The 70,547-nt window shown below is 43.0% G+C and overlaps 4 protein-coding genes across 9 annotated transcripts in view; 2 read left to right on the top strand and 2 right to left on the bottom strand.

Moving 5' to 3' along the window:
- The window catches only part of CUNH1orf116 (chromosome unknown C1orf116 homolog), a 12,095-nt gene extending 10,769 nt beyond the window's left edge, over positions 1-1,326 (bottom strand). Inside the window, exon 1 of one of the 2 annotated variants that reach the window (XM_040262934.1) lies at positions 1,149-1,326. The gene's annotated coding sequence lies outside the window, so the exon portion shown is untranslated. The remainder of the gene's footprint in view (positions 1-1,148) is intronic. The other variant, XM_040262935.1, reaches the window with a different exon arrangement.
- Positions 1,327-21,871: 20,545 nt separating this feature from the next.
- YOD1 (YOD1 deubiquitinase) lies at positions 21,872-31,005 on the bottom strand. Of its 2 annotated transcripts, XM_040262932.1 has the most exons (3): positions 30,507-30,659; positions 29,050-29,209; positions 21,872-27,883 (listed from the first exon to the last, which is right to left on the bottom strand). In XM_040262932.1, exons 1-3 carry the CDS (start codon positions 30,555-30,557, stop codon positions 27,180-27,182), a joined length of 915 nt encoding a protein of 304 aa, XP_040118866.1. In that variant the 5' UTR covers positions 30,558-30,659; the 3' UTR covers positions 21,872-27,179. The 2 variants fall into 2 exon arrangements, with proteins under 2 accessions (XP_040118866.1, XP_040118864.1); XM_040262930.1 differs by having other exon boundaries at positions 29,050-31,005.
- Positions 31,006-31,240: 235 nt separating this feature from the next.
- PFKFB2 (6-phosphofructo-2-kinase/fructose-2,6-biphosphatase 2) lies at positions 31,241-58,165 on the top strand. 4 transcript variants are annotated; one of them, XM_040262926.1, is made up of 16 exons: positions 31,241-31,341; positions 32,441-32,545; positions 38,634-38,759; positions 39,270-39,366; positions 39,793-39,859; positions 39,991-40,065; positions 40,598-40,654; positions 41,544-41,668; positions 44,398-44,605; positions 45,233-45,379; positions 46,107-46,211; positions 47,194-47,323; positions 48,060-48,122; positions 48,379-48,443; positions 49,073-49,264; positions 56,162-58,165. In XM_040262926.1, exons 2-16 carry the CDS (start codon positions 32,458-32,460, stop codon positions 56,222-56,224), a joined length of 1,608 nt encoding a protein of 535 aa, XP_040118860.1. In that variant the 5' UTR covers positions 31,241-31,341; positions 32,441-32,457; the 3' UTR covers positions 56,225-58,165. The 4 variants fall into 4 exon arrangements, with proteins under 4 accessions (XP_040118860.1, XP_040118862.1, XP_040118863.1 ...); XM_040262928.1 differs by having other exon boundaries at positions 49,073-49,252; positions 56,162-57,472; XM_040262927.1 differs by lacking the exon at positions 31,241-31,341 and adding an exon at positions 31,351-31,560 and having other exon boundaries at positions 56,162-58,049.
- A 2,679-nt stretch (positions 58,166-60,844) lies between these two features.
- On the top strand, positions 60,845-62,215 carry LOC120879929 (nucleolar protein of 40 kDa-like). The gene has a single exon (XM_040262925.1). The coding sequence runs from the start codon at positions 61,175-61,177 to the stop codon at positions 61,667-61,669; it is 495 nt and encodes a 164-aa protein (XP_040118859.1). The 5' UTR covers positions 60,845-61,174; the 3' UTR covers positions 61,670-62,215.
- The last annotated feature ends 8,332 nt before the right edge of the window (positions 62,216-70,547 follow it).

Genomic DNA, 70,547 nt, shown 5'->3' with positions numbered 1-70,547 from the left:
GGGTTCAGGTGCCAGGAAGAAACCCAATATATTCATTCAGGGCTTGCATGCCAGGCTCTGGGATCCTGACACTAGAGCTTCCCACTTCCCCTTTTCTGGAAGCAGGAGGAAAAGGCATGAAGTTAAGGAAGAGAGTGTTAACCCCCACAAGCTAGATGACGGAGAGCTGACTTGTTACTCTGACTTGAATTCTACACCCAGTGTCCCTGTGTGGGGAGATCTGCCACACATACTGCCAACCAGGATACCTGAAGGAACGCAAAGCAAAACCACGGCACTGGTCTGGCTCTCCTCTCTAGACCCTGCCACACTGCTTTGGCCTGAACCCCTCTCGGAATTCCTACTAGACTTGACATGCTATGGTGAAGTATTAATGTGGGTGGGGCCCTGGCACAGTTGAGTAGCTTCCAGTTTGCCAGTCCTTGTGTCTATTAACAGGCAAAGTAAGAAATTTAATGAGGTTGAACTCAAATAGGCTTGACTTTGCAACCAGATTATCTGTGGGTTTCCAAAGATGAGCTAGTAACCTGACTTGGAGTTTTTCCAATGTAACCAAACCTCACATCGCCTTACAAACAACCTAGCATGGCTCACACCTTACACACCCTTCCACAAGGAGCTCCATTATCACACACACACATGCAGTGAACACACACACACTGCACCTTTTATTTAAATAAAGATAGACATTGAGTTGATAAAGCTATGGGAAAATTTCTTGTTAGAAATGCAATGGAAAACCAAAGCACTTTTCCTCCCCTGGGCGATTTTCCATTTCTACTCTGTCTACTCCAACTATTCTCTTCCAAAATCACAACTCAATTTCAATTGCGCAGAGATGGAGATTCTAAAGCAAACCTGTAATCTTTTCTTGTTGTCTGCACAATATGCTTTATCCAACCTAAACAGGCAGATGAAAAAAAGAAATAAAAAAAAAAAACAAATACGTCTCAGCCCCGGTCTCCAGAAAAGCACTCCCGTCTCCAGCTATCAACCTACTCTGGTGCACTACTGGACTCAGAGAGTTGAGGAAGAGAGAGGAAAGTCCCGCAGCTGCGTTAAAGGGCTCAACTCTGCAGTTCTGACTTCCCACGAAGACCCCGACTCTTGCTGCAGAGTAAGCAATAGTTGGTTAGTAATTAACTTACCTTCAATGGGCGGGTGACTGAAGAGAGGAAAAGAAGAGAATACCCTTGTATTACAAAGGGCAGAGACGGAGACAGAGACAGCGTGCCCGGTCGTCTACTGCTTTCTTCTTTTGACTTCTTCCTGACTCACCTGGACAGGTAAAGGCTTCACCCGCGCGGCCTCACCCCACCCTGCCCGACTCCCAGCCAATCCCAGGCCTCCCTCCCCTCGTCTGCTTCCAGCTGTTTCCCCGGGGAGGGCGCGGGCGGGGTCGGCTCACTTGGCCAATCGCCTCTGGCCCTCCTTCCCTCGCTGAGAGCCAATAGAGAGCCTTTAACCACGGCCGAGGGCCGGGAGGAGGAGCCGCTAGTTTGGGCTGAGGCTTGGAGAGTTGGCCTGTTATCCCTTTTAAAAATCTTGATACAGAGACACGCAGTCCAGTGGGCAGTGTGCTTTTCCGTGCGCCTGTCTGAATCTTGAGTTTCTATCTGTAACTGCCTTCTTCCTCTCAAAGTATTCCCCTGAATTCTTCAAGGTAAAAATCCTTTGTGACCATTTTTGCTAGTCGCTTTTCCAGTCTTTCAGAGTTACTGCCGTCCTTAAGTGTTTTCCCAGCAGCTCATAATCCTAGCAGCTCCACTCAGGACCACGGATGAAGGCGTCTAAGAACAGGGACGCTGGCGCTGAGACACCGTGACAAAGACCTTCTGGGGGAAATAAAACTGTTTTCTCTCTCAAGAGATCCCTATTCTGATGAAAAAACGGACCGGACAGCCTTGAAGGAGAGAACACGTACGCCGTCGTTTGGGTCTCTGGTCTTTTAGCTGTGTGTGGAAGGTAGCAATGAATATGAAGAAATAAAAACGAAAGAAGCTACCAATCAGCTCTGCAACTCCTGTCTCCTTCCAATGGCAGATTTCTGGCACCTGTAGTTAAAAGATCTGGAAGAAAGTAGGCCGAAGATAGTAGGTGAAAAAATCCAAAGCTTTCAGGAAGGAATCTTCCTCTAGGAATGGCAATCACTTTCACCAGATATACCTTTTGCTTGGAAACTGGATTTTCCTGGATATATGTTATCCTCGATACCAAAGAGCAGGAAGAAAAATTAAAATCAATGCACCTAGTAATTGCCAACATTTTGTTAAAGCTCTTGCTAGGCACTGGGAATTGTGCTATGCTAGTCATTTTCATATATAATTTCATTTATTCTTTATTTGAAAAGTAGGCACTATTAATATACAAATTTTTACAAAGACGAGAAATGACTTGCTCAAGATCATGTAGCTAGGACGTGGCAGAGCACGGATTTCAACTCAGGCAGTATGATGTCGTTTGCCTTGTATTAATATGATGCCAATCATTCTCTATTTTGGAGAAAAATCCTAAGTAGGAAACGTGAAGTACACAGATAATGTGCAGGTCTAATTCTAATAACTAGATTCACCCTTCTTGACTCATTTCTGTCTTGTAGCTGTTTCTGTCCTTTAGAATGACACACGACTTTCATCTTTTCCCTGTGTGATCTCTGCAGTTGTGACCATTGCAGAAGGGCAGTGATCTTGGGGCTAAAGTACAGAAAAAGCAGGGCAGGACTAGTGAGGAGAAAGGAGGTTTGAGGAAGCCTGGAATAACTCAGCACCTATCAGTGCATGTGGATAACAGAGCTGCCTGAGCATTTAGTCAGCTGACTGATGATCTCTCTTCCTGATGTGTCATTCCAATATGTATGATGTCATAATACTAACAAAACAGGAAGGGCATCTCCAAATCAGTTCAATGCAACTAGAGTTACACCCAAGGATTCAGTCACTGAAGCTGATCCAGCTTCATAGGTGTGTGATTTGAATATTTGCTAAAAAATGCATTAACTTATGAGCATTAACCTCAAAGATGAGAGGAGGCATAGTCTTGTTTGTGAACAGTTTTTCAGTTTATAGTAAAATTAGAATAATTAGGAAGAGCCCCTATCTTTTCCCAGGTAGAGGTAGGGACATAGACAAAATGATCTTACTATTGCTCTTTTTCCTTTTTTAAAAAAAGTTCTTTTTGAAAATTATGAAATATTTCAGATACTTTGGCATAACAAACAGCACTGTACCTAATAGAACATTAACATTACAGTAGAGGTTGCTTACAAACTTTGCTCCTCCATTCCTTCCTGCCTCCTCAAAACAGACACACAGTCCAGCTGAAACAAATCGCTATTCTGAATGTGGTGTTTTTCATCTTCCATATCTTTAAATGTTTTCCTTGGAATCTTGCTTGGTTTCTTTGCTTTCTTTACTTTGGTGCAGGAGAAATATCAGGTCTCTGAGTTTCCAAGAGAATTGGGAAGGAGGTCTGGACTGTGGGAAAGAGGATTTCCAAGGTTAGAAGCACCTGAGAGACTAAGGCTCCGTGGTTGCTGTAGGTCATCACTTGAGAGGAGCGTATGTTGTTTCTTTGTATGTGAATTCCTGTTTGATGACCTGACTGTGGAATCTAATTACAGTCCAGCTCCCCTGACTCATCCATCTCCTCAACTCTCCGTCCTTGCGTGCTGCTGCGGTACAGTCATCTTCTCCACTGTCAGAAACTAGTTTATTTCCTTTTTTAGTACAGCCTCCTCATTGAGGAAACTCATTCTTTCCTCTTTGGGCTCATTATAAAGTTGGACTCTCTGTAAAACACAGTGGACCTCCATCTGACCATTCATGATACTTACTCATTCACATTATAGTCACATCAGTGACTAGCAGTGCCTTTCTTCTCCTTTTCTCTCCAAAGGAAAAAAAAAAAATGAAGTCACTTTGAACATGTATTATCACCAGCCCTAGAAAACACTGGGTGCCCACTATGTTCATAGTATAGGGCACGGTACTCCATGTTAGGTCTCTGAAAGTACTTCTATCGGGGAGAGAGAAGGTTTTATTCATCAAGTAGTAGCTAGAACTTGCTTTCAAGAGAAAATAGTTGGGAAAGGATTCAGATGAGGATGACTATAATTTGGCTATGAGCCAAGAAATTGATAGGGAATTCCATGTGGAATTAAGGGATCAAGTAGATCACCAAGTTCTCACCAAACTGATATTAGTGTTAAGCCTGAAATAATTAGATGGGAGCCAAAAGGCATAATTAAGTGGATTTGGATGAAGTTTTGAAATGACTTAGTTGTTAAGTAATTGCTCATAGTAACTTTTTTCCCGCTTGGCCCACCTACCATGAGAACTTAGAGGATTCGGTAGCCCTTTCCTTCCCAGGACTAATAAAAGCTTGGGGGCTGAGGTCATCTAGTAGCATCAGTGAGTTTTGTAAGGAATGCCAAATCTAAACATGTTCGAAATGGAACCTGTCTTAGCCCTGGCCTCTCTGCTCTATCCCCATGCCAGCTAATTGCCTCACCTGGACTCAGTACTTCAAACCATCCCCTCATATCTCCTGTGAGATCACTCTCATAACTGCCTGCGACTCTTCTCCACTCTGATCAGGACTTCACTATTTGTAGGATCACAGACCACTAAAGATGGAAGAAACTATAGAAGTTCCTTGTTTCCTGTCTCTCATTTTATAAAGGCACATTTGAATTGCCATTTCTCTGATTAAAATACTTTGGGGGTATTTTCATAGCGTTCAGAATCAAATTCAAGGTCCCTGTGTGGCATAAAAAGACCTTCATAAACTGGGCCTACATGTTTTTCCCACCACATATTTGACCATTTTCTTTATTACAGTCACATCTAATTTTTCGGAAACTGTCATCCTTTCACGCTACTGGCCTGCACCCTTTGCTTGGACCCATTCCCTATTGGGAATATTGGCAATATTGGACCCTATTCTCCTGGTTTACTCTCAGCCTTCCTTCAAGGTTCAGCCCAAGCACCACCTTTTGGAATAGAATGTTGGAATGTTAGGTGCTGCTTCATTGTAATCTGTTAACAAAATGAACATTATTTCTTGATTTAACCCACTAGTATGTAATTGTCCTCTTTCTCTCCATGAAAAATTTGAATTGATGATATTTTTCACTGCAATAATTTAAAACATATCTGATAATGGGCTGACTGATTTCCATTATCTTTCTGAAAATGCTTCTAACATTCTTTATGTTCTTTATTTATTATTATAGATACCTATACTGAAAAATTGTTTAATGAATAAGAAATATCAGGTTTAGTAGCATTTACAAAGAACTGTGGTTATTGCCATATTTAACCCTGGAAAATGCTAGGGAGCATAAATGGATAATATTTGGATCTCCCAGCAAGCTCTTAATAGCTCTACACAAAATCATTTGTTGAAATTGTCAATTTAAGAATTTATTTTCTTTCTCAGACTTATTATTTCTTGGAATACTTTTCATGGAATTTGTATTAAGTATATTATAACTATAATATAGTGATTTTTTTCATTGTTAGCAGTATGGAATACATACTTATATTATGGTGACGGTTATAAGCCAGACAGATGGATTAGACTGTAACCATTTCCCTCTGATCTGCTAGTGCCTAGGTACTCAGAAATGTAAACTTTAACTTTCTACTCCATGTGTTAGAATTTTTTGCTCTTGCTTTTTTTAAATTTTTAATCATTGGATTCCTTCAAGTCACTAACATCTCTTCACAAGGAGGTTGGCATTGCAGATCAATCAACATGGCAGAGTAGGAGGATGGGGAACTCCCCACCCCTTGTGAACACATCAAAAATAAATGTACATGTGGAGCACTTCTTTCTGAAAACTAACTGGAAGTTGGCAGAAAGATTTCTGTAAACCAACGCTGTAAGAAACACACACACATAATCAGATAGGAAGGAAAGAAAAGTGATCATGTCGGAACCTGTGCCCCTGGAAGGGGACTCAGGGGGAAAGGGAGATTATGGAGGCAGAGACCCACGCTGGGGAGTAAGTGGTTTGGGCCACAGATTGGGCACCCCAGCCCTGGGGTCCTACCCAGGGGAGATGAAACCCCTTGGCTGGTCATAGGAATAATGGGACTAACAGGAGGGCTGAGGAAACCCTGAACTCTGCTCTTGAGGAGTGCATGCATGCTGGCTTGTCCTCAAGGCACAGTTAATAGGATGGAATGAAGACTGTCCTAGTGTCTGCTGGGTTTCCCCTGACCGCTTCAGCACGTGCCCCAGCTTGAGCCAAGTGAATGGTTCAGTCCTGTTTACTCCAAGTTGGAGCTTGGCACAATCACAGAAAGAAAAATAAGAAAAGCACAAACACATGGATACTAAATAACTTGCTACTTAAAAACTAGTGGATCAATGAATATATCAAAGAGGAATCAGAATCATTTAAGATAAATGAAAATGGAAGCAAAGCTTTCCAAAATCCACGAGATGCAGCAAAAGTGTTCTAAAAGGGAGGTTTATGGTGATACAGGCCTTTCTCGAGAAACAAGAGAAAATCTCAAAGAAATCTACCATCTAAAGGCATTAGAAAAAGAAGAAAAAGCCCAGAGTCAACAGAAGAAAAGAAATAATACAGATTAGAGAAGAGATAAATAAAATAGAGATCCCAAAACAATAGAAAAGATCAGTGAAATTGAGCTATATTTTTTAAAAGATACAATTGATAAACCTCTAGCTAGACTCATCAAGAAGAAAAGAGAGAAGACTCAAAATCAGAAATGTTGGAAGAGAATGATATGAATTGTTATATACCAATGAACTGGACAACCTAGAAGAAATGGACAAATGTCTAGAAACATATAACCTGCCAAGACTGAATCAAGAAGAAAGACGATTTGATCAGACTGATTACTAGTAGTAAAATTGAATTTGTAACCAAAAAAACTCCCAGCAAACAAAAGTCCAGGACTGAATGGCTTCACAGGGGGAATTCTACCAAACATATAAAGAAGAGTTAATACCTATCCTTCTCAAACTATTTAAAAAAAAATTGAGGAGAATGGATCACTCTCAAATTCATTCCATGAGACCACCAGAATCTGGTTTCTGATACCAAAAGCAGACAAAGACAGTACGAAAAAGAAAATTACAGGCCAATATCTCTGATGAATATAGATGCTGAAATCATCATCAAAATATTAGAAAACCAAATCCAACAATGTATGAAAGGATTGTACATCCTGATCAACTGGGTTTTATTCCAGGGTCACAAGAATGGACAATATTCACAAATCAATCAGTGTAATTCATGATATCAACAAAAGGAAGAATAAAAATCACACGATCATCTCAATAAATGCAGATAAAGCACTTGACAAAAGTCAACATCCATAAATGATAAAAATGCTCATCAAAGTTGGTCTAGAGGGAATATAGCTCAACATCTAACACCATATTCAATGGTGAAAAGTTGACAGATTTTCTTCTGAATTCAGGAACAAAAAAAAAATGCCCATTCTCACTACTTTTATTGGAAGTCCTAGCCACAGAAATCAGATAAGAAAAAGAAATAAAAGGAATCCAAACTGGGAGGGAAGAAACAACACTGTCACTATTTGCTGGTGGCATGATACTATATGTTTGAACAGTTCTGTGAAGACCTACAAGACCTCCTAGAACTAACACCCAAAAAAGATGTCTTTTCATCATAGGGGATTGGAATGCAAAAGTAGGTCAAGAGATATCTGGAGTAACAGGCAAGTTTGGCCTTGGAATACAAAATGAAGCAGGGCAAAGGCTAACAGAGTTTTGCCAAGAAAATGCACTGGTCATAGCAAACACCCTTGTTCAACAACACAAGAGACGACTCTACACATGGACATCACCAGATGATCAATACCGAAATCAGATTGATTATATTCTTTGCAGCCAAAGATTGAGAAGCACTATACAGTCAGCGAAAACAAGACTGGGAGCTGACTGTGGCTCAGATCATGAACTCCTTATTGCCAAATTCAGGCTTAAATTGAAGAAAGTAGGGAAAATCACTAGATCATTTAGGTATGACCTAAATCAAATCCCTTATGATTATACAGTGGAAGTGAGAAATAGATTCAGGGAATTAGATCTGATAGACAGAATGCCTGAAGAACTATGGATGGAGGTTCATAACATTGTACAGGTCACAGTGATCAAAACCATCCCCAAGAAGAAGAAACTCAAAAAGGCAAAATGGCTGTCTGAGGAGGTCTTACAAATAGCTGAGAAAAGAAGAGAAGCAAAAAGCAAAGGAGAAAAGGAAAGATATGCCCATCTGAATGCAGAGTTACAAAGAATAGCAAGGAGAGATAAGAAAGCCTTTCTCAATGGTTAATGCAAAGAAACAGAGGAAAACAATAGAATGGGAAAGACTAGAGATCTCTTCAAGAAAATTCGAGATACCAAGGGAAATTTCATGCAAAGATGGGCACAATAAAGGACAAAAATGGTATGGACCTAACAGAAGCAGAAGATATTAAGAAGAGGTGGCAAGAATACACAGAAGAACTGTATAAAAAAGATCTTCATGACCCAGATAACCATGATGATGTGATCACTCACCTAGAGCCAGACATCCTGGAGTGCAAAGTCAAGTGGGCCTTAGGAAGAATTATTATGAACAAAGCTAGTGGAGGTGATGGAATTCCAGTTGAGCTATTTCAAATCCCAGAAGATGATGCTGTGAAAGTGCTTCACTAATACGCCAGCAAATTGGAAAACTCAGCAGTGGCCACAGGTATGGAAAAGGTCAGCTTTCATTCCAGTTCCAGAGAAAGGCAATGCCAAAGAATGCTCAAACTACTGCACAATTGCACTCATCTCACACACTAGCAAAGTAATGCTCAAAATTCTCCTAGCGAGGCTTCAACAGTATGTGAACCAAGAACTTCCAGATATTCAAACTGGATTTAGAAAAGGCAGAGGAACCAGAGATCAAATTGCCAACATTCATTGGATCGTAGAAGAGAAAGAGAATTCCAGAAGACCTCAGACTTTTGCTTCATTGATTATGCTAAAGCCTTTGAATGTGTGGATTACAAAAAACTGTGGAAAATTCTTAAACAGATGGAAATACCAGACCACCTTACCTGTCTCCTGAGAAATCTGTAGGCAGGTTAAGAAGCAACAGTTAGAACAAGACATGGAACAACAGACTGGTTCCAAATTGGGAAAGGAGTATGTAAAGGCTGTATACTGTCACCTTGCTTGTTTAACTTATATGCACAGTAGATCATGCAAAATGCTGAGTTGGATGAAGCACAAGCTGGAATCAAGATTGCAGGGAGAAATATCAATAACCTCAGATATGTAGATGACACCACCCATATGGCAGAAAGCAAAAAGGAACTAAAGAGCCTCTTGATGAAAGTGAAAGAGGAGAGTGAAAAAGCTGGCTTAAAACTCAACATTCGGAAAACTAAGATCATGGCATCTGGTCCCATCACTTCATGGCAAATAGATGGGGAAACAGTGGAAGCAGTATCAGACTTTATTTTTGGGGGCTCCAAAATCACTGCAGATGGTGACTGCAGCCATGAAATTAAAAGACACTTGTTCCTTGGAAGAAAAGCTATGACAAACCTAGATAGCATATTAAAAAGTAGAGACACTACTTAGCCAACAAAATTCCATCTAGTTAAAGCTATGGTTTTTCCAATAGTCATGTATGGATGTGAGAGTTGGACCATAATGACTGAAAGCTGAAGAACTGATGCTTTTGAACTGTGGTGTTGGAGAAGACTCTTGAGAGTCCCTTGGACAGCAAGAAGAGCAAACCAGTCCATCCTAAAGGAAATCAGTCCTGAAAATTCATTGGAAGGAGTGATGCTGAAGTTGAAGCTCCAATACTTTGGCCATCTGAAACAAAGAAGTGATTCCTTGGAAAAGATTCTGCTGCTGGCAAAGACTGAAGGTGGAAGGAGAAGGGGATGGCAGAGGATGAGATGGTTGGATGGCCTCACTGAGTCAGTGAACATGAGTTTGAGCAATCTCCAGAAGTTGGTGATGGACAGGGAAGTCTAGTGTGCTGCAGTCTATGGGGTCACAAAGAGTTGCACATGACTGAGTGATTGAACTGAACTGATACTATACGTAGAAAACCTTAAAGAATTCACACACACACAAAAAAACTATTAGAATTAACAAATGAATTCAGTAAAGTTTCAGGATACAAAATTAATATACAGAAATCTATTGCACTTATACACCTTAACAGTGGACTATCAGAAAGAGATAGGAAGCTATCTAGGAAGCTTGAGTTGCCATTTTTCCAAGGCCACCCTTTCTTCTTTCCTCACACTTTCTATTCTTCTCTGTTTCTTTTATTTTCAGATAACTTTGCCACAAAATTAGAAAAATTTGGTAAGAAAACAGCAGCCAATGGGCAGGAACTCCATATTTCTATCACCAAATTTGTGAACTTACCTTCCTTTGCAACAGTTTTCTTCTTTTTTGTTACAACCAAAGAAGTGTTATTCCTATAGAATCCCATCATGTACTCTGGATCTCATCTCATGAACTCCATCCCTATGATTCTATCTTATACATCATCATTTTGACCTTCCTACTAATATAATTCCTGTGAGCATTCAAGTATACAAACCATAGTATAGTATCTCTGAAGCCCAACTGCCTAATTTTTTCCCCTTCTTTTGCATTAAATAAATGTTATGGAGAGTTGATGCCTTGAAATATACTATGTTTACTCTTCTTTTTCTATGCATCTTTTCTGTCTGTCCACCCCACCCATTATGTAAATCTCCCCTCAAAACATTCAGATAAACTAGTATTCTATGCATTTCATCCTTAAGAGATGTTTCCCAGGGCATTCTGATCTACTTGCATTTGGATAGCCTGTTGCATGCCTGTCACTTTAATATCTGCCTTTATCATCCTACTGGGAAAAATCCTTTCACTTCTTTCTTTTGTTATATTACCTAGATCTCATATATTCCTCTTTCTTGAGTTAACTCTCTACTTTTGGCAAAATACGTTCTCCAGTAGCTTCCTGAGAAAGAGTGCATAGGCTCTTATATATCTGAAAAAAAAATCTCTGTTCTATCTACACATTTGGTTGCTAATTTGGCTGGGTATAAATTTTAGGTTAGCTTTAATTTTAGGCTAGGCTATAAATGTCTGCTAGCTTTCAGTGTTGCTGTTGAAAAGCCCAAAGGATTTATGTTTAATTTCTCTTTGTTCCCAGAATTCTCAAGTTTTCATGATGATGTGGTTTGGAATGGATCTACATTGTATGTTGGGTACTCAGTCAATCTTTCCAATCTAAAATCTCTTGACCTGCAGTCCTGGGATATTTTGTTGAATTATTTTTCTGATGAATTCCTTCCACCCATTTTTTCTGTTCTTTCTTTTAGGAACTTCTACTGTTTGGATGTTGAATCTCCTAGACCTCTATCTCTCTCTTTGCTACTGAGAGCTTTCTTAAAATTTACCTATGGCTTTCTGTTGCATTTTCTTTCCACTATTGTATTTTTATTTTCTAAGAACTACTGTTTGTTTTTGAATTTTGGTCATATTTTTCTATATTTTCATTGATGCAAAATCTTCTCTTACTACTTTAAGAATTGATATGTAAATATAATGTTAGTATTTTTCTGTCTCCACAGACTCTGGTTTCTCCAAGGTACTTTTTTCTCATTTGTTTTCACTTTTGTGTTTCTTTTTGAAGAATATCTTCAGATGTCTGATAATTCTTGACTATCCAAGAAATAGATTCTTATCAAATTTAAGAATCTGGCAAAAACTGACTAAATTTTGTGGTGCAGTTGGAACTGGTTTACTTTGAATGTTACTATACAGTGACCATGTAGGGCCATCTAATTGGAAAATCTTTGATGTCAATATCACTAATCTTTTTTGTTGGTGTGACTCCTCAGAGAAGAGCTTTCCAAAATCATGCCTAAAGGGCATAATTCTAGCAGCTAGCATTCTTGGAGCCTAGTGACAGAAGAAGGTTGTTGGTCTCAACATTTAGATATAATAACACTGCATCATCTTCTTCATTTTAGTACAGAGACCCTGAGGGCTTCCCTGGTGGCTCAGACTGTAAAGAGTCTGCCTGCAGTGCAGGAGACCCAGGTTCCATTCCTGGGTTGGGAAGATCCCCTGGAGGAGGGCATGGCAACCCACTCCAGTATTCTTGCCTGGAGAATCCCATGGACAGAGGAGGCTGGCAGGCTACAGTCCATGGGGTTGCAAGGAGTCAGACACGACTGAGCAACTTCACATCACTCCAGCATCAGAGGGGACATAGCAAGCTCTTAGTTGCTCAGAGTGAAAGAGACCTGAAAGATCTATTTTTAAACCAGATTCTCCATTTTCACGATTTTTTCCCACACTTCTGTGTCTAGCAGTATTAGTACCACCAGTTTTTGAACTGGTGGTGAGTGGAAGCTCTATGGGAAAAATAGAATTGCTGGCTTAACATGCAAGTTTTTCAAATCTGCTATGTCAGTTTTGTTCAAAGAATGTTCAAACTACTGGACAATTGCACTCATTTCCCATGCTAGTAAGGGTACACACAAAATCCTTCAAGCTAGGCTTCAGCAGTACTTGAACAGAGAACTTCCACATGTACTGAGTTTAGGAAAGGCAGAGGAACCAGAGATCAAATTGCCAACATTTGTTGGATCATAGAGGAAGCAAAGGAATTCCAGAAAAACATCTACTTCTGCTTCATTGACTATACAAAAGACTTTGACTATGTGGATCACAATAAACTGTGAAAAATTTTTAAAGAGATGGGAATACCAGACCATCTTACCTGTCTCCTGAGAAACTTGTACATGGACAGGTCAAGAAGCTACAGTTAGAACCAGCCATGGAACAACTGACTAGTTCAAAGTTGGGAAAAGATTACAACAAGGCTGTATATTGTCACCCTTTTTATTTAACTTATGTGCAGAGTACTTCATGAGGAACACCAGGCTGTATGAGTCACATGCTGGAATCAAGATTTCTGGGAGAAACATCAACAACCTCAGGTGTGCATATGATACCACTCTAATGGCAGAAAGCAAAGAGGAACTAAAGAGCCTCTTGATGAGAGTGAAAGAAGGGAGTGTAAAAGTTGGTTTAAAACTCAACATTCAAAAACTAAGATCATGGCATCTGGTCCCATCACTTCATGACAAATAGAAGGGGAAAAAGTAGAAGGAGTGACAGATTTTTCTCTTCTTGGGCACCAAAATCACTGCAGATGGTGACTTCAGCCATGAAATTAAAAGACATTTGCTTCTTGGATGGAAAGCTATGACAAACCTTGACAGCATATGAAAAAGCAAGGACATCAGTTTGCTGACAAAGGTCCATCTAGCCAAAGCTATGGTCTTTCCAGTAGTCATATACAGAGATAATGTTGGACCATAAAGAAGGCTGAGTGCTGAAGAAATTGATGCTTTTGAACTGTGGTGCTGGAGAAGATTCTTGAGAGTCCCTTGGTCAGCAAGGAGATCAAGCCAGTTCATCCTAAAGGAAATCAACCCTGAACACTCATTGGAAGGACTGATGCTGAAGCCGAAGCTCCAATACTTTGGCCATCTGATGCAAACAGCTGACTCACTGGATAAGACCCAGATGCTGGGAAAGACTGAAGGCAAAAGGAGAAGGGGGCAGCAGAGGATGAGATGGTTAGATAGCATCACTGACTCAATGGATGTAAACCTGAGCAAACTTCAGGAGAGTGAGGGACAGGCCTGGTGTGCTGCAGTCCATGGGGTCATGGACAGTTGGACACAACTTCATGACTGAACAGCAACAGGTCAGTTATCACTTATCCAACCTCTGGCTAGCTTCCATAATTTTGTTGCTAATATCTACCATTTCTTTGTCTTTGAGAGTTTATGCCTTTTGAAACCCCATAATTATCATTTAATGCTGTTCTGAGAGAATAGACAATCAATAAATATGTTAAAACTGCTCTCTTTAAGCAGACATCCTGTTTACTCTAAGCCACATCCATCTGCCTTCTTTCTCTATTTCTTTGAAATAGCTCTTGTGAAGTTCATCAGTGAGTCATAGATTGCCAAGTTTTACAGACTCTTTATTTGACTTCTTCCATTCTTATATCTTCTAACTATAGGTCAAGAAGTCCAAAATTTATATTTTGATCTTTGGACATATTTTTTGAACTTCAGTCCCATAGTTGACTATATGACATCTTCTTTCAGAGGATGCACAAACATCTTAAACCTAACATGTCCAAAGTCTTATTTTTTCTATTCCTCCAAATATTCTTCCCTTCCATCTTCCATGGATCAATAAATGTCACTTCTGTCTACCAGAGGCTTGAGTAAAAGCCTTGAGAAACATTCTAGATGCTTCCCTACTATTCCTCATGTCACCAAGTCCTGGAGAGATCTTATCTGTAAAATAAATCTTAAAACAATCCTCTTCTATTGACATTTACCTGATCCAAGCTATCATCGATTTATTAGTTTTTGATTCTTGAAGAAGTTTGCAAGCCTCTCTGATACTCAGTAACCATACCTACAAAACACAGAATAACATCTGTCTCATAGAGTTATTGTACATGAGATAATACATGAAAATGCTCTGTACATTGTCAGCACTCAACAAATGCTATTATAATTATTACCACTATCATCACCACTTATGTAAGTTATGGCAGTTCAGTTCAGTTCAGTCACTCAGTCGTGTCCGACTCCCTGTGACCCCATGAATAGCAGCATGCCAGCCCTCCCTGTCCATCACCAACTCCCGGAGTTCACTCAGACTCACGGCCATCAAGTCAGTGATGCCATCCACCCATCTTATCCTCTGTCGTCCCCTTCTCCTCCTGCCCCTAATCCCTCCCAGCATCAGAGTCTTTTCCAATGAGTCAGCTCTTTGCATGAGGTGGCCAAAGTATTGGAGTTTCAGCTTTAGCATCATTCCTTCCAAAGAAATCCCAGAATGATCTCCTTCAGAATGGACTGGTTGGATCTCCTTGCAGTCCAAGGGACTCTCAAGAGTCTTCTCCAAGACCACAGTTCAAAAGCATCAATTCTTCGGCACTCAGCCTTCTTCCCAGTCCAACTCTCACATCCATACATGACTATTGAAAAAACCATAGCCTTGACTAGACGGACCTTAGTCGGCAAAGTAATGTCTCTGTTTTTGAATATACTATCTAGGTTGGTCATAACTTTTCTTCCAAGGAGTGTAGCTTCCTGTCTACTGGTCTTCCACTTACAATGTTGCCCCCTTAATCCATTCCCTACAGAACAATTACAATAACTTGGATAAACATAAATCTGATCCCTTTCCTAAAGTGCTTTAATGTGCTCCCAATGCTCTTAGCATATTCCTAAATAACACATTAACATCATTCATTGATATGTTCATTCATTCAAATAAATATTGAATGTCTAATATAAATCCAGCAACTTATTAGGTGTTGAGAATACAATGGTAATATGAAAGAACTTATCTCTGCCCTCGTGGACAAGCTATTTGGGGACACAAATATAAAATAAGCAAATAAAATGTAAATATGAATTAGAGTATTGCTTAAGGTAGCTTATAGATACTGCAATCTCAATGCTTGTTTCTAAAATTTGATCTCATGTTCCTCTTTCCCTGTTTACAACACTATGGCCAGACTGGTCTGGAAAATTTTTCATTTTCTCCAGTAAATAGTGTTTGCAAATGTTAAAACCCCTACTTGGAACAATGTTGTTACCCATCAACTGACTTAAACTCCTGTTCATACTTTTGGTTTTAGCTTAAATGTCACTTCCTCAGAAAGACTTTCCCAGATTAATCACTTTTGAATTAGGTTCTCCTACTTCATTACTCTTATTTCATTTTTTTTGAAACACCAAAAACACTTTGTATTGGAGTATAGCCAATTAACAATGTTGTGATAGTTTCAGGTGAAGAGTGAAGGGACATAGTCATACATATACATGTTTACATTCTCCCCCAAACCCCACTGCCATCCAGGCTGGCACATAACATTGAGTAGAGTTCCATGTGCTATATAATAGGTTTTTGTTGGTTATCCATTTTAAATATAGCAGTGTGTACATGACCTTCCCAAAGTCTTCAACTATCCCTTCCCCCTGGCAACCATGAGTTTGTTTTTTAAGTCTGTGAGTCTCCATCTGTTTTGTAAGTAAGTTCATTTGTATAATTTCTTTTTAGATTCCACATATAAGGAATGTCATATGATATTTCTCTTTCTCTGTCTGGCTTACTTCACTCAGTATGACGCTCTCTAGGTCCACCCATGTTGTTGGAAAATGGCCTCATTTCATTCTTTTTAATGGCTGAGTAATATTCCAGTGTGTGTGTGTGTGTGTGTGTGTGTGTAAATATATATACTACATCTTCTCTATTCATTTCTCTGTCAATGGAGATTTAGGCTGTCTCTATGTCTTGGCCATTGTAAACAGTGCTGCAATGAACATTGGGGAGCATGTATCTTTTTGGGCCATATTTTTCTCTGAATATATGCCCAGCAGTGGGATTGCAGGGTCATGTGGTAGCTCTATTTTTAGTCTTTTAGGGAGCATCCATATTGTTCTCCATAGTGGCTGTACCAATTTACATTCACACCAACAGTGCAGAAGGGTTCCTGTTTCTCCACACCCTCTTGAGCATTTGTTGTTTGTGGATTTTTTGATGATAGCCATCCTGATTGGTGTGAGGTGATATCTCATTATGGCTTTGATTTGCATTTCTCTAATAACTAGCGATTTTGAACATCTTTCCATGTGCCTATTGGCCATCTGTATGTCCTTTTGATGAAATGTCTATTCCAGTCTTCTGCCCATTTCTTGAGTGGACTGTTTGTTTTGATGCTATTAAGTGTCATAAACTGTACATTTTGGAGAGTAATACTTTATCAGTCACATCATTTGCAAATATTTTCTCCCGTTATGTGCGTTTTGTTGTTGTTGTTGTTTACACAAAAACTTTTGAGTTTAAGTAGGTCCCATTTGTTTATTTTTGCTTTTATTTTCATTATTCTGGCAGATGGATTAAAAAAAAGTTTTTGCTGTGATTTATGTCAGAGATTGTTCTGCATATGTTTTCCTCTCAGAGAAAATTTTATAATGTCTGTTCTAATATTTAGGTCTTTAATCCATTTTGAGCTTATTTTGTGTATGGAGTTAAGGAATGATCTAATTTCATTCTTTTACATGTGGCTGTCCAGTTTTCCCAGCACAATTTTTTGAAGAGACTGTCTTTCCAACATTGTGTAGTCTTGCCTCCTTTGTCATAGATTAAGTGACTATAGGTGCGTGGACTTATTTCTGGGTTTTCTATCCTATTCCATTATCTCTATTTCTATTTTTGTGCCAGTACCATACTGTTTTGATGACTGTAGCTCTGTAGTGTAGTCTGAAGACAGGGTGCCTGATTCTTCCAGTATGAGTTTTGGGTATTCAGAGTCTTGTGTTTCCATAAAAATTTTAAGATTTTTTTGTTCTGGTTCCATGAAAAATGTCATGTAATTTGACAGGGATTGTGTTAAATATGTAGGTTGCCTTGGGTACTACAGTCATTTTGACAATATTGATTCTTCCAATCCATGAACACGGTATATCTTTCTATTTGTTTATGTCTTCTTTGATTTCTTTCAAAAGCATCTTATAGTTTTCAGAATACAGGTCTACTGTCTCCTTAGATAGGTTTATTCCTAGGTATTTTATTCTTTGTGATGCAATGGTTAATGGAATTGCTTATTGAATTTCTCTTTCTGATATTTCATTGTTAGTGTGTAGAAATGCAACAGACTTCTGTGTATTAATTTTTTAACTGCTCAGTTCAGTTCAGTTGCTCTGTCGTGCCTATTTGCCACCCCATGAACCGCGCTATGCCAGGCCTCCCTGTCCATCACCAACTCCCAGAGTCCACCCAAACCTATGTCCATTGTGTCGGTGATGCCATCTAACCATCTCATCCTCTGTTGTCCCCTTCTCCTGCCCTCAATCTTTCCCAGCATCAGGGTCTTTTCAAATGAGTCAGCTCTTCGCATCAGGTGGCCAAAGTACTGGAGTTTCAGCTTCAACATCAGTCCCTCCAATGAACACCCAGGACTGATCTCCTTTAGGATGGACTGGTTGGATCTCCTTGCAGTCCAAAGGACTCTCAAGAGTCTTCTCTAACACCACAGTTCAGAAGCATCAATTCTTCGGTGCTCAGCTTTCTTTATTGTCCAACTCTCACATCCATACATGACCACAGGAAAAACCATAGCCTTGACTAGATGGACCTTTGTTGGCAAAGTAATGTCTCTGCTTTTTAATATGCTATCTAGGTTACTCATAACTTTCCAAGGAGCAAGCGTCTTTTAATTTCATGGCTGCAACCACCATCTGCAGTGATTTTGGAGCCCAGAAAAGTAAAGTCAGCCACTGTTTCCCCATCTATTTGCCATGAAGTGATGGGACTGGATGCCATGATCTTAGTTTTCTGAATGTTGAGCTTTAAGCCAACTTTTTCACTCTCCTCTCTCACTTTCATCAAGAGGCTTTTTAGTTCCTCTTCACTTTCTGCCATAAAGGTGGTGTCATCTGCATATCTGAAGTTATTGATATTTCTCCCGACAATCTTGATTCCAGCTTGTGCTTCCTCCAGCCCAGCATTTCTCATGATGTAGTCTGCATAGAAGTTAAATAAGAAGGGTGACAATATACAGCCTTGATGTACTCCTTTTCCTATTTGGAACCAGTCTGTTGTTCCATGTCCAGTTCTAACTGTTGCTTCCTGACCTGCATACAGATATCTCAAAAGGCAGGTCAGCTGGTCTGGTATTCCCATCTCTTGAAGAATTTTTCACAGTTTATTGTGATCCGCACAGTCAAATGCTTTGGCATAGTCAATAAAGCAGAAATAGATGTTTTTTTTTCTGGAACTCTCTTGCTTTTTTGATGATCCAGCAGATGTTGGCAATTTGATCTCTGGTTGTAACTGAAACTTTACCAAATTTATTCATGGGTTCTAGTAGTTCTCTGATACCATCTTTAGAGTTGTTTATGTATAGTATCATGTCATCTGCAAACAATGACAGTTTAGCTTCTTTTCCAATTTGGATTCCCTTTGCTTCTTTTTTTCTGATTGCTGTAGCTAGGACTTCCAAAACTATGCTGAATAAAAGCGGTGAGAGTGGATACCCTTGTCTTATTGCTGATCCTTGAGGGAATGCTTTCAGCTTTTTGCCACTGAGTATGCTAGCTGTAGGTTTGTCATATATAGACTGTATTATATTGACATATATTCCCTCTATGCCCACTTTCTGGAGACTTTTTATCATAAATGGGTGCTGAATTTTGTCAAAAGCCTTTCCTGCATCTACTGAGATTATCATATGGTTTTTATTCTTCAATTTGTTGATATGGTGTATCACTTTGATTGATTTGTGAATATTGAAAAATACCCCATATTCTCTTCATAGCACCTGGATTTCTATTCCTTTATAACATTGTTTCTCTACCCCCACCTCATGTATTACCATCATCTAGTGTATTTCCTAGAACAAGATTAACATTAAAAAATGCTTATTGAGTGAATAACTATCTTTGTAATCCTGATAGGAGTGAAAGTCACTCAGTCATGTCTGACTCTTGTGACCCCATGGACTGTAGCTTGCCAGGCTCCTCTATTCATGGAACTTTCCAGGCAAGAATACTGGAAGGGGTTGCCATTAGGTAGTCAATATCATATTGTACAAGATGTAGAACTAGAGAAAATTGCTTAACAATTTACTTTAGCTGTGTCTTGCCAAATTTTAGATCATTTTCTCAGTCTTCATTGTCTAAGAGTAAAAAAAAAATTGGCGTTAAAGGAATGTTTAGGGGCTTCCCTGGTGGCTCAGACAGTAAAGAATCTGCCTGCAGTGCAGGAGACCTGGGTTCCATTCCTGAGTCAGGAAGACCCCTTGGAGAAGGGAATGGTGACCCACTCCAGTATGCTTGTCTGGAGAATCCCATGGACAGAGAAGCCTATCCTCCTCCTCCATTGTTGATGTTAAAATTGTCATCAAATCATTTGCCTCATACCTGGTATTTTCATTTCCAACAGTATATCTTTTTATAAAAACAAATTTTATGGTATTTGTTTTCTGATTATCATAAAAAGATGTTGCTGAGGACCTCCATTTCCAGTGATGTTGGACTAGGTAATTCACACAAAGCCTTCTTGCTGAAGCAGTGTGAGCCAAAGATATGGTGAAGAATTTGAAGAACTGCCAGGCTTGTATCAGGATGAGGATAGAAGTCAGGTGTGATGCAATCAACATTTGGGACCACTTTTCTTCTGGAGACATTCCTCTATTCAAGAATGGGTGGCTGAGATGCTGAGGGATGCTATATGTAAGGCCTCCCCAGACAGCCATTTTGCTTTTTTGCATTTCTTTCCATGGGGATGGTCTTGATCCCTTCTTCTGTACACAATGTCATGAATCTCCGTCCATAGTTCATCAGGCACTCTACCTATCAGATCTAGTCACTTAAATCTATTTCTCACTTCCACTGTATACTCATAAGAGATTTAATTTAGGTCATACCTGAATGGTCTAGTGGTTTTCCCTACTTCTTTAAGTCCAAATTTGGCAATAAGGAGTTCATGATCTAAGCCATAGTCAGCTACCGGTCTTCTTTTTGCTGACTGTTTTGCTTCTCCATCTTTGGCTGCAAAGAATATAATCAATCTGATTTTGGTGTTGACCATCTGGTGATGTCCATGTGTAGAGTCTTCTCTTGTGTTGTTGAGAAACGCTGGGCTGGAAGAAGCACAAGCTGGAATCAAGTTTGCCGGGAGAAATATCAATAACCTCAGATATGCAGATGACACCACCCTTATGGCAGAAAGTGAAGAGGAACTAAAAAGTCACTTGATGAAAGTGGAGAGTGAAAAAGTTGGCTTAAAGCTCAACATTCAGAAAACGAAGATCATGGCATCTGGTCCCATCACTTCATGGGAAATAGATGGGGAAACAGTGGAAACAGTATCAGACTTTATTTTGGGGGGCTCCAAAATCACTGCAGATGGTGATTGCAGCCATGAAATTTAAAGATGCTTACTCCTTGGAAGGAAAGTTATGACCAACCTATACAGCATATTGAAAAGCAGAGACATTAGTTTGCCAACAAACGTCTGTCTAGGCAAGGCTATGGTTTTTCCAGTGGTCATCTATGGATATGAGTTGGACTGTGAAGAAAGCTGAGCGCTGAAGAATTGATGCTTTTCAACTGTGGTGTTGGAGAAGACTCTTGAGAGTCCCTTGGACTGCAGGAAGATCCAACCGGTCCATCCTAAAGGAGATCAGTCCTGGGTGTTCATTAGAAGGAGTGATGCTAAAGCTGAAACTCCAGTACTTTGGCCACCTCATGTGAAGAGTTGACTCATTGGAAAAGACTCTGATGCTGGGAGGGATTGGGGGCAGGAGGAGAAGGGGACGACAGAGGATGAGATGGCTGGATGGCATCACTGACTCAATAGACATGAGTTTGAGTGAACTCCGGGAGTTGGTGATGGACAGGGAGGCCTGGAGTGTTCCGATTCATGGGGTCGCAAAGAGTCAGACACAACTAAGTGACTGAACTGAGCTGAATGCTGACATTATCAAAGATTAAATAAGCTCTCCCTAAGAGATGCTGCAGTTTCCACATGGATCTAAGTTCACATAGACCTCAGTCTGTTATAAATAAAAAGGAACATTCAGCCTTTTCCCAGACATTAAATTACAACTTTCTGGAACTGATTTATTAAGACTCCACCTATAGAATGAGATTTGGCAGATATTGGTACAGAGGTCAAAGCAGTGATGATAAATATGTAACTTGAGTGTAGCAGCTGTTCAGTAGCCCTCTTTCCTCCCCAAAACATGCTCAGACAACAATATTTTCACTTCATTTATTTTTTCAAAATAAGTCATTTCATACAGCATTTAGGTATTTAAAATCATACACCTCACAAATAATATCAATGCATCTTAATGACAATGGTAAAACCACATAAATTATATAAAACAAAATTAGGCATCTCTCAGGTAGTAGCAGTAGTGCATTAACTTGAAAAAATGCTGGCAAATCAACAAAATGTTTTTAAACCAAGGAAGCACTGTCCATCTTCATTAAGAAAAAATATTTTATGCCAAGAGAAACAGAACTTTGTTCTATTTGTCCTCCTCTATTACTTTTAAGTCATATTTTAAAGCTCTAAATTTGACAGTTTTGTAGGTTTCTCATTGCTTCAGGAATTTCAACCTCTACTGCATCAATAAAGGAAATATAGGACTACTGCCATTCTCTATTCCTTTTGACAAATTATATTTATTCTTTAAACTTAATACTCTTTTAAAGGAAAAACATTACTTTTTGCTAAGGAAATTATATTTCCTGTAAACAGTTTATGTGACAAATGGCACCAAGCTGAACTGGAAAACAAACAAGAATCAGGTACCCTGGTCCTTTAACTTACTTATGGGAGACAACTAACTACATATCCTATACCAGTCAGGCTCATGTAATCTGAGAGGAAATTGTAAACCTTTTCTAGGTTAACCTGTTTGCCTACAATGTAACTAAATCATATTTTCACTATCCCCAAACTCTTTAGATGTTGGTGTGCATTTTAAAAAACAAGTATAAAAAGGCATCATAGCAAAATGTTTATAGTCATGTTTTAATACTTTACTGACAAGCCTTTCTGTTATGGCCTTGCTATAGTCTATGCCAAGAAACGTGAATGGGTTAAGATGACACAAAGGCATTGCCTGAAACATTTACTGAAAAGCGTAATTCAAGAATAGGAATGCATTCATTTGAGAAGCTCTTCTGTTTATGTGGCACTTTATCTTCCTGCCCCTTTCTTCCTTTATTCTAAAGCAGCATGGGAGGGTTATTAATCTCCTCTAAATTCTAGCAACCAAGACTTAAATCAGCACTCCACAATTCAGTATCAATGTGATTTTTTCAAAATCAAATATTCAAAGCACTGTGAACAAAACGCAATCTAAGTTTTGGAGATGGAAAATTAAAAAAAACTTTCCCCCACAATCAGCATAGTTTTATGATCTTTGTAAGTTGGATGAAATGTGCTAAATATCATAACTCCTAGTAAGAAAACATTCTTAGTTAATAAACTAGCTTATTCAAATCAAGTGTTTCACTTTAGACTTAGTGATGTTGCTTATATATGACTTTTAAGGCCTCTGACTAAAAAATCAGCTCAAAATCATAAGCTTGCTTAGAAACAAATGAAGGGTTTTAAGAATCTAACATTTTCAAAGTTGCAGTAGTCATCTTTGAGCTACAAGGACAAATTTGAATACTGCATTGTACAATGAATAAAGAACAATCACATTATAGAAATAAGTAACATTTTGAATGCTAGGGCACAGAGCATGCTCCTAATAGTTACTGAAATGGAGTTTTATTGTTAGAGAATTACCAGAATGTTGTACCACTGGATACACTATTCACTGATGGTAACTTTTAATTAAGAAGAGCTGATTGTTGGCAGCTCAAGAACTGTATTTTAATGTCTGACAAGATCGTCAGAGAGGGCTAACATGTAAACTTTTATTTCATATTTTTAAAGTGCTGCAAATAATAACAGATTTGTGTTCTCAATACATGAAAAAACATGAAAATCCTAATATATGAAAGTTTAGGAAGGCCACCTGACACATAAACAGGAAAAAAAAAAATCACTCTGCTGTTAATCTTGTATATTCCCCATTCAATTTTTTTCACAAAAGACATAGAAAACTATGTTCAGCTAGAGGGGAACTTACAACATTCCTGTTTTAATGCCTATACAAGACAGAAAGAGTAAGCTGGACATACAAATTAGGCATGGGCATTTACGGGAATGTATATGTTCATTCATTCCTGATTAAGATTTCACTGGGACTTGAACTTCATGGAATAATCAAGTGGCATATCAATATTAGATTTTGCCAACAGGGTCAAGATGACCAGCCCCCGAACTTGCAAGGGTCTCACTTGACTGTGCCCAAGATCCACTCATGAGAAACAAGAACTCAACCATGAACTACTAACAGTAGTTGTACCACACTGATATCATCACATGGCTACCACATCACAAAATTCCCGAGACATTAATTTTAATTTCTGCAATCACTCTATCCAGAAGTGCATTCATAGCCCTACATCTAATCTTTAAATCCAAAGAAGAGTAAGGGAAAGGAGTTAAGGAAAGGAGGAGTAGGGGATAGGAAAGCACAATCTTGATTCATTTTGCTACTAATATAAACTAACCTCATTTTAATAAAAAAAAAAATTCTTGCATGGCAGTCAAAACCTGAATGAATAGGAAGAAAGGTTTTGCTCTGCTCAAGTGCAAATGTAAGAAAAAGTTTCTTTTCATCTTGGTCCAATGTTTTAAATTTCTCAAGACTAGAATTTTCTTACATTAACTAACTTCAAGTATACAGTGTTAGGCGCTCAGTCATGTCTGACTCTGTGACCCCATGGGAGTCTGCCAGGCTCCTCTGTCCATGGGATTCTCCAGGCAAGAATGCTGAAACGGGTTGCCATTCCCTTCTCCATTCAAGAGTATAAGTGCAATTAAAAAAAATCTTTTAACTTCTGTGAGGCTTACAAGCTTGAGTCTGAGTAAGCACAAGTTTAGGTTTTTAATCCTCCACAATTACAGTGCTTCATCTTGAATATCCCATGATCAGAACATTACTTTAAAAAGTCCTATTGCTGAATTTCAGCAGCTGATTAATTTTAAAAAGTTGTTACTGAGAGTGACCTATCAGTGTCCAACTGAGAAATGCACAACCTAGTTAACAGGTATAATAGAATAAGATCCCTTAAATAAATAGTTGACACTTGTTATAAAAGCATAAGCTTAAATATGCAAACAAAAACACTTAAAATAAGCTTAATTTTATAAAATATCCAGTTCTATATCCCTCCACTTGTTAAAATTAAAATCAAATGTAGATAAAGTATACTCAATTTTAAAGCAACAAAATTTATGTTCAGAAACATCAATATATGCCTGGTATATAATAAATTACTCAATAAATATTTGTTGGATGAATAAACTTCTCTAAAATTCCAGTAAGCAAGTATCAAGTTTGGCCCTTGAAATACTTAGGAAAGGAAGGCAAGGTTTATGAATAATAATGCATAAAGCTCAACTGGATTGGTGTTACCCAGTGGTATACTCTTAACTTACAGCTTTAAATTTGTCTGGGGGAATTAAGAGATACAAAATCCTTTTAGACCAGATGACATACAGGGACAAAGAGATTTTCAGTCATATTCATTTGTACACATATTGACTGACAAATATCGAATTTCACAAGCTCACAAGTGCTATTTTAAGGCTTAATAAAACAGAAAATTAAACACTTTTGAGTTAAACTGACAATAATAACTTATAATGCCTAAAAGTGCTATTCACACAAAAGGTACTCAAGAAATGTCATCTAATGATTTAAAGTATATTTTGTGAATTGTTCCTTAAAGATACTTTTCTCTTAAATTGTTTACATACTCCTTAATTTTATACAATCACTTCTACCAAGTGAAAGTGCTAAGAGTAAATCTCAATTCAGAAACATGTGCCAAGAAGACATGCTAAAAGAAATATAAGTACTTTAAGGTATACCATTGGGTTTTTTTTTTTTTTTTTTTGGTCACTCCATGAAGCTTGTGGGACTTAGCTCCCCAACAAGGGATTGAACCTGCGCCCTTGGCAATGAAAGGGTAGAGTTCTAACCTCTGGACTGCCAGGGAATTCCCATACCATTGGTTTCCTAAGTAAGATAATAAAAAACGAGACTAAGATAACAAAACTTCACAACAGTAAGCCTCTTTACATTATGTAAGATAATGCATAACAAATTAAAATTTAGTATCCCTGATCTTCAGAAGAATTAAGAGGTAGAACACTTTTACCTGGAAGATCTCATAGTGAAGCTAAGTTTTAGAGGGTATGCCTCGTGGATTAGCCCACCAAGCAAATGGCTACACATCTAATACTAGTAAGAAGCAGAATTTTGAGAAGGCTGAATAAGGCAAAGATTTAAAAAACTGTCATATTTTGTAAGTGAAACAAATTCATTCAATGTTATTATCCCAATTAATTTAAAACTCTTCAAAAGTCAAGGTAAGAGATGGTGGATAAACAAAGTATTAATTTTCAGAAACATGAAATCATTTAAGAGTGGTTTGACAAGGCTAGCATGAAAACAAATACTGTTTAGGTAAGCAAAAGATCTCTCAAAAACCAAATGAAAGCATGGTGTTATAATTTTAGATGAAAAGTTATTTTAGGAGTCAGAGGAAGTGCTCTTAACAAAAAGCTGAGGAAATTAAATCCCTCCAAACAAATCTTCAGTTAAAAAGGCAAAAAATGAGCACTCAAGTTTCAAAGAACTTCAATTAAAAAAAAAAAATCCTGCTTAATTTTAACGTTTTATCCAACGCGACAGATGAATAAATGAGTTGCATTAAAACACGAGGCCCATGGTCTTTTAAAGCTTCAGTAAGCTGCTCAGGCACCACTTCCCTCGTACATTCTCTTTTATATACTAGAAATTCTTCACTGGGCACCATAAGTTCTTGTTTTTAGGTAATATTCTCAAGGAGTAGACTCATCTCTGTAAAAATTGCATGTTATCTACTTATAACAACTGGTGAAGTACACATTTATAAAGTCTACCAAATTGCAATATGAAATCAGTTTCAACAATTCTGAGTATCTTCATTGGAGGAATCAATTCATAACATAGAAACTATTAACCCACTCAGAGTTTTTAAAAAGACCCAATTACTGGAGACACTGTGGTTTACGTCCAGTGGTCTCACCTGAAGCCTTCCGCAATACCCCAAATAGGAAGTTGTTTTCTTCTACAAGTTAATGCTGCTGGGTGCTAGTTATAATACTAACACTCAATCTTCAGGTCAGTGTCAGTAGGTAGCAAGGACCACCTATTCTGTCACCCAAGCAGAAAGAGGGCTGTATCACCGCTGTAGACACACATCTGTAAACTTGCACACTAATTTTAATCTTAACAAGGAATTCAGTGTCTTAGTGGTTTAAGGTTAAAAGGATGGTTCAAGCATTGTGTTCTTTTGTTCTTAAGAGTAACAAATAGCTTATTGGAAAACCCAGAGCCTTCTGGATCTGTGAGGTAGTAGGCTTCAATCCTCATCATGCATGGATCACACTTCTCCGAAGTTGGTATGGCCTGTCTCCTTGGCATGGTCCCTTGCTTCTGCTTGTCCAGTTAATCCCTTCTGACATACCATGCATCTCAGGGTGAAGCGGTTTACATCTGTAAACTGTCTCTTCTTTCTAGCTTCATCTGCTAATTCCAGTGCTTGCACAAGAACAATATCATCATAAGAGGAGAAAATAGTCAGAGGAGGGGTGTCTGGGTCAGGGAAGACACACTGAAGCGGATCATAGTGGATGCCATCATAAATGAGAAGTACCCTTTTGGTATATCCTGCATCCTCCCCAAAACGATCAATTCGAACGGTCTGTGTATCCACTACACATATTTCACATTGGTAAAATTTAGACAAAATGGATATTTCAATAGCTCCGCCCCAAGTATCATCCCTTTTGATCCAGTCACAGTACTCTTCATTTGTTTTTCCCAGTATTGCCTCACTATAAAAGTCTGGATCACTTGCTACAATTTCTGCTATTAAGCGTCTCATCTCAGGGGCACAAGCTGGATTCAAGACTCCTCCTTCAACAACATAGTACACACTGGTAAAGAGACAGGAGTTGTCTGCTGGGACTGCCATCCTGGTAAGCACAGGCAAAGTTTCCCTGATGTAACTAGGAGCACCATATTTTGTAAATGCAGGTGACGTTTTGGGCCTACTTTGGTCTTCTTCAACAATCAGCATGTCACCTGTCAAAAACAAAACAAATTCACAACTGCAGAGAAAGTATAGATGAAATTGGGTGTTCACTAACCAAGTCTGTAAATTACAAACAGGAGGAGTTAAAGTATAAACTGGGGTTACTAGGGAGAATACAGCTTTGCAAACATGTGACCAGTAATAATTCTTGTTCCCTGAATCTTCATAGAGATGAAAACGGAACAAAGAGAAAGACACTATATCTCATTTAGTAAAGGGGCCTGAGTTACACACTTTTGTACTTACCTAAAAAGATACATTTCAAGAACAAAATTTTCTTATCCTTGCTCTCTGCAGTTTAAAGTGAAGTCGCTCAGTCGTGTCCGACTCTTTGCGACTCCGTCCATGGGATTCTCCGGGGAAGAATACTGGAGTGGGTTGCCATTTCCTTCTCCAGGGATCGAACCCACGTCTCCCGCATTGCAGGCAGAGGCTTTAACCTCAGCCACCAGGGAATCTGCAGTTTTAAAGCACTTCCAAAAGGTGTTTACGAAGAACTCGGCCACTAGGGGGTGCTCTCGATCTGAAATATATCTATCCCGTTCAAGTGTTTACAGGATCCTTGAGACTAGAGGAAAGCTTTTAATTATCAATATTGCTGTTCAAGTTTTAATACTGGACAGAAACAACTGCTTTTGTCTAGAACTTGAAAGTGCCTTCAGTGGATGTGTCAAAGCAAACTCTAAAATGAGTACAACTGTCAGAGAAAATACAAATGAAGGCGATTGTAAAAATGAACCAGGAAAGCAAAAAAAAGTATCCTACATCCTTCAGACATACTGTCTTCTTTCAGTGATACAGGGAAAAAGAGCAACCAGGACAGAGAAAACATCGCATTTTAAAAATACTTCTGTGGACACAGAGGGAAACAAAATGAATGAGATGTTTTCAAGACAGACCAGAAAGCAGCCAGGAAAGAGGACTCCACAGCTTCTGAGCTTCTCACAGAGATCAGGCCCTCCCTATTTCTTTCAAACTATATGTGAAGTCAAGGAATTGCTGGACACTCGCCCTGGCCTCCGTCAGAATTCTCCGTTCTTTAATTTCTATTCTCGTCCTCCAAGCCGACCCATAGAGACCTGGCCCTGATCTGTTCTCCTTTCTGCCCCTCTACGTCCTCCCAGGACCTTGGCTGGCCCAGCCTCGATTCCCGTACCTGACTGGATAGGCAAATCCCCCAGAATGGTATCCCCGTTGCTGAGATCCAGGCACTCGGGCGGGTATCCGACGAGGATTCGCTGACAGCCTGGGGAGATCCCGGTGATGGCGGCAATCTGGCCCTGGAGTTCCCGCACCCGGGTCCGGCTGGACAACCCCTGCAAAACATGGGTGCCCTCCTTGGCCTTACAGCGGAGCCGCCACATCGCGTTGGTGCGGCCGCCCACAGGGCAGACACCGGTGGGGCCAGCTTTGGTCCCGGCAGCAAGCTGGCAGACGCCGCCGGGGCAACCAGCCGCCGGGTGGACTCCAAAATGGCCACCCTTTGCCGGTCCAAACATCGCGAGAAGTCGCTGGTGGTACGGTTCTCGCGATACTCTTCGGCTTCTGTTCTAGCACGCTCTTAAAGAGACAACTAACTCCTGCCACTTCGCGTCAGGAGGCAGAGAATAAAAGTTTATCCGTATTCCCAAAGTACGACTGGTCTTGTTACCTATAGAGCTAGTGAGGTACCCTCCGCGTCGGAAGCATATATGCTCAAGGGAAGAGGGCGGGGTAAGGAGTTCCTGAATCGAAGCTATTGGAATGTAACCTTGCACTTAGTTCAGAAATTATTAAATTGGGGCTTCCAAACTACGCCGGGAGAAACAAGAATCATAGTTCGGAATGCAGACGAATGCCAAGAATGGTCTGTGAGTCAAATAACCAGTTAAAGACAAATAAGTACTCGTGACTATAGACTCGGCTGCAGCAAACATTGACTCATTGAGGTTAAGGGGCCGAACGACTGACCTTTCCACCTCCAAGAGACTGTAACTTGAAAACGTCCATTGGCCACATCAGACAGCGCAGTATGAGGTCAGCATCTGGGCAGAGGGCAATTGCTACCTTCAGGAGGTGGTGGCGGTATAAGGAGGAGGAATGAAGACCAACGTGTGTCATTCAGATTCCAGTTCAGGCCCTAGACATACACATACCGAAAGGACTCCATTCCTGCCTTCAAAATAGCAAAGTACTCACGTAATCAGGAGAGAGGGTGGGGTGTAAAGGACACATAACCACGGAATTTCATAGCAACGTGATAATGCTAGACTATGTGACCTTTTCCAAACCTATATCTCGAGAACAAAGGACGGTGCCAAGCAAATAAGTGCTCAGTAAATACTTGCTGAATGGATAAAACGGAGCTGTACAAGCACAGAGAGGGCAGCTAGGAGTTGTAAAAATTTCAAAGAGGAGATACTATTTGAGCTGTTTTGAAGGATGAATTTAATCCCCAGGTGAAAGAGGAATAAAAACATCTCCGAATTTACCTTTCAAGAAATATGTACGCATTGTTTTTTCCATCCTGGACGCAGAGCAGCAAAGCCTACACTGCGTAGAGGGGATTTATAACCACAGTCAAGCATCGAATGGGCCCCGGGGGCAACTGTGCACTGAAACGTGCAAACTCACTAACACTATGAAAGTTTCTGCCTCTGAATAAGTTATATGGAAACAGCACATCTTTTCAAACCTTTCAGGACCCAGTTTTCTCTTGGAACAGTTTTCCTCTTTGGTTCTTCAAGATGGTCATAACAACCGGTACAGCGTGGGTGGTAAACGGGAGAATAAATAAGGTGGTAAGTCCCCTGTAGTACGACCACGGCTTCCGGAAATCCCTGGTTCCTCGAGGAGAGTAGTTGACTTTCTTAGTTTACAGTGTTTGACCGAAGGGACTATGCAAACATCCTAAGATGGGATCCGCTTAAGTCCTTTGGTGGTTTACTTTAGCACATGTTAGTCGCTCAATTGTGTCCGGCTCTCTGTAACTTGAAACAAAGTACCTTCTAAAGTGTGTGCTCCAGTGCTTGGATTTAACGAGATCCCGACGGGATTCAGGGAGGAGAGCGTTAATCTTCACAACATTTTTTTTCCAAGTCACCAAAAAGCCACACCCCCTCAAAACGTCCACTAGTTCACTCTCGCGATAGTACTAAAAAAAAGTCCGGCTTTTTATTAACCCCGCCCCCAGCCGTGCTAGTTGCCAAGCAACGGTGTAGCCAACCTCCACGGCGCTGGGAGACTCGCGAGCTCGCGCTAGTTCACCTTCACAGGTCCCTCCTCCTACCCGAGCGGGCGTCCGCGAGCCCCGCCCCCCGGAGACCGCGGGCGCTCGATTGGCCGAGGAACCTCTCCAGGTGAGGGCTGAGGCCGGGGTGGGCGGGGCCTTGCGGGGCACGTGACCCGCCGGCAGCTGGTGCTCCAGACCCCGGCCCCAGAGTCGGCTCCCGCCTGTTAACCTCAACGGGTAGGTACCGGGGCCGCAGGCGGGATGGGTCTTAGGGTGGACGGCGGCTGTGCAGCACCTTGAAGGGGCTTGGCAGGCGACAGGAGGCAGGCTGCCTGGACCTTGATGAGGTGCGGGAAGATGAAGCCACGCTGTTTGGGGCAAGTCCGGTTCCCCCGCCCCCACCCCAGGCATTACCTGGAGTGCGTACGTTTAGGGACCCAGAGCCGCAGCTCATGGGTGAGTTCAGAGGATGTGCGTGGTCAGTGGAAGAACTGCAAGGTCCCTGAAGTACTGGGGGTCTTTCTCACGAGTCCCTTGTCTGGGATTGCGGAGTGAACTCGGGGCTTTCCCACTCCAGTTAAGACTCAGGACTTACCCCTCATGCTGCAAGTGACCTTGGGAAAGTTATTTACCGCCTCTAGTTGCAGGGTGATTCTACTATCGACTGCTTCCCAGGAGATGTATGGGGAGGGAGTGCGGACCAGGGGTTGAGAGTAACACCACAAGGGAAAGTGTTGGCGTCCGGGGGCTGTCCCCGGGTCCAGCTGCGGTTTTTCTTTTGGGGGACATGTTTGTGATGTTCCCACTTCTCTTCCCCCCCCCCCCCGCCCCCGCCAGAACTGAATCCTACCACTGGACTATGATTGCTTTATGATAATGAACTTGATCTAGTCACAACCCACCCCAGCCCCACCTGATGCCACTACTGTCCCCAGATTCTTAACCTGGAATCTGAGGTTAGGAGGGAACTTGGATAAGCCATTTTATTGATTAACCTCAGTTTTTTTAATCTAAAATGGGGAGAAGTAGCAATGGTAGCAAAATCTGTTTATACAGGATTATTGGAAGGATTGAAGGAGATAATTTATGTGAATGTAAACTCCTAAGTCAGCATTATAAATGCAAGGTTCTGGTGCTACTGTTCATAGATAAGGAAACAGAGGGCTGGAGATATTCATGACTTATCCTAGGGCATGTAACTATTAACTGGGAGAAGGAGAGCTGGATTTGACACTTGGCCCAGGGTTCTGTCACTTGTACCTCAGTGGTCCTCTTTTGGGCGTTCTCAGGGTTCTTTTCTTCCTTCTCTTCTTTACATTCCTTTTGTCCCTTCCAGACATCTGAAGAGTTGCAATGTCCAGGAATCCTGCCTCTTCCTCAGAACAGAACAACAATAGCTATGAAACCAAAACAAGTCTCCGAATGTCAGAGAAGAAATGTTGTGAGTGTTGGGGAAGAGGAGGGGCTGCTCTGTCCCAGGATTTTATTTTGGGAATATTGTTGTAATTCTAGACTTTGCTGCTGAGTGGGAGTGGGAAATAATTCTTTGACATGGGAATTTAAAACAAAGTCTACCAGGGGAATTTCCTTTCTGAAACAAGTAGACTCTGAAATGTCTGTCCTTGGGGCTAGACTGCTGGTGTAGCCCAGCATTTTCTTCCTGCTTTCTTTAACTGAATCTTTATCTCCTCTCTCCTGGGAGTATTTGCCCAGTCAATTGATGCAGAAGGTTAGAGTAAGTATTATACACGCAGTGAGTAAGGCAGAGTGGCAGGGTGCAAGAATTCCTTGGGGCTGATACTGTTAAGTTTCCCTTAATCTCTTGGGCTAAGTTTTGTGAGAGTGCTGCTCACAGCAGAAATTGCAGGTTGGAACCAGTTGCTCATTTCTACAGGCCTAAGGGAAATTGACCATGACATTTCACTTCTTGCCATGTCTGGGGCACTTTGCTGTCTTACAAGTTTAGTCTTTATATTTTGTGAACTATTTTCCTCTGGGGATGGGTTTCACAGGAGCATTTCCATGCCCATCTTTTAGACAGAGACAACAGGTGGGTTTGCAGAGAGATGAGGTGGTATTTCCTGTCCCCATGATCTGCATGCCTAAGCATCCTTCAGACTGCAAGACTGTATCGCCCAGGTCAAAAGGTCCTGGGCATTTGGTCCCCAGATGTTTTGGGGAAACTCAAGGAAAGCTAACTCTGTCCCTGCTTCCAAGTTCCCTTGGAACCCTACCAGTGGTTATATTTATCAGCAGGTGGAAATAGTCGACCAGCATGAGACTTGGGATCATCTCATGTTCCAAACTTTCCCCAGAGTATCAGCCTTGATGTCATGCCTGTGTCAGTCTCATGATTAATGAAGATCATCGTTTTTCACCTGCCTATCACTGATGAAGCTTGCTGGGGTTTGGCTGCAGCAGAGGTGGCTTGTTTGGGTGTGATCCTGGGGTTGGTGCATACAGAAGACCTGTATGATTAGTGTCTTCTTTCTCTGCCAGGGCAGGAAGCCAGGTACCGAGGGCAAGCACCCTGTGGAAGATAGCTACTATAGCACGATGTTAGGGTGTAGCCTCTGGAGTCAGACTGCCTACGTCCAAATCTTCTTGTTACTACTTCCTAGCTAGGTGCTTTTAACCTAGTTGCTTGTCTGCCCCATGCCTCAGTTTACTTTTTGATATAATGGGGATACTAATAGTATCTCTCTCAGTGATATGAGAATTGAATGCGTATATATAGGAGAGCGCTTAGAAGAATGTTGGGCCTGTGGCTAAACTGTGTTATTTTTCACTGGTGACAATTTGCATGTTGTGTGTGTTCCTGAAGCATTATATATAGATTGAATTATGTGGTAAATTCTGTGCTGGAATCTTACTATTTAAAAGAGCCCTGTAAAGAGTCATATTTTCAGTAAAAAGTGTTTTCTCCTCTTGTTTGACAATATGGTAGCCCAGATTTGGGGGTATGGAATGCATATCTTAAAGAGAGGTGCCCTCATGTTACTAGGACACTTGAGTCCAAAAAGGGCAGAGAACAGTTGGTTCTAGTTGGGGGTGGGGAATTGATAACCGTGGGAGTCATGGGCCCTGCCCAGTGCCCAGTGTCAGCTCTTCTGGCTCTGCTTTTTTCTCCAAAGGACTCTCCTACCTGCCTTCCTAACTTTTTTGCAGCTTTTTTGTCTTGTGGTCTTTTGATTAGTCAAGGAAACAATAATCCCTGGTCTCTTTCCGTTCTCTAGACTCTAATTCTTGATCTCTCCTTTCCAAGTTCTACCCTCATCTTCCCCATTGGAGGCATCTGGGTTCTCCTGAAGCTACTGTCATTCATTTACCCCACTTTGTTCTCCTTTCGCATTTGGACTGTGAGATTTTGAAAGCCACAGTCCAAGGAGAAATACAGTTATGAAAGTATGTGTTTATTTCCCTTTTCTCTGTTACTTGCCTGTTTCTTGCAACAGGTTTCCCAGTCTGCTTAGTGTTCATACCCAGCAGCTGCTTTATTAATAGCTCACTCATTATCCCATTACTGCTAATTACACCTGTTTGTTGGCTGACTTCGACTCTGGGAAGTGCCTGAACTGGAGGGCTGTAGAATGTCTTTAGAGAGCCAAAGCCTCCAAAAGAGCATTACTGAAATTTCAGCTGCTCCCGGGATTGGGGAGAAGGGGGGTGGTGCTGGCTGAGGTGCCCTTAAGGTGCTGAGACAGCTGGTTTCAGGGCTCAGTGAAAGCAGGAATTAGGGGTAGCCGGGGAGGTCCACCTGGTTTTTTTTCTTTGTTTCTTTTGTTCTTTGTTATTTTGAATAGGTCTGGAACAGACAGGTTCTCATGAATCTTCATGAGACAGATTCATATGAATCTTCCCCTAATTACAACACAGAAAGAAAGTGAAAAGCAAGAAATTTCTTACGATTTTGCCTGTGCCTGTTAAGTTTGATTCTTTCTAAAATCTTATTCTGGTATATCCTGTTAGTGAAAATAGGTTCACACTGTACATTTTTTGTTCTGCTGCCATCTCTCCCCTGCTCCTTTTAAAAACTATATTCTGGACATTTTTTGTGTGTTGAGGAGTTCAAATTTACTTCATTCTTCAGTTAGCCTTGTATGGATATTGCCTCTCCCTGATGGACGTTTACATTGTTTCCAGTGTTCCTCCATCACCAACAACAATTTAATAAGCATCCTTGCATATATACCTTTCCATTTTTGTGCCAGCAGCTTTCCTGTAGAAATACTCTGAGGAAAGACAGACACTTTGAAACACTCATCAGCATTCCTCAAAAGTTCTGTATTGTTAGCAGTTTTTAATATTCCAAAGTACTTGATAAAAATTGGGCATTAAGCTATAGTTGCACTGGTTAACTAAAACATTAACTTTCTTAGTGTTTGGCTGCAGAACTTGGATATATTAGGCTTATCAGTAAAACGGCCAGACATAATTGGCAGTTTTATGACTTCTGATGAATACAGAGGGGGTATTACTAATGAATCACATAGGGCAGTATATTTCAAAATATTGGGGTTATTGAGAACAAGAAGTAGAAGATGACCTTGAGCATGAGAAAGCCAGGAACTGTGGGCTTTCTAGTCTACCCTTCAGGTTTAGATTATAGCTCAGCGTTGTGCTGGCCACTTGGTTCCCTTTGTCAGGGGCTGACAAGAGCTGGTGTCTAGGACTAATTGGACGGTCATGAAACTGGGAGTCTGGTCAAGGCCCTGACCTTGACTTTCTATTGCAGGACTGTGGGCCAAGCTCTTCCCTTTTCTGGGCCTCAGGTTTTCTGTCTACAGGAGGGAAGTTTTCACATGCTCATTTCCTCTAAGTGTGTTTGTGAAGGAAAATAAGTCTAAGGTTGAGAAAGTGAGTTCAACCTTGCATAAAGAAGGCAGAAGAGAATTTCAGCTTTGAAACAGCTTTCCAAACTTCGTCAACAGATATGTTATAATATGGGCTTCCCTGGTAGCTCAGCCGGTAAAGAATCTACCTGTAATGCAGGCGACTCCAGTTTGATTCCTGGGTCGGAAGTTCCCCTGGCGAAGGGATAGGCTACCCACTCCAATATTCGTGGACTTCCCTGGTGGCTCAGATGGTAAAGAATCTGCCTGCAATGCAGGAGACCTGGGTTTGATCCCTGGGTTGGGAAGATCCCTTGGGGGAGGATATGGCAACTGACTGCAGTATTTTTGCCTGGAGAGTCCCCATGGACAGAGGGGCCTGGTGAGCTACAGTCCATGGGGTCGAAAAGAGTCGGACATGACTCAGCAACTAAGTACAGCACAGCACATGCTATAATCATATTGTGTCTGAAATTAATCAGCGTGAAGTGTGATAGTTTTGTTTTGTAACAGGCAAGACAGAGTGTTCCTACTATTACTGGCGCGGTGCTTTGAGATAGAAAGTATGGTTTTGTTTTGTCCTCCCGGTAAATGAGCAGCCATGTCGCAGCAGGTATGTGTGGGTGTGTTGCAGGCAGAGGGGGAGCTGTGCTGGGGGCCGCCAAGGGGAGTCCTTAATGCCCCGTGCTTCCTTTTGTTCTTAGCACTCTCTGTCCTGTTTGGTAAACATGGAGCAGCTGGTTCCCTGGCTGGCTTCAGAGCATCTTCCAGGGATCATCAGTTCATTTTCAGCTTCAGGGAGGGTAAGAGGACATTTGGGGGAGGTACATAATGGGCTGGAAGGTGTGGGCCGAGCAGCACTGGAGGTGCAGGTAATGAGCCAAGCCACGGGGATTGGAAAGGGAGCTGGAGAAAGTTAAGACTCCTGAAACCTGAGGCAACTATCTGCCTGTTGGGGGTCAAGAGGTCAGGGATTAACATCAGTGAGGCTGCAGCACGGCATTTGCTTGCCCTTGTGCTCCCTGTTGGGACAGAAGCGGAAATCACTTTTGCTGCTCATCCCCTACCTTGGAGGGGCTCCTGCTCAGGCCCGGGAGTTTTCCATGTCCCCAGTGGGTGAAGGGCTAAAAGCCAACTCCTCGGACCCCAAGTCTGGGCACCCACCCCTCGCTCACTGCCAGGGCCCTGTTTGGCTACTGGCTACTTTTTGCCAAACACTCCTAGGAAACTCTCTTCCTTCCAAGGTCTGTTCTCTACCCACGCCCCTCTGCCCACTTCTCCCCTGAGACCTTTTTACCTTCACTTCTCTAAAAATGAAAGATGACATTCCCATCCAGTTACCACCGGTTTGCTGAATTGTTTCTTAGCCTTCCAGGGTCGCCTTGTCGCAGGGAAGAGAAGCAGCAGCTACCTGCTGGATGCCTTCTGGAAGATGACGGTGCACACGACTCTGTCCCACGTGGTCTGTGCACAGGGCCTCCCTCGTGGGAGACGCAGAGCCCGAGTCCCTCCCGATGACCTGCGTTTGGGTCTTGGCTCCAGGGCTGTGACTAGCAGCGTGCAGGGCCCTCTTCCACCACTCCTTCCTGGCAGGGTGGGCAGGGAGGGGCTGTGAGTAAGCCGATCCTCATCAGAGGCTCTTTTTATGGAGAAAAGCGGATCCCAGTGACTCAGTGTATGTTCTCAGGCGGGTCACCTGGCCTCTGAGCATCTGGTTTGCCCCTGCCTGCCCAGGGAGAGCTGTCTGTGTAAATGAGCATTCTTGAAATCTGTTTTCTAAGGAAGGGCAGACCAGTGGCTGTTCTGCTTCGAAACTGTCTTGCTACTGTCTGGGCCTCTGAGGCAGGCTGGCCGTAATGCCCTCGTGGGCCAGCTTTACCACGATGTTCCTGAGGTCTAGTCAGATCCCGTGTTATGGAGGCTTTGTGCTGTGCGTGCTGAGTTGCTTCAGTCGTGTTTCTTTGTGACCCTGTGGACCATAGCCTGCTAGGATCCTCTGTCCATGGGATTCTCCAGGCAGGAATACTGGAGCGGGTTGCCACTGCCTTCTCCAAAGGATCTTCCTGACCCAGGGGTCGAATCTGGGTCTCCTGTGTCTGCAGGCAGGTTCTTTACCATCTGAGCCACCCAGGTAGGCTTTGACACCATCTAAATCATTTAGAAGTTCTGGCTTAAACTCGTGGCCTGAGCACAAAGGCCCAAACAGGTAGAGGGCAGGATTTTTTTTGATCCTCAAGATAACTCTTGCCTGTGGCTCTGAAGAGGTGGATGGGATCCTCAGGAGAGACAGTTTGTTGGATGTGTTACTGGAGCCAGCTCAGTGCTGCACTGGTAGAATCTCCAGGCCCAAGGCCTTCCTCCATGGCGCCGTCACCCCGTGTTACTAAATATTCTCAATGCTGAGGAAGATGCTATGGCTACTGTCTTTCTATTCCTGGCCACTTTTTTTTTTGATTGTTTTTTTTTTCTTTTTCACCTTGTGTACCTCTGTGAAGACCTTGGGCAAGACACATCTTAGTTTGGGTACTTTGTCTTTTAGGAGGTTTACCTCGGTTTGCTTTTCCAGTCCTCTTGGACCCTGGCCTCACTGAGGTGTATGAGAATCAAACCAGGTTCTGATCATGAAGGCTTAGGCTCCTGCACACTCTTTACTTGGCCTCTCATTATTTATTTCTGTTCCATTCCATTTCCCTTCAGCATGGGCATCTTACATGACAAACTCTCCAACCCTCATCGTTATGATTGGCTTACCAGCCCGTGGCAAAACCTACGTGTCCAAGAAACTTACACGCTACCTCAACTGGATTGGGGTGCCCACCAAAGGTAGGTGCAGCTGTGCATTCTATGGGAGAGGAAATGATCAGTTCTGGGCCTCCCAGGCCTCTGGGGGACTTTCTGTCCCTGGCATCAAGGTTACAGGGTGCTCTTGGCAGCAGTTATGGTTTTTCCTGGTTTACTGGCTTTATTCTCTGGCTATACACTTGTTCCTCCTGGCCTTGGCTAGATTGGCTTAATTTGGGGGAAATACCTTTGATAGGAGTATTAAGAATTAAGTGAGTATAGGGCTTTACATTTCCAGAGCCCTTACATCTGTGTTATTTAGCAGTATCCCTGTGGAATAGCCGAAGTGGCTGAGAAAATTGAAAGTTACATAATTTAAGACTTGTCCAGAGTCTGTTAAGTCAGAGCTTGAACTTAATCTGATTCTTGTATTGTTGCCAGCATACCATGGTGCTTTTTTCAGTCCCCTTGGCCACTCTGACATTAGACCGAGAAGTTCGCTTTGGGACATTGTATTGTTTCACTGCTAAAGGGTGTGGGTGTCTTCTGCAGTGTTTAATCTTGGGGTGTATCGGCGGCAAGCAGTCAAGTCCTATAAGTCCTATGACTTCTTCCGGCATGACAACGAGGAGGCCATGAAGATTCGCAAGTGAGTCTTCTAGGCCTGACCGCCAGGGCAGCCCTTCCTTGGCCATCGTGAGACTGCATGTCATGGGGCTTGGTTTCCTTTTTAGTAAACACCTGGTGGGAATTTTAAGTGGAAATTACCCACTGGGCGGATCACTGTGGACTTGGGTGGGTAGAAGAACAGGACTCAGAAAGTTGTGAGTGTTGCTGTAGGCAAAGCCTCCAGAGAGTGAGACATGTACGTGGGGCTGGGCAACATGAAAGATCCAGGAAGGTAGAAGAATAATGGGGAAGTTGAAAGGTCCAGTTGGGGAAAGCTTTTGATCCGTGGGGAAGCTGAACAGAAGGGACTCGACCCCTGCGGCACCCCAGAGGTTCGCATCTCTGACTGTGCCTGAGCTTGGCTTTGCCTCAGTCCCCTGGCTAATTTCCTCTGCTGTCCTGGCAGACAGTGTGCCCTGGTGGCGCTGGAAGACGTGAAGGCGTATCTCACGGAGGAGAGCGGGCAGATCGCGGTAAGCCTTACCTGCCTCTTTCGCGTCTCCACCCCTGCAGCAGCCTAGCTGCACCGCTCCGCCCTGGGTCCACCTTGGTGGGATTGTGTTTCTCGGTCCCCATTCCTCTGCCTTGTGGGCTCTCTTCCCAGGTGTTTGATGCTACCAATACCACTCGAGAGAGGAGGGACTTGATTTTGAACTTTGCCGAGGAGAATTCCTTCAAGGTAGACCTCACTTTCACTTTTCGCTTTCATGCGTCAGAGAAGGAAATGGTAACCCACTCCAGTGTTCTTGCCTGGAGAATCCCAGGGAAGAGGGAGCCTGGTGGGCTGCCGTATATGGGGTCGCACAGAGTCGGACACAACTGAAGCGACTTAGCAGCAGCAGCAGCAGGGTCTGCCTCCAAGCTGGAGGAAGAGGAGGGTCGGTGGAGGTGGGGAGTTAGCCATGTGTGGACCTGCTTGACTCTGGTGGGGAAGGACAGGGCTGGACACCCGATTCTCTCGTCTTGGTGCCTTACCCTCAAAACTTGAATGTTTTCTTTCAGTTCCTTTTTCAGTTCCTTAGCATGTATGTATGAGGCCCTGGGGATATGGTAAGAGCTATTTTTAAATGAAGAGCCCTTGAAGGCCACTTTCATGAAAGAAAATCTCCGGGGGATATGGTGGCTGGGGTGGGGCAAGTGTGAACGTGTGCTCTTAATTGACAGGCTGGCCATTTTTGACTCATTGATCCCTGCCTTCTCCCCCTGGGCAGGTGTTCTTTGTGGAGTCCGTGTGCGATGATCCTGACGTCATTGCTGCCAACATCCTGGTAGGTGAGCCCCCTGTACACATGTCTCTATGCCTTGCGTGTGTGTGTTGGTGGGGGTGGGTGGAGAGTCAGCTTGGTAATGAAAGTGAGAGATAGACCTGTTTAGCAGCACAGGATGAGCTCTTAGATCTGCCAGGACCCCATTTTATACTTCTTGACGCTTTCCTTGGGAGAAGAAGCAGGCTTTGAGGAACAAAGTAAGAATCAGCTGTTGAATATAGAGGCTCAACTTAAACTGTAGGAATCCTGGCTCTGTGTTCTGGGTATTAGCTACGTGCTAAAACCTAGGTATGTTCTTAGAATGGATCAGACTCTTCATTATCTGTCTGGGCCAGCTTCCATGAAGGCTGTCTGCCCACCAGTGGTCTAAGGTTCAGGTCAGCGTTCTGGGCTCCTCGCTGGGTGTGGTCACAGCTCATACCTGTTGCCCATCTGATGGCTGTACCGTGCTGTGCTGATGGACGTCCATGCATTGTGTCACAGTGGTACTCTCCCAGCAGTGTGGGGCCTTGCCGAGGAGGTGTCTGGTCCAAGTCAGCCAGGCGTCAGATCATGCACTTTATTCTAAGTGCCCGTGGGGAGAAATTGAATCCCATTCTGTTTTCCCAGGAAGGTCCATGAAGGGATCGGGGCCCGTGAGCTGCTTCAGCTGTGTGACTGCCTCTGTCCTGCAGCCAAGGGCAGGCGCGTGACTCCCCAGTTGTCTCTCCCTTCTTGGTTGCCAGGGTCACAGGACGGGGGGTGGGCGCTGCTCAATGAATGGGATCGCCAGCACTCCCGTGAAAGGCCTCTTCTCTGGCCTTGCTTTGCTTTATTTAGCAGTGGCTGTTTGCAGAAGTGCTGTTGAGAGCAGACCTGTGACCGGGCCCTGCTCTTCCTATGATTCCAGGAGGTAAAGGTGTCGAGCCCCGACTACCCTGAAAGGAACAGGGAGAATGTGATGGATGACTTCCTAAAGAGGATTGAGTGCTACAAAGTCACCTATCAACCCCTTGACCCAGACAGCCATGACAAGTAAGGTTTGAGGCCGAGGTCTGAGGGCCGAGGCAGGGGTTGCATGTGAGAAAGGAGCCTTTCTCACCCTGTCTGTAGTCTTCCTCTGACCATCCAGACCTGTGTTTACATCATTCCAGGGAGAAAAGATATGGCTCTGTGGCCTCTGAATGGATTGAATCTTACCCTTGAACACCAGAGTGGTTTTTTTTATCATAAGTTCTTCAGTTGTGTGCTCTAGACTATGATTTCTCAACCTCAGCATGATGGCCATTTTGAACCGGATAATCTGTGCCGTGGGGAGCTGTCTCAGGCACTTCAGGAGCTTTCGCAGCACCCCTGCCCTCTGCCACTAGATACCCATAGCTGTCCCAAGCTGTGGCAATCAAAAAGGTTTCCAGATTTAACCAGATGTCCCCTGGGGAGCTAACTCACCCTTGGTTGAGAACCACTGCTCTAGATCAGTAGTTTTGAATTGGGGTGTTGTAGCTCACCCCTTTAAGGTGTATAATCAGTTTTTGATCAGTTTTTAAAGTTTATTGTGTATGTGTGTGTGTGTATATATATATATATGTATATGTGCACATATATTACATATGTAAATAACATAATATGTCAATTTATTTTGCATGAAACATAATCTATTATACATGTGTAGGAGGTTTCCCTGGTGGCTCAGTGGTAAAGAATCCTCCTGCCAATGCAGGAGACCTGGGTTCGTTCCCTGGGTTGGGAAGATCCCCTGGAGGAGGGCATGGCAACCCACTTCAATTTTCTTGCCTGGAGAATCCCATGGACAGAGGAGCCTGGCAGGCTACAATTCATGGGGTCACAAAGAGTCGGACACGGCTGAGCGACTAAGCACCTCACCCCGCCCCCCCCCACACACACATACACACACACACAGACACATATGCATGTTGTTGTTGTTTAGTTGCTCAGTTATTTCCAACCCTTTGTGACCCCATGGACTGTAGCCCGACAGGCTCCTCTGTCCATGGGGATTCTCCAGGCAAGAATACTGAAGTAGGTTTCCATGCCCTCTTCCAGGGGATCGTCCCAACCCAGGGATGGAACACAGGTCTCCTGCATTGCAGGCAGATACTTTACCATCTGAGCCACCAGGGAAATCCAAGAACACTGGAGTAGGTAGCCTATCCCTTCTCCAGGGGGTCTTCCCAACCCAGAAATCAAACTGGGGTCGCCTGCATCATAGGTGGATTCTTTACCAGCTGAGCCACCAGGGAAGGCCATACATATGTATACGTATATATCCATATATATACGTACATACACACACACACACATATATACCTATATATATGTATGTGGCTTTTATATATTACTTAGTATGGCAGTACCTATCGGCAGTGTGGCCTGGAATGCAGGTTAAGTTGATGTGTGAGAGCAATAAGAGTTGTAGCAAAATGCCAAGTCCATGTTGAAGAATGATATGTGCACAGGGAGACCCATGAGAAGGTGGTCTTCATAAAAGCATGTAGTCAGAGCAGCTCTACTGAGATAAGAATACAGCTCTGCAGCCAAGCAAATGGTGAGTGTGCATAGCCCATTGTTAAACTGCTTCCACGGTCTGCTTCATGCTTTTAGTCTTTCAGTTCCTTCGAGTGTGTTGCCCACAATGTTAGTGTTTGGAGATGTTACTTAATACAGAAATTGAAAACTGCTGCTCTAGATATGGCATAATAGTATATTCTTCAGTTAGCGCAAAGTCCTACATTGAAAAATATTCAAGAAGAATATGTGTGTGTGTCTGTGTGTGTGTTTATAGATGTTACCTCTGGTGGTAGGGCTATGGGTGGTTTTTATTTGCATCTTTCTTTAAAAAAATTTTTTTTGGAATAAGCAGTTACTGTTTCGTAAGTAGTTTTGCTTATTTTCGGCTGTGCTGGGTCTTCGCCACTTGTGCAGGCTCTTTTCTGGTTGTGGCGAGTGGGGGCTGCTCTCTAGTTTGGGTGTGGGGGCTTCTCTTGTTGCCGAGCACAGGCTCTGGGGTACACAGGCTCCAGTGGTTGTGGTGTGAGGGCTCAGCAGTTGTGGGCTTTAAACCATAGGCTCTGTGGTTGTGGCACACGGGTTCCGTTGCTCTGTAGCTTGTGAGATCTTCCCAGACCAGGGATCCAACCTGTGTCTCCTGCACTGGCAGGTGGGTTCTTTACCACGGAGCCACAAGGCAAGCCCAACACTTGTTATTTTTATAGTGAGAAAAATTCCATGATGGCCCCAGAGCAGGCTTTGTGAGCGCCTTTGAGAAAAGCTTGACCGATACGTAGACAGAGGGGATGCGCAGAGACGTCTGTCTCTGGTTCTGCTCCCTCCTCCCTGCCCCTCCCCTCGGGAGGTGCTGTACTCTAATTCTGTCTTGACCACCTGAGTTGGATGCTGTGCTTCTCAGCAAACTTCAGGGTTACCAAAATCACCAGGTCATCTAGTCTAGCCCCTGAGGGGAAGCCTGAGTTCTGCTCACCACACTTAGCCACGGTGCCTGGCACAGGGCGGGCACTGAGGATGTGGTGCTGCCCGACGAGGCGTTCAGGGCATTTTGCCGCACCGTGGTTCTGAGGACTGAGTGACCCATCTCTTTCCACTTGGCTCCTTCCACGTGGGTGGGGGTATCGTGGGAGAGATGGAAGAGCCTCTAGGAGCCTCAAGTCACTCTGCAGATCCTTTGCCCTTCTGTTATGCTCAGATTTTCATACCCAGGGGATTTTTTTTTCCCTGCTTTGTCCCAGGGATCTTTCTTTCATCAAGGTGATAAACGTGGGCCAGCGATTTCTCGTGAACAAAGTCCAGGACTACATCCAGAGCAAGATCGTCTACTACCTCATGAATATCCACGTCCACCCTCGCACCATCTACCTTTGCCGGCATGGAGAGAGCGAGTTCAACCTCTTGGGGAAGATTGGGGGTGATTCAGGCCTCTCAGTGCGAGGAAAACAGGTAAGTAGTTAGCCAGCAGGCTGGATTTCCCCAGCTTAGGGTGAGAAGGACGTGCTGGAGGTCATCTCTTCGATCCCCTTAACTTCTTACTGAATCCTATTAGGCTTAAGTTGCGATTTCAGTGAAGAGACGTTTTCTTGTTCATGGATTCTAGCTCTGCACTAGCGGAGAAGGCAACGTCTGTGGGGTCGCACAGAGTCGGACACGACTGAAGCGACTTAGCAGCAGCAGCAGCAGCTCTGCGCTGGACGGTGCATAACTTGGAACCATTTCTACTGTGATCATTCAGCTATCAGACATTTATTGGGCTCACCTTGTGTGCCCAGCACAGTACAGGCTGCTCTGGTTGAAGTTCATTTCCTCCTGGGTTTATTATAACTATGTAGCACCTTTCAGAGTTTGATTGAGGTCACGCACATTGTCCTTTTTAGGCTGAAATGACAGTCCTGTGTGTGTGTGTGTGTGTGTGTTCTTTTCGACTTCACCATGCCTGGTGTGCAGGATCTTAGTTCCTCAGCCAGAGATCAAACCGGTGCCCCCTGCAGTGGAAGCATGGAGTCCTTACCACTGACCACCAGGGAAGTCCGCTTCTGTGTTTTCTTTTACATGTTTTGTTTCATGGCCCAGTTTGCCCAGGCTCTAAGGAAGTTTCTGGAGGAACAGGAGATAGCAGACCTCAAAGTGTGGACAAGCCAGTTGAAGAGAACTATCCAGACTGCGGAATCTCTGGGGGTGACCTACGAGCAGTGGAAGATTCTGAATGAGATTGATGCTGTGAGTAGGAAGGATCTGATGGCTAAAGCGCCAGTTAAGGTCTCCTGTTCAGGCTGGAACACTCAGAAGTCACCATGTGGGCTGTGCTATCTAGAAAACTAGGGTTGCCAAGTAGAGGCGTTGAGGAAGCTGAATCTGGGGCCGGTCTGAGGAGGAAGTGAGAACAGCTGTGTCCCCAGTTGGGGCTTCCCGCTTGCCTCATGTGCCTGCGCCAACACAGGAATCAGTTTTTGACATGGCCTCTGGCACCTGGGGAGAGTGAAGCTCCAGTTGGTTCCGTCATATATTTTCCTCCGAGGAAAAGGAAATAGCTGACAACTCACATCTTGTCTGATTTCTGCTTAGGTCACTCGGTCAGCTCTTCTAGAAAAGTCCTTTCCAAATTTGCCTTTGTGTTTCTCTGTCCTTGAGGTCAGAAGTAGACACTTCCTTTTCTTTCCTTCCTCTGTATACTTTTATGCCTCCTATAAGAATTCCCCAGGGCCTCCTCCCCTGTTTCGCCTCCTTTTTCCTGCTGACTTTTCTTGACCTCTCAGCTCCCCAGCCACAGGAGAAAGCAGCAGCTTGAGCTTGAGCCCTCATTCTGTGAATCAGTCAGTTAAAGTGTGTGAAGGAGAGGGAGCTGGCTCAGTGCCTGGTGCTGACGACTGATATTCCTCAGGGTCAGCTCTTCATCTGGGGGGCTGTGTGTGTCCGTTCCCCTCCCCGAGCTGTGTGGTTCCTGCAGGGCGTGTGCGAGGAGATGACTTACGCGGAGATTCAGGAGCAGTACCCGGACGAGTTTGCGCTTCGAGATGAAGAGAAATATCTGTACCGATATCCTGGAGGGGAGGTGAGATTCCTTCCGGTGGGGCGACTGTCCCATCCTTTGCTTGGGGTTTAGCTTTAATTTGGGGGGAAGGATTGAATGTGAGTTTGGGGACCTTCCAGGGGTACTTAAGGTATCACTTAGTTTTTCTTCCTACTTTTGGGTCCTGCTGTGTTTAATTCAGCTCGGGCAGTGAATTTGTTAAGATCCCCAGGTAAGGGATGACAAGATAGCTTCTGTTGTTGAGTATATTTTAGAATCAGCAGAGTCTTTTTTAACTTTAAAAAAAAAAAATACTTCTTTATTATTTATTTGACTGGGTTTGGTCTCCGTTGCAGCACGTGGGATCTTACATTGCGGCAAGCGTTGGGTGCACAGGCTTCTCTCTAGTTGTGGCCATGAGCTTAAGCTTCCCATGGCATGTGTGATCTTATTTCACTTCAATGACCAGCGATCAAACCTGCATCCCCTACACTGGAAGGCTAATTCTTAACCACTGGACCACCAGCGAAGTCCGCATAACTTCTTTTTTTTTTATTCTATCCCCACCCAAGCAGGTATAAGTACCAAGTAAATATCTGGGGTATGAGGATTTTCCTGTCATCTGCAGTGTTTACAATGGCTTGCTGGTCTAAGTGGCTTTTATAGTCTAGGGATTTGTGAGGCAAAGGGAAACAAAATAACCTACAGGGTCTAGGAGATCCCTAGGAGCCCTACACTCTGCTTACTCTGTAGGGAGAAAAAAAAATACAAAACACAGGTTGCGTTCAGATTTTCTTTTCTTGATGTGCAGTTTTCTTGGTCTGCATATAGCTCTTGAAGGGTCTGAAGATTCTCAGGCGATACCGGGGATGGGGGTGGTTAGCAGGTGACACGAAGCTGCTGAACCTCCAGGAGGAAAGCCATCTGGGGAGAAAGAAGCGGCCTCTGAACTCTGGACACGGCTACTGACTTGGCTGCCAGCTCGCGCCTGGCCTCCGACCAGCCCGCTCCGTTTCCCCTGCAGTCGTACCAGGACCTGGTGCAGCGGTTGGAGCCTGTCATCATGGAGCTGGAGCGCCAGGGCAATGTCCTCGTCATCTCCCACCAGGCTGTCATGCGCTGCCTCCTGGCCTACTTCTTGGACAAGGGCGCAGGTGCCATGGGGGGGTGGGGAGGAGGCTGGACTTGGGGTGGCACCAGGTTGCCTGGCAACCAGACCTCCCCTTCTTCCACTCAGACTGGAGTGCATTCTTCAGTCAGCAGTGCAGGGCTCCCAGCAGCCTTGGGACCAACTCCTCTGCTGGTGCAAAAGACCCCAGTGGAGAGCGGCTGCTGCTGGGGATCTTGGTCCTGCTTGGCTGGAGGAGTAGCGTTGAGCTCACATGCCTGGCAGCAGTAGAAAAGTGGTTGAACATTCCCGGCATGTTACTTTAGCTCTAGGGAGGGTGGCGTCTTAGAAGCATCTTCATCCTTGGAATTCGGGGTAGACAGGTTTCTGGGGTAGCGGTAAGGAAGTGCTCCTGTATCTTTGATACGTCCCTTCCTTCCCTTCCTGATCTTCCTGCACTGCTGAGAAGGCTGCACACTGACCTCTGGTGTACCCACCTGAAGCGCAGTCTTCCCTTTGTGGGTCCCCTGGCCATAGCACTTAACTTCTGTTCTGCCTGCAAGGAAGGATCTGAAGTGGGCTTATTTCCTTTCTGAGCCACTCAGTAGTCTGGGTGGCTTTCTTGGAGGCCGTGTTGATAATTGTCTGGGGTTTAGAGGAGGAGTTGTCCAACTCCAGATCAGGATAAAGAAAACTCATGAGCCCCTTGGATGCTCTCTTCCACTAACTTGACCTTGTTTCATAATACTGAGATTTCCTCCACCTGGACTTTCTGCTTTCAGATGAGCTACCATACCTGAGGTGCCCTCTCCATACCATCTTCAAACTTACTCCCGTGGCCTACGGTAACGATGAGCCTGGGAACTGGGCAGGAGGTGGGGGTTGGGGAAGGTCAGGATTTTTAAATTTTCTCTGAAGTTTGCCTAGCAGTTCACTCTCATCACTCCTGTATGCCGGAGGCTCCCTCAGTGCCTCCCATGTTTGAAAGGATGTCTGTATGTATTTGGGAATATCTATGTTCTTTTATTACCAAACTGAAACGAAGGGCTTTTTCTTGCAGCTTTTTTTTTTTTTTTCCTGAAGTCCTCTCTGTTTTCTCAGGGTGCAAAGTGGAAACAATTAAACTCAACGTGGAGGCTGTGAACACTCACCGTGACAAGCCAACTGTAAGTATTTTTCCATGGATGACATGGAGGTTCCCCGCCACCTTGAGTCTTGAACCTTTGACATCGAGAGACTGGGGTTTCTTTTATGTCCAGAAGGAAAAACAGATCCAGAACTCATGTCCTACGTAGTCTGCTTACTTCCAAGAGGAAGAGATGTTGGAATTACTATTTTTGAAAATTAGTATCTCTTTCATGAATCTTAACCTTGACAATTGGCTCTTGGAAATCCAATGAAAAATGGAAAGTGTTGGCAGAAGTGAAATGCAAATCCCTCCCCCCACCCCCCCGAAAGTGCTCCTTTTGGAAAGTTGGTTCTTGGAAGGTGGGGTCAGGAAGTGTAGGTTAGTTCCTAGGTCTGCCCTGGTAATCTGAGTGATCTTAAATAAGCCCCTTCCTTTCTTTGAGCCTCTCTCTAGCTTCAAAGTGTGATGCTCAAGGAACTTCTCCCCCCTACAACCCTTAGCTTCCCGGGGCTGGGGGACTAGGCCATGGCCCAGGTCTTACGAGAGAGCCTGTCTGCAGAGAAGCAGGAGAGGAGAAGGCTGTTGTGGTTACAAGCGTTGTTTAACCTTAATGAGTGAGCTTCTGGCTTGGCTTTCATTTGTGTGGTGTCCCTCGTTTCCAATCAGAACAACTTTCCCAAGAGCCAAACCCCTGTAAGGATGAGAAGGAACAGCTTTACGCCTCTGTCCAGTTCGAATACAATCAGGCGTCCAAGAAATTACAGTGTTGGGAGCCGGCCCCTCCAGCCCCTCAGCCCGCTCCGTGCCCTGGACACGCAAGAAGGGGCCGACCAGCCGAAGACCCAAGTCAGCATTCCGGTGGTGTAACCGTGTGTCTCCCTCCCATCCTGGCCCCCTGCCCTTGTCACTAATCACCGAGGAGTCATGTCACCTCCAGCCCCCACACCCCCTCCCGGCCCCACACCGTGAATCTCAGCAAAGAATGTGAGGTCACGTGTTTCCAGACCAACCTTAGCTAGTCCGCGGTGTGAGCAGTCTCCCTGCCCCAGGGGCAAGCTTGCGCGCTGGGTGTTTCTGGACAGGTTGGGGCGGTTTGGAGGAGGAGGAGAAGGGCTCCCCTCTCTGGGGGTGACTGGCGCAGCTGGGGCTGAGGCTGAGCATGCCATATTCCTGTCCATCCACGGTGTCTATAAACTCAGTCTCGTCCCTGTGTTGGTAAAGTGGGGACAGGGTGGAGGGGGACCCGGAAGCCCCTCTCCCCTCCGCCTTTGTCTCCCCGAGGTGTGCTCCCCTCACCGTCCGTGCCTGCCTTCCTTCTTCCCCCTTCTCATGTCCCCTTTGGGTTGTCTGGTGTGACACGTGGCCTCGTGTGTCTGTTGAGGACGGGAGGGGCGGTGGGTATGAGGGGAGTCTGGCCTCTGTTGCTGTTCTCTGCAGTGGGCCTTGGTGGATCTGGCCTGGGGGAGCCTTTCTTTCCCTTCTCCCTTCATCTGAAGTCAGGTCCTGCAGGGTTCAGCCCAGGCTACAGAACATCCACAGATGTTCTGAAGCCTGCAGGGAGACATAGGATGAGAATTCTTGTCCCCTTTCATGAGAAGCAATCCTGAAGTCTCCAGTGCCCTGAGGGAAGCTGGCTCTTGGTCTGTGGGAAATACCTTGGTTTGTCCTTTTCAGACGTAGGTGTCTAGGCTGCAGCGGGGTGAGGTTTAGGAGAGTAGACTGGTCTCTAGCTCTTGCAGGGCCCTTGGACGGCAGGTATCCCTTTTCTCCAGTGGCTCCCAGCTTCTTTGCCAACCACAGGAACTTTCCTGCCAAAGCCCGTGACCCCTGTCTGGGACTGTTCAGAAGGACAGAGTTAGATTCAGGAATCATTGCTGAGGTTTGAATTGCTCAAGGGAAAGGCAGAGAAGGGTTCACTAGAGCTGCTTGCTGTTTTTTAGTAATATTCAACACTATTCCTTTATTTAACTTAAAAAGGAATATTCAATATTGAATATCAGTTTTTAAGTTAAAAAAAATTTCTATATGAACAAATTTCCCCCAAATGTTAAAACCTAGTGTTAAATTTAATCTCTCTCACTAAAGGTACTGTTTTATTTCATCTTGATGTCCAGAGGAGTCTTGGAATCCAGTGGGATCTAGCTCTTACTATTTACCTGTATCATTTAATTTTCTCTGCAGGGTTAAACTGGAAATGCTTAGAGTAGTGATTCTTAGCTCCTTGGTGGCCTGCAATGGCACACCCCCCACCAATTTTGTATACAAAATATGTGAATACATGTATGTGTATTTATCTGAAAGGCAAGTCTAGGTTTCTCATGATATTTTTAAAAGAGAGAGAGGACTCCCTACCTCAAAGTTATCAATCTGGTTCTTAGAGGTGACCAGTGACAGATAGTTAGCTGTTTGCCAGGGATGTTCTTATTTGGTAATAGGAGACCTTTGATAGCATCACTGACTCAATGGATGTGAATTTGAGCAAACTCTAGGACACAGGGGAGGACAGGGAAGCCTGGTGTGCTGCAGTCCCTGGGGTTGTAGTCGGACATGACTGAGTGTCTGACCGGCAGGAGACCTTTTGTTGTGCTTCTCATCTAGCAGTATTCATAAGAATCCCCTATAGAACCCGTGAAACATACTCATGCCTGGATCCACTCTAGGCTTAATTCTGACTCTGTCTCAAGGATTAGGGTCTTTAAATAGTTTCTCTGATGATTCTGAATCACACTCCATTTTATGATGTTGGTTGGAGAAACACTGGGGCAATGGTTCCTTGGACAAAGCGTCAACCGAGGAATTCTGAATTTCTCATAGTTCTGAAAGAACAGTTCCCTGGAGTTAGCTGTGTGAGCTGATCACAGTATCAAATGAAGTCACCCCTTCACTGTTACTTCAGGCAGCAGCCTGTTGAGCTTTTACCCTTTGCATCGCAGGGCGATGGGGAACAGATCCCTACATCATATGGATGACCTGTGATAGCAGCTGAGAGTTTTAAGCACACTGGAGAGAAGTACTGAGATGAAGCTTGTGGGATGGTAAGGGTTATCATCACAGGCAGCTGGCTTGTGACCTTGAGTCCTTTATTCCTACATCCTAAGTTGGTCAGACATCACAGCCAGTTTCCAGAGGCCACTTGCCTAGATTCTGCTCGAAATTGCCTTCCAGACATAAGAGAACCTGCTCTTCCTGTTGAGGCATTATATAATGTGTTCTTGGTGTCCGTGTTTGTGGAGTTTCGGGCTGGGTGGCTGGTGGTGGAGGAAGGAGACACAGAAACAGGAGAAAAAGTCCTTGCCCTGAAGAATGTTATTTTAGAGAATGGGCATGTAATTTATAATAAGTGAACAGTTGTGGGAGAGCAACACACTGAGTCTATGAATGTGGGTGTCGAAGTGGAGTAGAGAGTTCATTCTGCCTCTTCTCTTGTCCTGCGCTTATGAGACAAAGGGTCGGGAGGTGGGACTGTCCCCCAGGATGATGTGGTCTGGGAGATGCGTGTGGCGCTTTTGCAAGGCTGCCTTGTCTAGCTTTGCTTGGCTGGTGGCCTCTTTAGCCCAAATGGGCATTCGGTCTTTTCTGATGCTGTGAGGTGAGAGTGATTCAGAGCTACTGCATGAGAAAGAGCATTTTGATCCCCAGCTGGCTTTGGGCTGTTTGTACTCTTAGTGAGAAGAGAATTTCCTAACAAACCAGCATCGTGTTACCCTGTTATAAACCCCTGCATTAGATGCGGGGCACTGGGGCGTTCACTGGGCCCTCGGCCTGCTGATATTTTGCCACTCTCCCCATGTGCCAGTTTGCTTCCCCAAGAAGAGAAGCCAGAGGTGGGCTCAGCCTCAAAATGGACACCGGAAATTAGAACTCGACAATGGCAAGGATGTCAGCACCCTTCGGTTTCTAGAGCAAGATCCCTCCAGAGAAGCTTCAGCAGGAAGAAGTCAGGAGAGCGTAGAATGGAATAGAGCTTTTACTCCACGTATTAAGAGAAATTCTGTTCCTTGTCTTTTCTTTCCTGTTCTCCTCTCCCCTTCTGACCTGAGTGTGTGCCGTGCTGTGCTGTGCTTAGTCGCTCAGTCCTGTCCAACTCTTTGCGACCCCGTGGACTGTAGCCCTCCAGGCTCCTCTGTCCATGGGGATTCTCCAGGCAAGAATACTGGAGTGGGTTGCCATGCCTTCCTCCAGGGGATCGTTCCATCCCAGGGATCAAACCCAGATCGCCCACATTGCCGGCGGATTCTTTACCGCCTGAGCCACCAGGGAAGCCTGCATGTCTGTGTAATGGTAATACATACATGTTACTATGATTATGTCTCTAACACAAATCCTAATAAGAAAGGACAAACTCCAGAGCACCTTTTGCTGGGCTTCCCTGGTGGCTCAGATGGTAAAGAATCTGCCTGCAATGTGGGAGACCTGGGTTCAGTCCCTGCGTCGGGAAGATCCCCTGGAGAAGGGAAAGGCTCCCCATTCTAGTATTCTGGCCTGGAGAATTCTGTGGACTGTGTAAGTCCATGGGGTCGCAAAGAGTCGGACACAACTGAGTGACTTTCACTTCAGTAATGTTATGGGAGAAATAGGTGAAGGCTTTAACATTCAGTCTATTGTTAGAAAATGGGGAAAGGAAAAATCACTGTCTATTCAATTATCTTTTTTCTGCTTTAAAACTGAATGAGGAGTTCTGTGACAGATTTGAAGAGGAATCTAAAGCACATTAGACAGCTTTTTTCCCCCTGTATTGTAATCCTTAAATGGAATTTATCTCTTACTTATTATGTGTCTTGTCTTTGCTTTGGTTTGGTAAGGAGGTTGTAACCCTTTAAAAGATGCACTGTGCTAGGTGTCTGCTTTTTGTCTCTGGTGTTTGGTTCTGTGTGGTTTTTTGTCCTCCCTTCCTGTTGGGGAAGACCCCCTGGAGAAGGCAATGGCAACCCACTCCAGTACTCTTGCCTGGGAAATCCCAAGAATGGAGGAGCCTAGTGGGCTACGGTCCATGGGGTCGCAAAGAGTCGGACACGACTGAGCGACTTCACTTTCACTTTCCGCCAACCCTCAAGAAATTAGGGTTAGGAGAACAAGATATTTGTATCCTACCTAAACTAAACGGTTGAGTGTTTCCTGTGAGGTTCTGGGTGTTCCTCTTTACAACCTGCATTTGCTCTTCAAAAGCACTGGCAGTTTGAAGAAACAGGATATAGCTTTTTAGAAATAAATCCACCTTACGGTGTCTCTATGAGTTGGAGTTCTGCATAGCAGAGAAGCTCCCTAACGCTTGGCGTAGCCCAGGGACAAGGGAACATGTGTCTAATAACTGAGGGAACTTTGTCTGGGTTGTGTCGTCTTGTGCACATTCCATTGTCTTTGCTAAGCCCAGAGGCCATGTTGTGTTTGTTTTCCAGAAATTTCATAACTTTACACAGGTTTTCAGTATACATTTTAAAATATTTTAATTTGAATTAGATATTTTAATTTTCTTGGAATTATTTTAATTTTAATTTGATTTACAATTGAATCAGATTGCAGCATTGGCAGGGTTGAGCTCAAATATCAGACGTATGTCCAGGGGTTTAATTTAGACTCATGTTCAGAACACTGTATCTAGAAGTATTTATATGCTGACTGCCTGACGGACTGTGGTAGGGTCCCTATGCTGACTAACCGACAGCCTCTGCTAAGATCTGTAAACTGACGGTCTATTTTTTAATTGTACTGGTTCACACTGTATGCATGTTACTGTAATTCTCTGTCTATTGCACATGTCCTACAAAGAAAGGAAGTTTCTTCAGGGGGAAGTTCTGTACACTATGATTTTCAATAGGCATTTTCTTTTAGAGTAGCAGCCAAATTCTAGTCATTTTGTAGAAAGTGAATGTTGAACATCACTTGTAAGGTATTTTGTAAACTCAGCTAAGGAGATGCAAGCCCAGAGCCTGATATCACTGCCTTTGCTTGAAGTCATCCTATCCATTCCCCCATTTCTAAGCAGGATCTCACTTTCTGAACTGTGTCCTCAGCCTCCTTTGCGATGGGCTGTAGCATTCCACTGGATAATGCTTCTGTTTTTAGTCTGCCATCCACTTGGCTCTAAATCATAGTCTAATTAATAACAATTTAAAGGAAATTTTTGCAAAAGTATTTTTTTCAGTAAGCCTTTCACTGGGGATCCATGACTTATTGATCTTTGTACCTGAATTGTGTGTGTATATATATGTTTTTCTTATGTAACAAGAAGTAACAAGATCAATTCATTCTGATATGGTGGTAGTTTTCCTGTGGCAAAAGCAAAGGATTGGTCACCAGCTGTGCCCTTGGAGGTGCTGGGAATGAGCTGAGCACCCCTGGGTTACGATGCTCACTGGGTTATGGGCCGGGAATGGACTGAATTGGGAACCGCACCCAGTAGAGCTGCCCTCCAGGTTTCCCAGGCACAGCTCTGTTGAAAGAAGGAATGTAAATCCTTAGCAGCATTCTAATTTAATCTGGTGACATTGATGTCAAAATATAGCACTCCGATCCTTATAAGGTGTATAAATGTATTTGAAATGAGTTTTTTTTGTGTGTGTGAGTGTGTAGAATGGGTAAATAAAATTGTTGAGTAACTTGAATCTCTCAGAAGCCTTCTGGGTTTTTTGTTTTATATTTTGGGTTGTGTTCTCCACCCACTCCCCGACCCCCAAAACTGCCTCAAACTGCTTGATGATTGAGCCTCAGACAAGCAAAAGCCAGTCCACAGAATGACTGGAGTGGTGGACTGGAGTGGTGGAGGCATGGCTCTCTTGCACCACCTTCTGGGGAATATAAGAAGGACGTTATAGAAGGCACCTGAACTTTGTGTTCTGGCACCTCTGCAAGAATTAAGGAAAAATTACCTTTGATTTTTTTCAAATCATAAAAGGACTCTGTGCTGTAACTCACACTAGCAACATGAAACTCATTGTTGGGGGAAAAAAAAACAAACTTTGGAGATCACTTAGAATTTAGTGGACTGTTCCTTCTAAAATATGAGCTTCCTGTTTAAAAGAGATGAAAAATTCTTTAAAAGAGATTACAGCCAGCGGAATAAAATGACATTTAACCGCTTCTGGGATAGGAAAAACAGATGGGAGTGTGCCACTGTTCTCATGCTTTATTCCTTGTTATGTTAACAAGGAAAGAGCTCGTTAGACATGTAGGCTCTTGGATCCCACCTGAGGCCTATTGAATCAGAATCTTCCTGGATGGCCAGGCAATTCAGATGCCCCATGTAACACTTGGGAAACTGTTCTAGGGGGAGGAATTTCTCACAAGGTCGAATATTGGATCTCAGTTTATGGGAGAAACTTGGTTTCTGCTCTGCTGACCGATTTCAGGATGGACTGGGGGACCTACAGCAGTAGGGACCCTCCTCAGAAGCCAAGGAGTCCCTGCCCGCCGCAGTATTGCTTCTTTGGCCTGGGCTTTTGGCCGATGTAGCTCTGGGTACCTTAACCACGGGGCCCTAAATTGCCTTCACCTGCTTGCCTTGGGTCTGGAAGGAGTGCCTGGTCTGATGTGGTCCCAAGGGTCAGCAGCCCTGGACGAGTCCGTTGCGAGTCTGTCTGATTCCCAAGAGGAGGGAGATGTGTGCAGGTGCATCAGCGTGTCCAGCGTGTATGGGCGTGGGGGGTGTGAGCACCGGGGAGGCACTGGCAGGGCAAGGGAGGGGTTCTGCTCGACTTCCTGTGTTAGCACCTGGGTGGTGGTGTAACAGCTGTGTCTCTCTTCCTCTCCGGCTCCTAGGCAGAGACCTCGCGGGCTGCGCACAGGCTCCCGTCTTCGGCGCCCCCCACCTCGCCCTCCTGATGGCGTGAAGGCTGAGGCCAGAACGCTCCTGGAGACTGGGGTCTGCTGAAGACCTGGGCGTGTCAGCTCCACTGGGGCTGGAGCAGGAAGTCCCATGGGGCCCGGACATTCGGGGCCACCCGAGTGAGCCTGGAAAAGCTGTCCCCCGTTTCTTCCCCTCATGCCTAATGGAAACGACAGTCACCGTGAAAAGCTCGGCTTCCCTGTGACTGCAAACGTTTCACAGTCCGAGCTAATGCGTTTTGATCACCTCTCTGCTGGGTTTGGCCCACGTTGGCCAATCCTGTTCTGTTTCAGCAGTTTAACATCTGACCAGTGACTGTCCTTCGGGCTGGATACTCTTTGCCTAATGTACAGATGCAGCGCTTCAGATTTAGTTGTTGCCACATGAGAGGGCTGAACTCTTCCCGCAAACCTTTTCTGTGCTATGAGAGCTGGGCTCTGCATCCACTCCAGGTGCACAGGCTAGAGTGTAATAGGTCGCTTATTCCGTCACATTGGAAGCAAGAGGCAAATTCACCAGGTGGATGGAGGGTGTTTGAGAAATTTAGTCCCCGGAAGGTCTCTTCTGCGGCGATGGAAGAGCAGCATCAGTAGCCACCCTTTCATTTAGAGAAGTTGTTCTCGTTCCAGGCCCCTTGAGGGCAGGATCTGACTGCAAGACTCCCCGAAATGGGTGCCCTTCTGAGTTCTGTTCTGAGCAGCTATGCTCTCTGCTGATACTGACTGTGTATCTCTCTGAGTGTAAGAGGGCTGAAGTCATCTCTGGTGGTTGGGAATGAGGGATGGAGAGAAAAGTAGGGTGCCATTTGGGTCACCTGAAGACGTAAATGAAGTTTCTTGGGAATCACCTCTCCCAGGGAGTTCTTTTGGTGTCAAGAGAGGTGCAGGGAGACCTGCCCTTTTGTGAGGTCTGCTGCTGTGATACAGTATCTAAGAAAGCTGTGGCTGTGACTTTAAGAGCATCTGGTCTTCTAATCCCTTCCTCTTGGCTAGTTGTCACCATTGTAGTCTACTGGTCTGTCAAGTAGAACCTTGGTTGCCCACTCCCCCACCTCAGCGCATTAATCATGTGGTTTCCCTTGAAGATAAACCAAGTAATTATTCCCTAGGTCAGTGATTGTCAGATGTACAAATATGTCTCTGTAGATGAGATTTTAATATGCTGCTGCTCCTGAAAGAGGATATGGAAGCTCCCAAGGATACTATATCATACAAACAAAAAAAAAAAAATTTTTTTTTTTTTTTTTTTGTTAAGAATAGTAGGTTTTTAGCTTTTAAAACTTTTTCCCCCTTTTCATTCAGATGGCCCACTTGCTGGGCAAGAGGGTGAGTAGCAAGAAAAGTAATGCAATGCAGCTTTTCCCAAATGGTTCTTTAATATTGTGGATGATACAGGGCTCTGTTATCTAAGGTGTGATGCGCTGGGCTGCTGGCAGTTCAGCAACCAGCAACTAGGACCTTATTTTAATGCACAAGGCTGCCTTCAGAAAGGTCTCCTGACTCTGCTCTGTAGCAGGTAATTTTTATCTGTCTGCTCATAGCATATTGTACTGTAATGATTTTGTTCTGTGATGCAGATTTCTTTCTGCATCTAAATATATTGTCTTTTGGTGATCTGATAATGTTTAGTTATTTATTCATCCACATAAGGTATTTTAAATCCCTATATTAATGTCTGTATGTACGGTTATTTGTATTGTTTTTTTTTTGGTAGAAATTTAGGTAGTTTGAGTATTTAAGTTTAATGTCCATAGTATTACCTTAAAATTTCAGAATGTAGTATCTGTCTTCTGGAAAAGGATAATAAATACGTTAAGGCACAGTGGGTTTCTTTTGAATACTTTTTTTCATTGATTTTTATTATAAGTATAAACCAAGAGATGCATTTCTCTAGAGAAAAGTTTATCTCCTGGATAAATAAAATCATGCTAAAATTTTTGAGTAATATGTATTGCTTTTATAATAAATACAATGTTATTTTTTATTAAAAAATACAGCTAAGTTTTAAAATCACACACAAAGCAGGATAATATATGGCACATAATACACAAAATAGTAACATCATGCAAAATGTATTCAAAGCTAGCTTCTTTAAAACTATTCTCAAATTATTAGATTGTGTATATATTTCCAATTGGTTTTAACTGGCAACTCATTTATCAAGTTCCATTAGCATTTCAAATTGATAATGAGATCATTACTGCCATGCATTATCAACATTCTAGAGCTTTATTTATTAACTTTATTTAATGATCACCTTTGAATTGCCATGCTATGTCTAAAAGAAAGTCTCTGTCCTCTTTCTAGAGTTTATTATTGGAAAGGAAACAGTTAACAGCAGGTCTGTACCCCATACCTTCTTGCTGGGAATGCCTTCCCCCTTGTGAATGACCTTGACGAAGGCCATTTTTACATAATAGTTGTATTTTGATAGCAAATATTAATGATAAAGGAACTTGGAACACTCTCCAGGGCCATTAGCAATGATATAAATGGAAACATTCATAATAACAATAAAGCAATTATAAATTCTATAAACCCAAGAGCTCTGATAGCATTAAAATTACGAATTCTCCTAGTTTGAAATTAAGAGGAAGTGCTAACTATATAGAGTTTAGCAGTATATCTGGAGGAGAAACAGTGACAAGAGTGTCAAGGGTGTAATTTCCTTGGAAATCTCTCCAAGCCCTTCTGTGCTAGTGTTAGTCGCTCAGTTTTAGCATGTCTGACTCTGCGACCCCACGGACTGTAGCCCGCTAGGCTCTTCTGTCCATGGGATTGCCCAAGCAAGGATACTGGAGTGGGTTGCCGTTTCCTCCAGCGGATCTTCCAGACCCAGGGGTTGAACCCACATCTCCTGCGATGCAGGTGGATTTTTTGTCTGAGCCAGGGAAGCTCTGTTGTAAGTGTCTCTTACTCAGGAGTCAAGCCATCGTAGAGGGCTGGCAGTGTCCGTGATCCTTCTTGTTTTACAAACAGGTGAATGAACACCCTTACTGAGTGGCTCACCACCTCAGTACTGGTGGAGTTTTTGTCAGATTTCAAGATCTGTGATGGTGAGGGCTCAATAAACACAGAACATATAAATGAAATAATGGAACTTTTAAAAATAGGTGGAAGCTTCAAAGAGTATCAGGATAAGAAAATGACTGATTGTAGAGTACTCCAAGTGTTGGGTAATGGTCATTGTTCACTTTATTTCTGTAGCTGTAACTACTACATGTTTTGAATCTCTCCAGGTCTTCACTGGGGACTCACCATGAGGAAGGGCAGCGTTTGGTTCACTAGCTTGTCCTTGTTGGTGATGACCCTACTGGCACTTCTGGCAGTCTGGCAATAGCCTGTTACCATGCCATATGGTCTCAAAGTATTCTGTACCAACAACCTACAGTCATTGTCTAGATCATTTGAGGTTCACACACATAAGTTGTGCATACAGTTTAGGGGTGGTCATGACCTCCCGAAGCCTATTCTTGGACCTCAGAGTAGGAAACTAGGAGGTAGATGATAATCTCCACACTTACTCATACCCCATTTTCCTTTCTTTGACATAAAAAAAGAGACATCTATTTGATATTAACTCATTTAAGCAGAGAATGGGAATATATGAAATTCTGAAATGCTTACTTTTTTTTCCTTTAACTGGCCTTTGTGGAATTTGAGTAGATTGTAATAAGATAACATTGCTCTTCATGGAAAGTAATATTTTCTTTTTCCTAAAAACTTCAAGAAACAAAGTCTTCTTTTATTTTCATCAAGCCAGTTGCATTATGGGCAGGATAACTCCCTTCAGAACTCCCTTCTGAATTACCAAAGACACTTAAGTACCATTTTTGGTTATGTATGTGATACCTCACATTTGAAAACTAGGTTATATTCTATAGGTGAGTTTCTGCTTGCAATTAAGTAAAATAATTTCAGAGGCATAGGTACCCTTGGGAAGAGCATTCCAGATCTAATGGGGCCTTGCCTCAAAAAATGGTGAAAGTAATGCCCTTCACCAAGTACCTAACCTGCTTTCAGGGAATAGCTTGTTTATCCATTTGGGTTTTCTTCATTAGTAATCCACTTACCTTATTGTTTTTCTTTTCTTTTTCCTTAATATATATATTTTTATTGAAGTATAGTTGACTTACAATGTTTCAGGTACACAGCAAGGTGATTTAGTTGTACATGTATGTACACATATATTATTTTTCAGGTTATTTTCCATGATAGGTTATTACAAAATATTGACTGTAGTTCCCTGTGCTATACAGTAAATCTTTGTTGCTTGTTTTGTATCTATTTTTTTAATTAGAAATTTGGCATTCTATTCATCCTAAATCAAACAAGTAGAATCAAAAAGTTATAAATTTTTTAGCTAGGCAACAATTCAGAAGTTTTCTAAAGTATACATATATATTATACATACTATTTGTATATGTGTGTACAAATTTTTTTCTATTATGCTTCATAAAGGCTTGAGAACATAAAAAATAAAAAAAGATGGAGAAATTGGAAAACTAAATGAAATGGGAACAGTGAATATGAAATAGAAAAAGTGAAACTAGGAAAAAGATCATCATATAGTCCAGTTTTTAAACATGGCTGCTCATTAGAAACACATCTGGGGGTTTTGGTGTTTCGCGCAATGCTGCGAGGGAAAGACCAGAAGCAGACAACGAAACACTTCAGTCAGCTTTAGCAGAAGAGAAATGGAGGAACCATAGAGCATTAAGGATGAATTCAGGAAGACTCGAGACCATGGAGAACTTGCCTGCTCTTTACACTATTTTCCAAGGAGAGGTTGCTATGGTCACAGACTATGGAGCCTTTATCAAAATCCCAGGCTGTCGGAAGCAAGGTCTGGTCCATCGAACTCACATGTCATCCTGTCGCGTGGATAAGCCCTCTGAGATAGTAGATGTTGGAGACAAAGTGTGGGTGAAGCTTATTGGCTGAGAGATGAAAAATGATAGGATAAAAGTATCCCTCTCCATGAAGGTGGTCAACCAAGGGACTGGGAAGGACCTTGATCCCAACAATGTTATCATTGAGCAAGAAGAGAGGCGGAGGCAGTCCTTCCAGGATTATACTGAGCAGAAGTTCACCCTTGAGGCCGTCCTGAACACCACCTGCAAGAAGTGTGGCTGTAAAGGCCACTTTGCAAAGGATTGTTTCATGCAACCAGGTGGGACCAAGTATTCTCTGATACCTGATGAGGAAGAGCAGAAAGAAGAGGCAAAGTCAGCAGAGTTTGAAAAGCCTGACACCACGAGAAATTCTTCTAGAAAAAGAAAGAAGGAAAAGAAGAAAAACATAGAGACAGGAAGTCATCTGACTGACAGCTCAGACTCTGAGAGTGATACAGGCAAGAGGGCAAGGCACACATCAAAAGACAGCAAGGCAGCAAAGAAGAAGAAGAAAAAGAAGAAGCACAAGAAGAAGCACAAGGAGTGAGAATGGAGCATAGAGAGGGTGGCTGAGAGAAGGAATCCGGAGCCTGTGCTTTGAAGCCTTGGCTTTCAGAAAGACTCGGTAGTGAGAATATGGCCTCCCACCTTCTCTCCCACGGGAGATGGCGTCCCCTTGTGCCACAGGCAAGTCTGGGAGTTAGGTATCAAAAGCATCTGCATGAATGAGTTGTTCCCTTATCACTCTTGGTCCCTTTGCAAGTTTACCCCTGCAGCTCACCCAATTCATTCACCCAGCTTCATTCAGCAGGAGGTCGTATTACCCTCTCCACTGCCAGAGCCAGATTCCTGTACAGGAGTCCAGGCTAGAGCCACAGGAACTGCTGTGGGGGTGAGTCTGGCTATAGTTGAACAGAGTGATTGGCCCCTACCTATTGGCCTGCCTACCCTGGCCTGATTGGTGGATGGTCTCTGTGACATCCAGCACACGGGCAGAGGGAGATTGGCAGTATGAGGGAGAACACGGTAAGGAGTGGTGCTCACTTTTTCCATCCCCCCAACATGATTCTGCTATGTTAGAAGTGACAGCCAGTGGTCACAGCCAGAGAAACATTGTTTGCAGTGAAAAAAAAAAAAAAAAAAAAAACCACATCTGAAGCTTTGGAGAAAAAAAGCAATACCTGGGCATTTGTATTTTTCAAAAAATTCCAACATAATTCTGATATGCATCTGGATTTTAAAAAGTGATTATAGGTTTTTCTATTAAATGGTTCTTTGATGATAGAATTTTATTATTTTCTGTTGCAATCATGATAAAATGGTATTAAGTGAATAATAGTTACATAATCACAATAGTAAAAGATTTTTATAACTTTTCACAATCAACAGCCAGACCAAGAAAAAAAACATAATTATAATCACAAGTCACAATGGAAACATGATTAACAATGTAAAATAATTACATACAGTTTGGGGAGTTAAGTAGAGTGATGTGGTAAGTGGAAGTGCTTACATGCACGTTTTCATCCACCCAGTCATTCTATGTCCTTTGGTTGGTACATTTAATCCATATACATTTAAGGTAATTATTGTTACATATAATCCTATTACCATTTTCTTAGTTGTTTTGGGTTTATTTTGTGCAGGTCTTTTCCTTCTTTTGTGTTTTCTGCCTAGAGAAGTTTCTTTAGCATTTGTTGTAAAGCTGGTTTGATGGTGCTGAAGTCGCTCTAACTTTTGCTTGTCTGGAAAGCTTTTGATTTCTCCATCAAATCTGAATATGAGCCTTGATGGGTAGAGTATTCTTGGCTATAGTTTCTTCTCTTTCATCATTTTTAAATATATTGTGCCTTTCCCTTCTGGCTTGTAGAGTTTCTGTTGAGAAATCAGCTGATAGCCTGATGCGAGTTCCCTTGTATGTTATTTGTTGTTTTTCCCTTGATGCTTTTAATATTTTATCTTTGTCTTTAATTTTTGTCAGTTTGGTTACTATGTGTCTTGGTGTGTTCCTCCTTGGGTTTATCCGGCCTGGGACTCTCTGTGCTTCCTGAACTTGTTGATTATTTCCTTTCCCATGTTAGGGACATTTTCAGCTATATCTCTTGAAATATGTTCTCAAGTCCTCTCTTCTCCTTTGGGACCCTTATAATGCAAATGTTGGTGTGTTTAATGTTGTTCCAGAAGTCTCCTAGGTTGTTTTCATTATTTTCCATTCTTTTTTCCATATTCGGTTCTGCAGCTGTGATTTCCACCATTCTGTCCTCCAGGTCACTTATCTGTTCTTTTGCCTCAGTTATTCTGCTATTGATTCCTTCCAGTGTATTATTCATCTCTGTTTGTTCTTTAGTTCTTCTAGGTCTTTGGTAAACACTTCTTGCATCTTTTCCATTCTGTTTCTGAGCTCCTGGATCATCCTCACTATCATTATTCTGAATTTTTTTTCTAGAAGGTTGCATATCTCCAGTTCATTTAGTTGTTTTTCTGGGGTTTTATCTTGTACCATCATCTGGGGCATAACTCTCTGCTTTTTCATCCTGATTAATTTTCTGTAATGTGGTTTTTGTTCCAGCCATTGTGGGATTGTGGTTCTTCTTCCTTCTTTTGTCTGCTTTCTGGTGGATGAGGCTAAAAGGCTTGTGTACCTTCCTGATGGGAGAGTCTGGGTGAGAAAAACTGGGTCTTGTTTTGGTGAGCAGGGCCTTGTTCAGTAAAGCTTTAATCCAATTACCTGCTAATGGGTGGGGTTGTGCTCCCTCCCTGTTAATTGTTTGGCCTGAGGGGACCCAGCCCTGGGGTCTACTGGGCTAATGGTGACTCCAAGAGGACTTACACCAAGGGGCATCTTCCAGGACTGCTGCCGCCAGTGACCATGACCCTGAGGTGAGACCCTGCTGACCCTTGCCTCCACAGGAGACCCTCCAACACTATCAGGTGGATCTTGTTCAGTCTCCTGGGGGGGGGGGGGGGGGGGGGGTCACTGCTCCTGTCCCCTGGGTCTTGGTGTGTGCAAGATTTTGTTTGTGCCCTCCAAGAGTAAAGTCTCTGTTTCTCCCAGTCCTGTGGAAGCCCTATAATCAAATCCTGCTGGCCTTCAAGGTCAGATTCCCTGGGGATTCCCAGTCTCTTTGTCAGATCCCCAGGCTGGAAGGCCTGATGTGGGGCTCAGAACCTTCACAACAGTGGGACAACTTCTTTGGTCTAATTGTTTTCCAGTTTTGGGTTGCCCACCAGTGAGTATGGGATTTGATTTTATCAAGATTGCACCCTCCTAATGTCTTGTTGCTGTTCCTTCTTTGTCTTTGGATGTGGGGTGTTTTTGTTTGGTGGGTTCTACTGTCCTCCTGTCAACAGTTGTTGAACAGCTAGTTGCAACTTTTGTTCTCTCGCAGGAGAAGATGAGCACACATCCTTCTACTCCACTATCTTGAACTGGAAGCCACTTACCTTATTGTTTACAATCAGTTTTCACTTCCTAGGTTTTTTCTTTCATGCATTGCCTTTTTAGAATTTATGCATGGGATGGAAAACAGTCTCTGGGCACAATTTGGTGGTGGTGATTTAGTCACTAAGTTGTGTCCAACTCTGGCAAACCCTTGGAGCCTGCCAGCCTTCTCTGTCCATGAGGTTTCCCAGGCAAGAATAGTAGGATGGGTTGCCATTCCCTTCTGCAGAGGATCTTCCCAACCTAGTGATAGAACCCACATCTCCTGCATTGCAGGCAGATTATTTACCAACTCAGCTACCAGGGAAGCCCTGGGCACAATTTAGTAAAGTTTATTATAATGTTTTTTTCCTCCCAAATTTAAATTCTAGGTCATTTCACTCAAACACCAGTTGACCCTTATTTTCTTGTATTCATCAGTATTTCATATTAGAGTTGGTTTTAACTGAAGGTGTCACCAAATCCAAAATAATAGCACCTTACATATGCAGAAGGTTACTCTCACCTCCAGTGTCCTGGATTCTATCTCATAGTTTAGTTCAGTTCAGTCACTCAGTCGTGTCTGACTCTTTGTGACTCCATGAATCCCAGCACGCCAGGCCTCCCTGTCCATCACCAACTCCCGGAGTTCACTCTGACTCACATCCATCGAGTCAGTGATGCCATCCAGCCATCTCATCCTCAGTCGTCCCCTTCTCCTCCTGCCCCCAATCCCTACCAGCATCAAAGTCTTTTCCAATGAGTCAACTCTTCACATGAGGTGGCCAATGTACTGGAGTTTCAGCTTTAGCATCATTCCTTCCAAAGAAATCCCAGGGTTGATCTCCTTCAGAATGGACTGGTTGGATCTCCTTGCAGTCCAAGGGACTCTCAAGAGTCTTCTCCAGCACCACAGTTCAAAAGCATCAATCCTTCGGTGCTCAGCCTTCTTCACAGTCCAGCTCTCACATCCATAGCTCATGGCTATATGTGACTGCAAGTAGAGTGAATTGTATTTTTTTTTTTTTTAAATTTCATGTGACCTCATGCCAGCTATAACTGGGGTCTAATTACTAAAGAAGAAAGATGGAATAGATTTTAGGAATGAATAGCAATCTGCTTTGGGCTTCTCTGGTGGCTCAGTCAGTAAAGAATCTGCCTGCAATGAGGGAGACCTGGATTAGATCTCTGGGTTGTGAAGATCCCCTGGAGGAGGGCATGACAACACACCCAGTATTTTTGCCTGGAGAATCCCCAAGGACAGAGGAGCCCGCAGTCCATGGGGGTGCAAAGAGTCGGACACAACCGAGCGACTAAGCACAGCAATCTGTTTCAGTAGGTAACAGAGACTTTGTGGCACGTCTGAAGGGACAAAACAAGGTGAACAGTAGTCTTTGAAGAGTTATACTGCCATCACTAAAGACACATTATTTGTCATTCATCAAGTTTGACCTTGCCATAGTGCATACTTGTCATGACTCACAAGCAAAGCTTATTCAACAGTGTTTCATGAACTGTTTGACTTTTTAAAATTTATGTATTTTATTCTCATATCATCTGCATAAAGGATGCTTTACTGACCCAGGGTTTTCTTGGAGAGGCATTCAAGAAGTATCAGCTCAATAAACAAAAAATAATTTGAAGCAATTCAGATATTTTTTGAATTGTCTCGACAAAGACCAAAAGGAATCCATTCATAACATAGTGTGGAAAAAAAATGTTTTCCCAGTTCTCTTAAAATCTGTCTCTCACTCACACACACCCATTGGGTGTATTCCTCTTGTTTAGCTTCCTGTAACTCTTCCCACAGCCTAGGCATTGAGGACTTTTTGTTTTTCTATACCTTGACCCATACCTCCTAATCTCTTCCATTAGTTATTGGCCACCATCCCTTTGTAAATTAATCAAACCAGTAGGAGTACAACTTCTGCACCTGATTTATTACTCCAGTTCTCCAGAAAACAAACTGGATAAGATCAAATTGTTCAAAAGTATAGAAGAATCTGTTAATGCTCACTTATTAGTTTATTCAAACTTGGACTTTCATCATAAAACATGTAATCCTTTATATGGAATTACAATATTCAATATGCTTTGATGACATAGTTTTTTTTTTGTGTGTGTGTGTAACTTATTGACCATAAAACTAGACCTGAACTTTGTGAGGATATTTATAGTCTCTACATATCCTACTTAGTGTAAATATTTTTACATTTCATGGAGAAATATTAAGAAGACAATATTATAAGCAATATAGTACCTTTCTAACGTCTTAATCATTCTGAGTCTGAAATAAGCCATTGAGATGAAGATTTATTTGCAATTATTTGCTTAATAATACTCTATTTTATACCCATGCTTTTGTAGCAAAAGTTCTACACTTCTAAAACTCTTTCAAAAAATTGCAGAGGAAGGAACACTTCCAAATTCATTCTATGAGGCCATCATCACCCTGATACCAAAACCAAAGACAACACACAAAAAGAAAACTACAGGTCAATATCACTAATGAACATAGATGCAAAAATCCTCAACAAAATTTTAGCAAATGGAATTCAGCAACACATCAAAAAGCTCATACACCATGATCAAATTGGGTTTATTCCAGGGATGCAAGAACTCATCAATATATGAAAATCATTCAATGTAATACACCATATTAACAAATTGAAAGATAAAAACCATATGATCATCTCAATAGATGCATAAAAAGCTTTTGACAAAATTTAGCACCCATTTATGATTAAAACTCCTCAAAAAAATGGGCATAGAGGGAATCGACCTCAACATACTAAAGGCCATATACGATAAGCCTATTGACTATGCCAAAGCCTTTGACTGTGTGAATCACAATAAACTGTGGAAAATTCTGAAAGAGATGGGAATACCAGACCACCTAACCTGCCTCTTGAGAAATCTGTATGCAGGTCAGGAAGCAGCAGTTAGAACTGGACATGGAACAACAGACTGGTTCCAAATAGGAAAAGGAGTACGTCAAGGCTGTATATTGTCACCCTGCTTATTTAACTTCTATGCAGAGTACATCATGAGAAACATTGGACTGGAAGAAGCACAAGCTGGAATCAAGATTGCCAGGAGAAATATCAATAACCTCAGATATACAGATGACACCACCCTTATGGCAGAAAGTGAAGAGGAACTGAAAAGCCTCTTGATGAAAGTGAAAGAGGAGAGTGAAAAAGTTGGCCTAAAGCTCAACATTCAGAAAACGAAGATCATGGCATCCTGTCCCATCACTTCGTGGGAAATAAATGGGGAAACAGTGGAAACAGTGTCAGACTTTATTTTTTGGGGTCTCTAAAATCACTGCAGATGGTGATTGCAGCCATGAAATTAAAAGACGCTTACTCCTTGGAAGAAAAGTTATGACCAACCTAGATAGTATATTCAAAAGCAGAGACATTACTTTGCCGACTAAGGTCTGACTAGTCAAGGCTATGGTTTTTCCAGTGGTCACGTATGGATGTGAGAGTTGGACTGTGAAGAAGGCTGAGCACTGAAAAATTGATGCTTTTGAACTGTGGTGTTGGAGAAAACTCTTGAGAGTCCCTTGGACTGCCAGGAGATCCAACCAGTCCATTCTAAAGGAGATCAGCCCTGGGATTTCTTTGGAAGGAATGATGCTAAAGCTGAAACTCCAGTACTTTGGCCACCTCATGCGAAGAGTTGACTCACTGGAGAAGACTTTGATGCTGGTAGGGATTGGGGGCAGGAGAAGCGGACGACTGAGGATGAGATGGCTGGATGGCATCACGGACTCAATGGACGTGAGTCTGAGTGAACTCTGGGAGTTGGTGATGGACAGGAAGGCCTGGCGTGCTGCGATTCATGGGGTCGCAAGAGTCGGACACGACTGAACGACTGAACTGAGCTGAACAGCAAACATTATTCTCAATGGTGAAAAACTGAAAGCATTCCCCCTAAGATTAGAAACAAGGCAAGGGTGTCCACTTTCACGACACCCTTGAATTATATTATTCAACATAATTCGGAAGTCCTATCTGCAGCAATCAGAGAAGAAAAAGAAATAAAAGGAATCCAGATCAAAAAAGAAGTGAAGCTCTCACTGTTTACAGATGACATGATACTGTACATAGAAAACCCTAAAGATAGCATCAGAAAATTAATAGAGCTAATCAGTGAATTTAGCAAAGTTATAGGATACAAAGTCAATACACAGAAGTCACATTTCTATATACTAACAATGAAAAAATCAGAAAGCAATTAAGGAATCAATCCCATTCACCATTGCAACAAAAAGAATTAAATATATAGGAATAAACTTACCTAAGGAGATGAAAGAACTGTACACAGAAAATTATAAGACACTATTAAAGGAAATCAAATATGACATAAACAGATGGAGGGATATTTCATGTTCCTGGGTAGGAAGAATCAATATGGTGAAAATGACTATACTACCAAATGCAATTTACAGATTCAATGTAATCCCTGTCAAATTACCAATGGCATTTTTCACAGAACTAGAACAAAAAATTTCACAATTCACATGGAAACACAAAAGACCCCAAATAGCTGAAGTGGTCTTGAGAAAGAAGAAGTCAAGCTTCCTGACTTCAGGTTATACTACAAAGCTACAGTCATCAAGACAGTATTGTACTGGCACAAAAACAGAAGCAAAGACCAATGGAACAAGACAGAAAGCCCAGAAATAAACTCATGCACCTCTGAGTACCTTATTTTTGACAAAGGAGGAAAGAATATACAATGGGGCCAAGACAGCCTCTTCAATAAATGGTGCTGGGAAAACTGGGCAGCTACATGTAAAAGAATGAAATTAGAAGACTTCCTAACACGATAAACAAAGATAAACTCAAAATGGATTAAAGACCTAAATGTAAGATCAGAAACTATAAAATTCTTAGAGGAAAACATAGGCAGAATGCTGGATGACATAAAGCAAGATCCTCTATGACCCACCTCTTAGAGTAACAGAAATAAAAACAAAAATAAACAAGTGGGACCGGATTAAACTTAAAAGCTTTTGCACAGCAAAGAAAACTATAAGCAAGGTGAAATGCTTATGAATGCTCAGAATGGGAGAAAATATAGCAAATGAAACAACTGCAAAGGATTAATTTCCAAAATATACAAGCAGCTCATACAACTCAATACCAGAAAAGCAAACAACCCAATCAAAAAGTGGGAAAAAGACCTAAACAGACATTTCTCCAAAGAAGACATACAGATGGCTAACAAACACATGAAAAGATGCTCAACATTGCTCATTATTAGAGAAATGCAAATCAAAACTACAATGAGATCTCACCTCACACAGGTGAGAATGGCCATTATCAAAACGTCTACAAACCATAAATGCTGGAGAGGGTGTGGAGAAAAGGGAACACTCTTGCACTGTTGGTGGGAATGTAAATTGATACAGTCACTATGGAAGATAGTACGGAGATTCCTTAAGAAACTAGAAATAAAACCACCTTCAGTTCAGTTGCTTAGTCGTGTCCGACTCTTTGCGACCCCATGAATCGCAGCACGCCAGGCCTTCCTGTCCATCACCAACTCCCGGAGTTCACTCAGACTCACGTCCATCGAGTCCGTGATGCCATCCAGCCATCTCATCCTCGGTCGTCCCCTTCTCCTCCTGCCCCAAATCCCTCCCAGCATCAAAGTCTTCTCCAGTGAGTCAACTCTTCACATGAGGTGGCCAAAGTACTGGAGTTTCAGCTTCAGCATCATTCCTTCCAAAGAATCCCAGGGCTGATCTCCTTTAGAATGGACTGGTTGGATCTCCTGGCAGTCCAAGGGACTCTCAAGAGTTTTCTCCAACACCACAGTTCAAAAGCATCAATTTTTCAGTGCTCAGCCTTCTTCACAGTCCAACTCTCACATCCATACGTGACCACTGGAAAAACCATAGCCTTGACTAGTCAGACCTTAGTCGGCAAAGTAATGTCTCTGCTTTTGAATATACTATCTAGGTTGGTCATAACTTTTCTTCCAAGGA

The sequence above is a fragment of the Oryx dammah genome, unplaced genomic scaffold, assembly GCF_014754425.2.
Source record: "Oryx dammah isolate SB20612 unplaced genomic scaffold, SCBI_Odam_1.1 HiC_scaffold_21, whole genome shotgun sequence".
NCBI classification, from domain to species: domain Eukaryota; kingdom Metazoa; phylum Chordata; class Mammalia; order Artiodactyla; family Bovidae; genus Oryx; species Oryx dammah.
This window is presented reverse-complemented; position numbering and strand designations above follow the sequence as displayed.

Bases quoted from the DNA above. Each gene is read 5' to 3' on its own strand.
- YOD1 (XM_040262930.1), bottom strand. From the start codon at position 29,392: ATGTTTGGACCGGCAAAGGGTGGCCATTTTGGAGTCCACCCGGCGGCT. The intron at 27,884-29,049 runs GTACGGGAATCG...TGTTTTTGACAG, and splicing joins GGATTTGCCTATCCAGTCAG to GTGACATGCTGATTGTTGAA.
- PFKFB2 (XM_040262926.1), top strand. From the start codon at position 32,458: ATGTCCAGGAATCCTGCCTCTTCCTCAGAACAGAACAACAATAGCTAT. The intron at 48,123-48,378 runs GTAACGATGAGC...CTGTTTTCTCAG, and splicing joins ACTTACTCCCGTGGCCTACG to GGTGCAAAGTGGAAACAATT. The intron at 48,444-49,072 runs GTAAGTATTTTT...GTTTCCAATCAG, and splicing joins CTCACCGTGACAAGCCAACT to AACAACTTTCCCAAGAGCCA.
- LOC120879929 (XM_040262925.1), top strand. From the start codon at position 61,175: ATGAAAAATGATAGGATAAAAGTATCCCTCTCCATGAAGGTGGTCAAC.